The 72,089-nt window shown below is 37.5% G+C and overlaps 2 protein-coding genes and 1 non-coding gene across 4 annotated transcripts; 2 read left to right on the forward strand and 1 right to left on the reverse strand.

The window, feature by feature from the left end:
* Window positions 1-35,843: 35,843 nt before the first annotated feature.
* LOC144999827 (putative glycosyltransferase At5g03795) lies at window positions 35,844-37,785 on the reverse strand. The gene is made up of 3 exons (XM_078958990.1): window positions 37,353-37,785; window positions 36,623-37,193; window positions 35,844-36,411 (listed from the first exon to the last, which is right to left on the reverse strand). The coding sequence occupies exons 1-3, from the start codon at window positions 37,675-37,677 to the stop codon at window positions 35,925-35,927; spliced, it is 1,383 nt and encodes a 460-aa protein (XP_078815116.1). The 5' UTR covers window positions 37,678-37,785; the 3' UTR covers window positions 35,844-35,924.
* Window positions 37,786-37,873: 88 nt separating this feature from the next.
* On the forward strand, window positions 37,874-37,945 carry TRNAE-UUC (transfer RNA glutamic acid (anticodon UUC)). Its single transcript has one exon. It is a non-coding gene; the product is annotated as a tRNA-Glu (tRNA).
* Window positions 37,946-49,754: 11,809 nt separating this feature from the next.
* Window positions 49,755-52,661, forward strand: LOC145003377 (putative E3 ubiquitin-protein ligase BAH1-like). 2 transcript variants are annotated; one of them, XM_078962506.1, is made up of 6 exons: window positions 49,756-50,370; window positions 50,448-50,689; window positions 50,776-51,033; window positions 51,111-51,248; window positions 51,390-51,448; window positions 52,403-52,661. In XM_078962506.1, exons 1-6 carry the CDS (start codon window positions 50,163-50,165, stop codon window positions 52,506-52,508), a joined length of 1,011 nt encoding a protein of 336 aa, XP_078818632.1. In that variant the 5' UTR covers window positions 49,756-50,162; the 3' UTR covers window positions 52,509-52,661. The 2 variants fall into 2 exon arrangements, with proteins under 2 accessions (XP_078818633.1, XP_078818632.1); XM_078962507.1 differs by lacking the exon at window positions 51,390-51,448 and having other exon boundaries at window positions 49,755-50,370.
* Window positions 52,662-72,089: the final 19,428 nt, after the last annotated feature.

Raw genomic sequence — 72,089 nt, forward strand, 5'->3', positions numbered from 1 at the left:
AAACTGTTTTACTTCAAAATGTTTCACAAACTCTTTTACTTATCAAATGCTTTTATTTAAACTTTGTTTTACTACTTATAAATTGCATGCCCATATATGTATAGATATATAAGTAATGTCTAAAGGGCTTAGGAAGGCCATCCGCCCTATTTCCTTTTCACGCACTGAGATGTGGTCTAGTGGGATTTTGGGTGACCATCCGAGGGTCATTACAATATTAGTTATATATCATATATACATGTATAGACATAAACGTACTTCCATATTCATACTTATCAGCACATCATTAGTAAGTTACCATCGGGGTAACACAGGATCATACTACTACGATTTCTAGATCAACGAGTCAGTTCATTCAGGAGTCAATACTTATTACTAAGAGAACATATACAACGATACTAGAACAAGTAACATTATATTGCATATACACGAATACGTTAACAGTTGTGATCCACTGTATGGGAGCATGTCTTAATTGTCATGACCCGAGTTGTAGCCAGAGTCTCTTGGAGGGAGAGCGTGAGTTTGTGTATAGATCTATACTGGATTGACTATCCTACACCTCGCTGCTAGCTACAGCGGGACCGACAGGTCTGCGAGTGCCAAACGTCATACCTTATTTTTCGACTATACGTTGTCGTTGTTACCAGTCGATAGTATGGTGCAATTTATCACATGATACCTTAATATAAACCCGGTTTAAGGTAGTTAGTACAGCAGTAGTTCCTATAAAACAAAACTACCATACTACAATAATTTACCCATTACATTTTGGTGTTAACCTCACTTAAACTTTAATGTACAAACTATATTTTGTTAATTGATAGTTACACTTGGGAAATTACACACTTTTACATCAAACGAGCATAGAAAACAGTTAAGCCTTGGTAAAGGGCTACTTTAACAGAAAATATAAGTTTTTCTGAGAGATTCAAACTTTTACAAACACTTACATACATTTACAACTCATACTTGCGACAGGTTCAAACGTTTTGATAATAAACCTCGACACTAAAATACTTATGAATTCACCAGCTTAATGTTGATAAACTCTTTCAAAATAACTTGTATTCTCAGGTCATCAGTAGACAGGTACCGATGCTAGCTTTTGAGAAGATGGAGCGCATTCAAGACTCATCATACTATTTTGATTTACATTATATTTTTGGTGTCTAAAACTGTACGGAACACGCTTGTATTAAAATTTTATATTTAATGCAATGGATGATGTTGTTTGCTTATTTACATTTACTGTGTTGTGATACTTTACATGACGTCCTCCGCCCTAGAACGTTTCCGCCATTCTTGGTTTTGGGGTGTGACAACATCCCCAATTTCACGGCCAAAAAGACCGGTTTTGTTTATACTTTATTCCAAAATCAGAGTAACCTTTTAATAAAAGAATTGCGGAATTTGTCCCAAAACAATAATATGATAAAGATTTATCAAAAGCATTCCCTTAGAAATGTATTTCATTAAAAGACTTGGGATGTCATGTTCGATACAGTACATAAGTATAAACAGTACATTATAAGCCTTACAACAGTTATTTACAACTAATGGCCAATAATCCAAAAGTCCCTCATCATCATCATAATTATGCTCTAAGTCCACTACCTGTAAAACAGAAAGCTGAGTGGGTCAGGCTTGGGAGCCTGGTGAGCATATAGGGTTTTCAACCCACAAATAATAATAAATTTATTAATTTCATCGATCAACAATAAATTTATTAATTTCATCAACCAACAATAACCCTGATTACCCATTCCCGTTATCCTCACTTTACGTCCATGAACACCTATACAAGGGACATAGTCTCAGGATTTTATCATCGGGATGGACATTACTGCTAAGGGGGTTCCTCAACAATAAATGTCCTAAAGGCAACCATGAGGGGGATGGAGTACACCGGTGAACACATCGTTCACAACACCTACAGGTTGCGAGCCTGCTAGCGTTCCACTAGACTGTCTAGAAGAGTCCGTGGTCGTCATCCATACTCTGCTAGATGACTGGAACAACAACAACATCGAGGTCTCTCATCATTTTAACACACATCAACTATTTTGTCTACCCATGTTTTACCCAACATATTTGTAGATAAAATACATATACAGTTTATAACTTGTATAAAACATTGTATTCAACAATCATCTCAAATAAACAATCAATATAATTACACATAACACGTATTTTATAGAAAATACTTCATATCTATGTGTAAGATGAAAGTGATTATACACTCACTTGATTTGATGATAATCGGACAACAATTCGTTCCTTAAAATGATCGTTTCTGATAAAACCGGGAGTTTTATTGAGAAACCAGGCTCTGCGAGAGTTGGAGCTTCAAAACTGAAAAGATAAAATTTTCCGTGTTTTCGGGCACTTCGGGACGTATTCCGGGCTTTAAAAATGATACCGGGGCTTCGGGGGAAGTCAAAATAGTCAAAATATAAGTTTAGAGGTGTGAAATGACAACCTTTCAAAAGTAGTCGGGAGATCTCGCAGCCCCCCTATTTATAGGGTGCGAGGCTGAGGTATCCGTGGCTGAGAGGCTTCCACACAGCTGCTTGCAAAGTTCGGTGATGAAGGGAGGAGGTGGCTGCGAGGGGAGGAAGCGCGTGGCATCAGCGAGGCGAGACACGGAGGCGGCTACGAGGGTCGGACGTGTCTCTGTGAGGTTCGGACACGGGGCGGCCACGAGGCGGCTTCTGATTGGCCGAGGCTTCGGTCCGAGGGATTTGTGACACGCGTCTGGTCCGGATTCGGCCACGTCCTCGATGACGCAGTAGCTTCGTGCGAGCTGACGTGTCCGGTTACTGTTCAAGCGAAAATTTCTGAATTTTGAGCCCCGAACTTCTAAAATCCATAACTTTGGCATACGAGCTCCGTTTTTGACATTCTTTATATGCACGCATAGCTATAATCATGGTCTACAACTTTCGTTTAGACTTCATCGGCTAATTTTGAGTTTAATTTTAATATTATTATTTTTAATAGACCGGGACAGGAAAGTCCGTTAAAAATTCATAACTTCTTCATCCGATGTCCATTTTCGTCAGTCTTTTTACCGTTGTACTACTATTGACGAGACCTTCGATTCTCGTTTAGGTTGTGTCGGCTAAATTTCGCTCGATCTTAAATTCGAGTATTTAGCTATCTGCTGCTAAGCTGAAACTTAGAAAAATCATAACTTCCTCATACGAAGTCAGATTTGGGCGTTCTTTTTATCGTACTTCTCAGTTTAACGAATACTACAACTTCAGTTTAGATTGTTAAGGCTAAAAATCAATTTATTGTAATATTCACTTTTTACGCTTCCCGGTGCCGTGCCGGTTTTGTCGCGAAACTTCGACAGGTCATAACTTCTTCATTATAACTCGGATTTCGACGTTCTTTATATCTCCGGAATCCTTGTTTCGGCCATTACAACTTTCTTAAAAGATATAGGCTTTTTATAATATTTATTTTAAATGCCTATTTTTATTATTAATTAATTAAATCATAATAATTAAGCAAATAAGAATATAATTCACATAATATTCACATAATTCCTCTTTACTACTTCAAAATGAGTTACAAAGGTTGACCTAGACTATTACAACTTTATTAATGCTTTTAGCCCAGAAACATGGGCGGTACACAATCCTTAGTTCTTTTCAGATACTTAAGAATATTATTGACCTCTATCCAATGAGCTCTACCCAGATTCCCTTGATAATGACTAACCATACTCAACGCGAAAGTGCACGTAATAGCATACATGATAGATCCAACAACGGAAGCGTATGAAACTCTACTAATTTTTGCTATCTCTGTATCGGTACTTGGACTCTGAGACTTACTCAGTTTGGTATTACTCTGTATTGGCAATTCACCCTTCTTAGAAATCTCCATACTAAAATTTTTTAGTACCTTATCCTAGTATGTACTTTGGATAAGTCCAATTAGTCGTTTACTCTTGTCTCTCAAAAACCTTATCCCTATAATATAAGTAGCTTATCCCAGATCCTTCATAGCGAAACACTTTCCAAGCCAAGGCTTATCTTCTTATAAAATTGGAATGTCGTTTCCTATAAGAAGTATGTCATCAACATACAATACCAGGAAGGTCACCATACTCCCACTAGCTTTGACATTTACACAAGATTTATCTTCACTTCTATAGAAGCCAAACTCTTTAACTTTCTCATCAAAGCAAAGATTCCATCTGCGAGAAGCTTGTTTCAATCTATATATTGATTTCTCAAGCTTACACACTCTACTGGGTTACTTTGTATCCACAAAACTCTCTATCTGAATCATGTAAACATCTTCAACCAACTTCCATTAAGGAAAACAGTTTTGACATTCATTTGCCATATTTCAAAATCATCAAACACAGCTATGGCTAGCATCACCCTAATAGATTTAATCTAGATACTGGTGAGAAGGTCTCATCATAGTCAACCCCTAGGGTTTGAGTAAAGCCTTTCACTACCAGTTGAGCTTTGAAAGTTTCTACCTTTCCATCCATGTCGATATTCTTGTTGAAGATCCATTTGCACCCAACTGTCTTACAACCTGGTACATTGTCAACCAAATTCCAAACTTGGTTGTCATACATGGACTTGATCTCACTATCCATTGCCTCTTTCCACTTTGTAGCCGCAGGATCATCCATTTCTTCCTTATAGTTAGTGGGTTCATCCAAATCTATCAGTGTACTATCATTAATAAATGTATCGCCTTCTGTCGTTATATGGAAACCATAGAATACATGCAGAATGCTAACTCTACCAGAACGCCTAAGAGGTAATGACACGTCAATTGGTTCAACTGGAATTTATTTCTCAGGTTGAGCGCTAGTATTTTCAGAAGTTCCTTCATCATTTGACTCTTGAATTTATTCAAGATCAATGATACTCCCACTATCCTCTTTAGATATGATCTCTCTCTTGTGAAAGACTCTCCTTCATGCTACGAGGACCACGTTCTCAATAGGTCTATAGAACAAATATCCAAAGGACTTCTGTGTGTAGCTAATGAAAATACATCTCTCACTTCGAGGCTCAAGATTGTATTGAGTCTCTCGTCTAAAGAAAGCATCATAACCCCATACCTTGATATGTTCTAACAAGAGAACTTTCCCTGTCCACATCTCGTGAGGTGTTTTGGCAACCATCTTTTTTAGGACAAGATTAAGAATATGGGCAACAATATCTAAAGCATACCCCCAGAAAGAGATTGGAAGTGAAGCTCGACTCATCATGGAATGAGCCATGTATAACAAGGTCCGATTACACCTCTCAGCCACACCATTAAGATGTGGTGTTCCAGGAGGAGTCAATTGTGAAACTATTCCACATTCCTTGAGGTAGTCACGAAACTCGATACTAAGATACTCACCACCTCTATCTGATCTAAGCATCTTTATCTTCTTTCCCAATTGATTGTCGACTTCTTGTTTAAACTCTTCGAAGTTTTCAAAGGTTTCTGACTTATGATTTATTAAGTAGACATAGCCAATCAGCTATAATCATTAGAAAAAGTCACATAGAATAGATTTGAATCCCTTGTGGTGGATCTGAAGGGCCTATACACATCTGTGTGTATAAGATCCAATAGTCCTTCACCTCTTTCACAAGATCCAATGAAAGGTGATTTTGTCATCTTTACTAGTAAACAAGACTCGCACGTATCATCTGACCTTAAGTCAAATGTTTCCAATACTCCATCCTTTTGGAGTTGGGTAATGCATTTCTTGTTAACATGTCCAAGACGAAAATTCCACAAGCATGATATGTTTATACAATTAGACGAATAAATTTAAATACACTATTACCTAAGTTGTCTACACACACCACAGTTTCATACACACCATCACAAGGTAAAGCTTCAAAATAAAACACACCATATTATAAGCAGAAATAAAGCCATTGTTGTAATCAAAAGAATATCTAAAACCTTGTCTAAACAATGCATGAGAAGAAATAATGTTTCTTGTTATTTCTGACGAGTAGCAACAATTCATCAAATCTAAACTAACACCATTACTAAGCACTAAGTTATAAATCCAATCTTGGTAACAGATGAAGATCTCCCATTGTCCATGATAAAGTTCATCCTTCCATGCTCCACATCCTCACTTTTTCTTAGACCCTTCAAATTAGAACAAATGTGAAAACCACATCATGTATCAAGGACCCAAGAATGAGAATATGATGACTTCTCACCTTTTCCTCCTTGATACCCTACAATTATTTCGGGCGACTTCGTTTCGAATGCCCATTGTCATTGTAGTAAAAGCAAGTGGCCTCCTTTGGGTCAGAAATAGGGGGAGCATCGAAACTGGGCTTTCCTTTAGATCCACTACTAGCATGGGACTTTCCCTTCCATTTAAGCTTGGGAGGACCTTTTCTCTTTTTCCCTTGACCAATGGCTAGAACAGGGGCAACAACAGGAATGGAGGCAACACCTTTTCCCTTCATTCCCACTTCAGCTATCCGTTGGAGATTGTGCATTTGTGATAAAATAGTTTCGTTGTTGTTCAAATGATAAGTCAATATGAACTAATCATAACAGCTTGGCAGAGATTTCAACACTATGTCGATTGCCAACTCTTCATCAAAATTCACATTCAGCTTAATGATCCTATCCACGTATCAGTGCATTCATAAAATGTGGTTGGTTATAGACTCACTATCCTTCATCTTGCATGCCATAGGGGACTTTACCACCTCGTACTTTTCTTGACAAGCTTGCTTATGGTAGTTTTCCATAAGGTCCTTGTTCATCTTGTACAACCAGTAATCCTCATAGTGTCTCTACAATTCTGGAGTCAATATAGCCACCATGATGCAAGCAACTTTTGTTGTATCCTAGTAGTGTTTCTCTTAGGCAGCTACTTCTTCGAGAGTGGCCTTTGTTTCATTGATCTCATCGAGTGGTTTGTCGAGGGCATATTCTTTGTCCTCAAAACGAAGTGCCATTTTGATGTTGCACATCCAGTCATTGTAGTTGGTCTCATCCAAATGCACCTTTACACTGATGTTCAATATATAGAAGTTGTTGTTGTTATTGAAGGAGGAACCAGAAGCATCAGAATGAGCAGACATCTAAAAGAGTAGAAAGGAAAATTTTAATTATATAAGAACAATCCTTAATATAACACCCAAATGAAATATCAAGGCTATGATCCAACTAAAGAATTTACAACTTAGAAAAAGGATGGCATAATCTAATAGAAATTTACAAAAAGGTAGGTAAATGACTATTTACCAATTTCACAATCAACAATGAAATTTGAACGAATTAGGCTTTGAATAAATTCCTAGAACTTTTGAGAATCATTGAACTTTTCAATGACATGTTTAATGTCGATTATGCTCTTCCGTTTGTGATTGGGATACCAAGGATCAAAAACAAGATGTAAATAACCATGCAAAATAGCTTGGTACTCTCAATGTCATTTATCTTTTCATTTTAATATGCCGGTTAGCCACACACGCTCCATTAGTCATTGATAATTTACGAGACACCCACTTCCACTCTTTATTAGTCCCTTTTAGTGTGCCGGTTAATCACACACGCTCCACTAACCACCAAAAAAGTGAAATGTATAATTTCATGGATTAGCATACAATTTCACATTTTTATTAAAGTAACTAAGATTGGGAATTTTATAAAATTGTATTTAGTTACTTTATAGATCATTATACTTATTAATGAGGATTAAGTGTCCTATCAAACTTGTTCAGCTAAGGACCCTCTACCAATCAAGGAAGCGGCGGGTGAGAGTAGACAGCCATTCAATGGCCATTTTATAGGCAATTTCCTTATACACCCCCTTATAGATTGGCTTCGTGAATGACGCGTATTAGCGGTTCGGCTTACTTGTTATATATATATTAGACCTTTAATGTTACATATAATATAATGGTGTATTTTTATAACTTTTTCAAAAATACTAGGTTTTATTTTAAAATTTTCAAAATTAATATTCAATTAATTAAATTAAATTAAAATCAATCATGAATTCAAGATAAGGATATCAATATTTAGTTTTATCCAATTAAAACGATATTAAGATATTTATCATAATTAATCCATGAGATAATTAATAAAACCAATGTTTTTAGGATCTGACAGCTCAACACGCTGTGGTGAGCAGTCACCACATAGTGTTGGCTCGATTTCGCAGGTCAACACATCGTGTTCGAAGAGCACGATGACGTGTTTGATGAACAGAATGACGATTTTGTTTTCTCCTCCTTGTTGAAGCTCACATTAATATCAATTTAATAGAAAACTAAACTTACGCTTTGATACCACTAATGCGTTTTGAACATAACAAACAATCCTATGTGTGCTTGCAACCCTAAATTTGTTCTACGTTTTCTCTAATTGAACATACATCGTGAACAACAATGTAGAAACCCTTGAACACTAGTATATAATCAAAAATACATAATTAGGGTTACAAAACATACCTTTGAATGCTATATAGCAATACAATCCAAATCCTTAGTGTTATTGAGACTTTAAGATCAAGCGTCACAATTGTCACGACTCTAATGGCTCACACCCAACACTAGAAATTGAAGAATGATTGAGAAGGAGGAGGGAGGTTGCAAATTTCGGCTGGTACTCTTCAAGAACAAGTGGCCAAAAATCATAGGGTATCGGTCCTATTTATAGTCTAGTCAGCAAACCCTAGATAAACCCAATCCAAGATTATCTTAAACTGGGTAATTATCCATTTTCTTGATTATCCATTAAAGACTCTTCGAGAAAACCTAAGGTACTAGAAAAAACCGTCCATAGCCTATGGAGGGTTCTAGATTGCCTCTTGCTCAACTATTGAACAATTACAATTCAGTCCCTACACTTTGAATTAATTTTTTTAATCCCAAAATTAATTCTACTTAATTTCTAATTATATATTAATTAAATAATACTATTTATAATTAATATATTATTTCATAATATATTAATAAATTGTTTATTTCAATTTATTAATCAAATAATAAATCAACCTCTTACTCCAAAATCATCCTGTCTAGTTGCTAGTCTTGAGGGCAACCCAAAAGAACTATGCTGCTATCAATTCAAGTATATACCAAATATAGTTATGGGCTTAGACACCTAATCCAATATTCTCCCACTTGGATAAGTCTAATAACTATAGTTGTCGGTATATCCTTCTAAATCGATCAACAAATTGTAGCTCTCAAAGCCACTGCAGAACTCTAACCTAGTCAGTTACGTGTCCTAAGATAGGAGATCATATAATCCTCCATTTTGCAAGATATCACATAGACAAATGAGACGGCATGATCAACGTAGTACCATGAGCTATCATTTTAATGGTTAGAAAGTGTCACGATGTATCGTGAACTAGTGGTATGATTCATGCGGGCGATACTTGGTAGTCATTTGATCGACAGTCTTATTGTAAATTATGGACCCCGTTTTTTATACGGTGTTTTATTAGGTTTTTGGTTACCAATGTTGGGTATTAAATCTGAATTTTCGAGTCATGAAGCTCTTTGTAGATGTCTCGAGTGATTTTTAATGTGAAGGCACACTCGAGCTAATAAAGAATTTTGATGCAACGTGAAATTGTAGCTCTCAAAGCCACTACAGAACTCTAACCTAGTCAATTACGTGTCCTAAGATAGGAGATCATATAATCCTCCATTTTGCAAGATATCACATAGACAAATGAGACGGCATGATCAACGTAGTACCATGAGCTATCATTTTAATGGTTAAAAAGTGTCACGATGTATCGTGAACTAGTGGTATGATTCATGCGGGCGATACTTGGTAGTCATTTGATCGACAGTCTTATTGTAAATTATGGACCCCGTTTTCTATACGGTGTTCTATTAGGTTTTTGGTTACCAGTGTTGGGTATTGATTCTGAATTCTCGAGTCATGAAGTTCTTTGTAGATGTCTCGAGTGATTTTTAAAGTGAAGGCACACTCGAGCTAATATAGAATTTTGATGCAACGTGAAATTCTCGGATTGACCATCATTTTACTTGTGGGAGCAGCGGATGGTAAAGACTTGTCGTAAGTCAAGTGTGGGTTGAAGAATTTTGGGCACGGTTACCAAGATGTCAAGTGTGTGTCTAATATGATATTGGTTTAAATTTGAGATTGGTATGTTTTAAGTTTTCATTCTACATGGTTTACTATTGTTCCTAGTCAGGGACTAGAGATAGGTATCACAAATGGAAGATCATTAGTCTTAGAGTATAGTTTCTGGAGTTTAGACTGATGGGTTCCTATTTTTGGGGGTTTATTGATGAAGTTAGTTGTAGTTCCATTTTTTTAGAAGCTTCACGGTTTGAGTGGTCTTCACTGGGAGTCACACTTTTTTCATACGAAAGGTCCTTTCGGTAGCGATGAATGGTCTGGGATTCTATTTTCAAGTAGTATCAACAAGATAATTTAGGGTTGGAAGCGTTTCATTTAGTTCGGGTTGCAAAGTGGAGTCTTATGGTATTGTATGTATTGGATTTCTTGATTTTGAGTAGATTAGTGATGGTTATTATTCATTGGTTAAAGTTAGCGGGGCAAGGATTCGTTCGTCATCAGTGTGTGTGAGACCTGATAAGGTTGATTTCAATTGTAATATTGGAAGGTCATCGTACGTAAGATTCGACTTTTTATCAGGGTTCTAGAAGATTTGACTTAATCATTTCGGGTACCTGGATTGTAGTAAGAAGTGATTTTGAGGATCAAATCTAATATTAGTGGGGGAGAGTTGTAACAGACGTGTTCCAGATTGGTTAAACTTACTTTTATCAAGGACTGAAAATGGATTTTGGAGGAAACTCTGTGGCACGACATGGCACAAGGATGCCCATGATGTGGCAATTGTTGGGATTTGAGCACTATAACACTTCCTAAGTGCACATGCAACCCTAAATGTTTTGGATCTATGTTTTCTCTAATTATACATACAATTTGATTTTCCAAAGCATACATCCTAACTAGCATACAAATTGTCAAATGAAGAATACAACTAGTTAGATAACTTACCTCTTAGAAGGACTTGTAGTTCTTGACCTTTGAAAGCTTGATCACCCCAAGTGTGATGCCTCTAATGGTTCACAAAAACCATATGCAAGAGGAGACTTGAGAGAATAGGTTAGCAAGCTCAAAATCGTGTATCACTCTCTTGGAATGATGAGGCAACCGATTTTAGCTCTAGGGGGATCTATTTATAGTGTGGCAAATGCTAGGGTTACACTTTGCAAACCCTAATGACCTTTTATATTCTTATTCTCCATGGGTTTAACCTCTATGGACTATCCATGGATTATCTCAATGGTTTAGCCCATCCTAAATAACCATAGATCATGAGCCCACACTATAAGTGTTGGATAAGGTGTCTAAGTCCATAACTAATTTGGTATATACTTGACCCGACCGACATGGTCCATTTGGGTTGCATCTCATCCAAACTATTATGGATAATTTTATGAGAGTTATACACATATGTTTATTAATATATTATGAGTTATAATATATTAATATGAAGTTATGTTATTTAATTAGTTTTAGTCTTAAATTAATTATGAATTAATTTAGAGATTAAAAGGAAGACTAATTAAATTATGGGCTATTTGTTTTATATAATGTGGGCTAATACTCATTTGTTAATGGGCTAGGCTTATGTGGAATTCCATGGATGATCCATGGAGCTTTTAACCCATGGATCCTTGGAAAAGGAAAAGACATGGGTTATTAGGGTTTCACCCTAACCATGCACACTATATAAGCATGCTTATGGAGCATGAAATGGAGCCTAAGAGAAAACTAGTGAACTAGTGTGTGTGTGCATGTGTGTGGCCGATTTTATACAAGGTGTATACTCTCTCAAAGTTTTCCAAGAGTTTGTGGTGTTTGTGATTCCATTTGAGGCATTCACACTATTGGTGCTTGGCCCTCAAACTCCCAAGAACCAAACTCACCAAAAGGTATGTAATCTCTTCTAACTCTTTTATGTTGAAATGTTCCCCATGCCATGTTAGATAGGTTATAAACCTTGGAAAATTATTATTTTGCATGTATTTAGACAAACATAGATCCAAGGTTTATTAGGGTTGCATGCACACTTAGGAAGTGTTAGATTGCTCAAAACCCAACAGTGGTATCAGAGCCTAGGCTTGCTTGTTTGATACTTGATGCAAAATAGTGAAAAAGGTCGAAATCGTTGCTGTCTGCATGGTGGACTCGCCGAGTCCATTGGGGGGACTCGACGAGTCCACGGCAAACTTCAACCTACTCGACGAGTCAATTCATGCACTCGACGAGTAGGATCGAAAGAGTGCAGATTCTCGACTTTTGCTGCTGGAAATGGACTAGAAACATTACCCTAAATTGTTTTGGTGTTATAAAACTTATTTTAGTTGGTATAATGGTTGTTCTAATCCATTTACAATAGCATATATCAAAATTCCATGATTTTATGTGTTCATATAATTCTTGAATTTTTGATGATCATGTTCATGTTCTTATGAATTTAGAAAATGATAGGAATTATTTGCTGAATTGTTTAGGATTAATTCTTTATCATTTATGTGTTTTAATGGAGTCCATAATTTATCCTCAAGTTATGGATTACCAAAGGTCACTTTCATTTAACACACACTTAAAACACATAAGTTACATGAAAATGAAGAGTCTTCATTTTTATGAACCTTTAATTCATAAGTTATGAAATGAAGAGTTTTGCAAAGTTACAAAACTTGCCCTCAAGTTTTGGAATTTGTAAAGTTTCACGCACTTTAATAAACTTTAATTCCAAACCTTAGAGTTTTAATAGTTAAAATTCAACCCTTATACTATTTATAACATTAATGGTTAATTATTATATATATATATATATGTATAAGAATAAGTCGTTTTACCGTTAGTAGGCCTCATTCACGAAGCTGGTCTATAAGGTGGGTATAAGGTTGTTGCCTATAAAATGGCGACTTAATGGGTGTATACTCTCACCCACCGCTTGCTTGATCGGTGGAGGGTCGTTAGCCGAACGGGTAGAACAATGACTTTAAATCCTCATTAAAAGTATAATGAATATTATAAAATAACTAAACTTTTTTAATTCCCAATCTTAGTTATTTTAGGAAAACGTGAACATGGTGCTAGTCCATGGAATTCACACTTTGTACCTTACCAAGTCGTTGGTGGAGCGTGTGTGGTTAACCGGCACACTAACTAGGACTAGTAAGGATCACGAAGGGTGACTTAATGTTTGTCATAGATCAATGGAGCGTGTGTGGTTAACCGGCACATTGATTAGGTGATAATATTAAGAGTACCAAGTGAATTAGCATGGTTATTCACACCTTGTTTTGTGATCCTCGGCATCCCAGTCACAAAACTTGAAGGGCACAATCGAGATTGAAACATGCCATTGAAAAGTTCAATGAATCTCAAAAGAATCTAGGAATTTCAAATCCAATTAAACCTAATAAATCATTTCGTTTTCATGGTGGAAATTGGTGAATTGTCATTCACCTACCTTTCAAATATATTATTACTTAGATTACGGCATCCCTCTTCTAAGTGTAATATATTGTGATTGGATCCTAGCCTTAATATTACATTTGGGTGTCTTATTAAGGATCCTAAATATCTAATCTAAACTTACTTTCTTCTTTCAGATGTCTTCCAACACTAATGCTTCAGGCTCTAACCCAACTGGTTCTTTCTCTCTCATGAATCTTTGTGGGAGGGTCATCTTTGATGGTTCCAACTTCATGGATTGGATTAGGAACATCAGGATGGTTACTCGTTACGAGGACAAGGAATATGTCCTCGATAAGGAGTTAAAAGAACTTGATGAGTCTACTGCTACTCCTGAGGAGATCGCTGAATTCAGGACTCATGAGAGAGATGCTACTAAGGTGGCATGTATCATGATGGCCACGATGACAGCCGAGCTCCAAAAGTTGTATGAAGATTTCTACCCTTTTGAGATGCACCAAGACCTGATGGAAAGGTACCATCAGAGTGCTCATCAGGAGCGGTATGAAATAATCTCCTCCATAATAACTACCCGCATGAAGGACGGTGAATCCGTCACGGGCCACATGCAAAAGATGCAAAGGTATGTGGACCGTTTGCTGAAGCTGAATGTTAACATCCCCGAGGAGTTGGCAATTGACATCATTTTGCACTCCTTGCCTTCTTGTTATGATCATTTTCGAATGACATATCATATGAACAAGGAGGAAGTTACCCTCAGCAAGCTTCAAGGACTCTTCAAGACCGCTGAAACCGGTCTTAAGGGTAAAGCGGTTGTTACCTCTACTTCTCCTACTCCAACTTCTACCCCTGTTTTAACTATTGGGCAAGGCAAAGGGAAAAAGAGGAAGAACCCTTCGAAGGGTACCAAGGGAAAGTCTTTTGAAGGCTCCTCATCAAAGACCAAGAATGGTTCTGCCACTCCTTCTGCCATTCCCAAGGATGCTGAATGCTTTTATTGCCATGAAAAGGCACACTGGAAGCGAAACTGCCCTAAGTACTTGCAGGATCTAAAGGATGGGAAAGTGAAACCCACCTATGCAAGTATTTACACTATATTGTCTAATTACTCAACATACTCTAACTCTTGGGTGCTTGATACAGGATGTGGTATTCACATATGTTCTGATTTGCAGGGCCTAAGAAGAAGTGAGGATGTGGAGCATGGGAAGATAAACTTAATCACGGGGAATAGGAAGGCTTCACCTGTTTCCAAGATTGGAGTTTATAATTTGTTGCTTAATAATGGGTTAAAATTAGATTTGAATAAATGTGTGTACTCGTCTGAAATGGCGAGGTATATTATTTCTTTTCATGCTTTGTACAAACAAGGTTTTACCTTTTCGTTTGATAATGAATGTGGTAGTATTAATGCTTTCTTTAATAATGTGTTTTATTTTAAAGCATTACCTTGTGATGGTGTGTATGAAACTGTGTCGATTGTAGACAACTTTGGAAATAATGTGTTGTATATTGATTCTTCTACTAGCCTAGATAAAGCATCATTGTGGCATTGTCGTCTTGGACATGTAAACAAGAAACGCATAGGCCAACTCCAAAAGAGTGGAGTCTTGGAATCATTTGACCTTAAATCAGATGATAGTTGTGAATCTTGTCTACTTGGAAAAATGACAAAATCACCCTTCACTGGAACTTGTGAGAGGGGTGAAGGTTTGTTGGACCTAATACATACTGATGTATGTGGGCCATTCAAAACCGCCACAAGGGATGCTAATCAGTATTATGTGACTTTTACTGATGATTTTAGTAGATATGGGTATGTCTACTTAATCAAATATAAGTCAGAAACCTTTGAAAGGTTTAAGGAATTCAAACAGGAAGTAGAAAATCAATTGGGCAGGAACATTAAGATGCTTCGATCCGATCGAGGTGGTGAGTATCTTAGTACCGAGTTCCTTGACTATCTTAAGGAGTGTGGGATTGTCTCACAATTGACTCCTCCCAGGACATCAGAGCTGAATGGTGTAGCTGAGAGGCGTAATCAAACCTTGTTGGACATGGTTCGCTCTATGATGAGTCGAGTTTCGTTACCAATCTCTTTTTCGGGGTATGCCTTAGAGACTGCCGCCCATATCCTTAATCTAGTCCCTACAAAGAAGGTTACCAAAACACCTCATGAGATGTGGACTGGGAAGGTTCCCATTTTGGACCACATCAAAATTTGGGGTTGCGAAGCCTTCGTGAGGCGTGAAACTCATGATAAGCTTGAACCCCGAAGTGAAAGGTGTATTTTCATCGGCTACCCACAGAAATCCTTCGGTTACCTCTTCTACAGACCCAGTGAGAATGTGGTCTTTGTAGCACGAAGAGGGATCTTTCGCGAGAAAGAATTTATAAGCCAAGGAGACAGTGGGAGGCAGATTGATCTTGAAGAAATTCAAGAATCAATTGGTGAAGGAACCTCAGACACTAGCAATCAACCTGAGGAGGAAACTCCTGTTGATCCAGCTGACGAGTCTGTACCTCCGAGGCGTTCCACACGGGTTAGGAACACACCTTCGTTTTATTATGTTTTTCATATTACTACGGAAGGTGATACGTTTATTAGTGATAGTACACTAGTAAATTTGGATGAACCTAGCAGTGTTAAGGAAGCCATGGCAGGCCCGGAGTCTGCTAAATGGAAGGAGGCTATGGACAGCGAGATATAGTCCATGTATGACAATCAAGTTTGGAACTTGGTTGACAATGTACCAGGCCGTAAAACAGTCGGGTGCAAATGGATCTTCAAGAAGAAGACAGACATGGAAGGAAAAGTGCATACTTATAAGGCTCGACTGGTTGCAAAGGGTTTTACTCAAACTCAAGGTGTTGATTATGATGAAACCTTTTCGCCGGTAGCAAAGATTAAGTCTATTAGGGTTATGTTAGCCATTGCAGCATTTCATGATTATGAAATATGGCAAATGGATGTCAAAACCGCTTTCCTTAGTGGAAAGTTGGCTGAGGATGTGTACATGAATCAGCCAGAGGGTTTTGTCAATGCAGAGTACCCTAATAGAGTATGCAAGCTTGAGAAATCCATTTATGGATTAAAACAAGCATCTTGTAGCTGGAATCTTTGTTTTGATGAGAAGGTAAAAGAGTATGGGTTCTTAAGAAGCGAAGATGAGTCTTGCGTGTATGTCAGAGCTAGTGGGAGTATAGTTAGCTTCTTGGTACTGTATGTGGATGACATACTACTCATAGGAAATGACATCCCAACCTTGTAGGAGGTTAAGTCCTGGCTTGGGAAGTGCTTTGCTATGAAGGACCTAGGGGAGGCTACCTATATCCTAGGGATAAGGATATTAAGAGAAAGGAGTAGAAGACTAATTGGACTTAGTCAGAGTATCTACTTGGATAAGGTGTTGAAAAGGTTCAACATGGAGAATTCCAAGAAAGGAGATTTACCGATCCAAAGCAATACCAAACTGAGTAAGACTCAAAGTCCGAGTACAGAGGCAGAGATAGCTGAGATGAGCCAATTACCATATGCTTCCGCAGTTGGCTCGATCATGTATGCTATGACTTGTACCCGTCCTGATGTGGCATTTGCTTTGAGCATGGTCAGCAGGTATTAGGGGAACCCTGGCAAGGCTCATTGGACCGCGGTAAAGAACATTCTCAAGTACCTACGGAGGACTAAGGATTGGATCCTTACCCTTGCTGGCTGTGATGACTTGAAAGTATTAGGGTATAGTGATGCTGGTTTTCAGACTGATAGGGATAATTTCCGCTCTCAGTCGGGCTGGATCTTTACCTTAAATGGAGGGGAAATTTCTTGGAAGAGTTCCAAGCAGGAGACGGTAGCTGATTCGACTTGTGAATCAGAGTATATAGCAGCGAGTGAAGCAGCGAAGGAGGCGATATGGCTAAAGAACTTCATCGGAGACCTTGGAGTTGTACCAGCTATTAAGGAACCTATAGAGATTTTCTGTGACAACAATAGTGTGGTTACCTTAGCCAAGGAACCAAGAGATCATGGCAGATCCCGACACATTGACAGAAAATATCACTTCATAAGACACAAGATTGAAGAAGGACTCCTTGTGACAAGGAGGATATCGTCGGATGAGAATCCTGCAAATCCCCTTACGAAGGGACTGACGAGGGTTAAGCATTTTCAGCATGCGAGACGCATCGGGCTGAGGGACGATATTAGTTTTACAGATTAGATAGTTTTCCTGAAACTTGTAAAATGTAATCGACGTTTGATGATGAATAAAATTTGTGATTTATTTATGAGTAAAGTGTTACTATCATTGTCAATTATTTACTATTGTTTCAGTTTTGCATGTTTTGACTTCCAGAATAATTAATTTATTCAAACCTCCACAATCGATCATACGTCGGAAGTAGATATGAATCAAGATTGTCATGAATTGGGTTTGTAGATGCCTTAAAGGTGTTTAGACATGGCAATGGTTGCTGCAACATTCATGAGTACTCATAAGTTATGAGTATTGGTATAAACCCACGCTCACTTGTATCACTTCATGGAATTTATCTCGAGTGATCGTGAGACGATAACATCATATAAATCTTTAAACCTAGAGATATGAGTTGTTACCTATGAGTTGGTTGTGCATTGATTGCACGTAAACGCATCAGTAACTTGATGTTATAAAACGTGCCTTTGTGTACAATTCAATAAGTAGTAGAACAAGCATATCAGTCGAAGTTTATCTGTTCCTTCTAGAAATAGAAGCGATATCTGGGCCCCTCGATGATTTTGTGTTAACCCATGAACCAGGCCTGGTCAGAACTAAACCGATGTGTTCAGTGAAGTTCTTCGTCAAACAAATCGGAAAATTGAGAAACAACTGCTAGACAATAAGCAAGACATAGTTCCATGTGTTTGTCCGGCTGATATCATGAGAACAGGGGATTATGTGATCACTTATCTAAAATGGCGCTTCATAGTTCGACAGAGTCTTCATTGTTTGAGGGAGTTTTCGAGAGCTACGATTGTTGGTTGTTTCCTGAAGTTATAGGCAAATATAGTTATTAGACTTATCCAAGTGGGAGTCTGTTGGATAAGGTGTCTAAGTCCATAACTTATTTGGTATATACTTGACCCGACCGGTATGGTCCATTTGGGTTGCATCTAATCCAAACTATTATGGATAATTTTATGAGAGTTATACACATATGTTTATTAATATATTATGAGTTATAATATATTAATATGAAGTTATGTTATTTAATTAGTTTTTCTTAAATTAATTATTAATTAATTTAGAGATTAAAAGGAAGACTAATTAAATTATGGGCTATTTGTTTTATATAATGTGGGCTAATACTCATTTGTTAATGAGCTAGGCTTATGTGGAAGTCCATGGATGATCCATGGAGCTTTTAACCCATGGATCCTTGGAAAAGGAAAAGACATGGGTTATTAGGGTTTCACCCTAACCATGCACACTATATAAGCATGCTTATGGAGCATGAAATGGTGCCTAAGAGAAAACTAGTGAACTAGTGTGTGTGTGTGCATGTGTGTGGCCGATTTTATACAAGGTGTATACTCTCTCAAAGTTTTCCAAGAGTTTGTGGTGTTTGTGATTCCATTTGAGGCATTCACACTATTGGTGCTTGGCCCTCAAACTCCTTAGAACCAAACTCACCAAAAGGTATGTAATCTCTTCTAACTCTTTTATGTTGAAATGTTCCCCATGCCATGTTAGATAGGTTATAAACCTTGGAAAATTATTATTTTGCATGTATTTAGACAAACATAGATCCAAGGTTTATTAGGGTTGCATGCACACTTAGGAAGTGTTAGATTGCTCAAAACCCAACAATAAGAATCATTGATTTACACAATACATCTCCATATATTTAATTAGTCTCTTTTGATCACAAAATTAATTCCAAATTAATTCTTGATCAATACTAATTAAATAATATGATTTCATATTAATATATTAGACCTTATAATATATTAATAAATCATAAATAACCTTATTCACAAAAGTCCATCGTATCAAATTTCATTGATGAAGGAAACCCAAAAAGACCATGCTACAATCGGGTCAAGTACATCCCAGTTATAGTTAGGGGCTTAGACACTAAATCCAACAGTCTCCTACTTAGATAAGTCTAATAACCATAACTTCCAATGTAACTCTAGGATTTGACTTAGAAATCGTAAGCTTTCAAAAGCCACCATCGAACTCTAACCTAGTCAGTGACTCTTCCTTTAGACAAGTGATCATACATTCCTCTGTTCTCAAGATATCTATGCGGACAAACACATGGAACATAGTAATACTTATTGTCTTGAAATTTTTTTCCTAATTTCTAATTCGTCTGATATAGAACATAACTGAATATATCAATTTATTTCTGACTGGGCCCGACACATAGTCAAAATAGAATCATGATATCGCTTTTAATCCTCTTAGGATAAAAGGAATAGATAAACTTCAACATTATAACACCAAGTTATTGGTGAGTTTTCGTATCATCAATTCACAACCAACTCGTAGACAACAACTCATATATCTTAGTTTGAAGTCTATATGATATTATCGTCTCAAAATCACTCACGATAAATTCCATGAAGTAATTCAGGTGAGCGCGGGTTGAATCCAATACTCAAATCTTACTTCAGGAGGACTCATGAATGGTGTAGCAAACTTTGCTATGTCTAAATCCTTAGACAATCTACAAGCCAACTCATGAAAGTATTCTTTCATACTTACTTCCAACGTATGATCGACTGTGGAGAGTTTAAATAATCTTATTATTCTAGAAGTCAAAGCATGCAAAGTGAAACACATGAATAATACTAATCCTATATGGCCCCAAAACTTTTTAGTGTAAATAAAACACCTTTTATTTAATCACCATATTGATTACTTATTATTCATTGTATAATGTTTCAAATAACCAACTTAATACTTGAATTATGAACAATAATCATCCCATGCTCCAAGCATGCACACTATGTTTATCTATGGTCCTTACTATGTGAAATAGATCAATTGTAAACATTTCCAATGACACTCATTTCACAATCCCAATGCTTTACTACAAGTGTAAGAATTCTGAATTCTTGTCACTGCTAGAATGTGTTAGATTTAAAACTTATATGCAATGGTCGTCTTGTAATGACTATGCACAAAAGTCACAGAGACTTGGCACCAGACATTACGAAGTATTCCAATGGAGAGAAATTCCATGGAAACGAAGTCTCACATTCAAAGTACATTCCTTTGAACATCCTTCTTGCATTAAGTATTCTAATCATACATAGATTTAAAGAATAACTTCCACTTATAGAAACATTTCCACATTCCCATTTTGATTATCACTTCTGAACAAGAGTTGCCTCTTCTCAGAGTAAGCCAACATGGTCCTTCCAAAATTTACACTATACTTCCAACTGTCCATAAGCAACCAATCTTTGGTAAACCTCAGATTGTCCTCGACAATTGCTTTACCATTTTAGTCATATCAAGTTCTGGTCCATTTTTCCTCTTAATGCCCTAGGCATTTGAAAAAAAGAACACATAAATATTATATAGAATTTCCCATATTGAAGCATTTCAACATGGTATTCATATAAATCCCTGACTAAATTTGATTGAAATCTCAATCTAAACTTTTAGAATTGAAATAAAGTATAAGTTCCTCTCCCTTAATTATAGCAAAACAACTTTTCAACCCTACAACTTTGCGAATTGAAACTTTTGTCTTTCTATAATTAGCATTGCTAACTTGCAACACTTATAATAATAATTATTATGCTCCCACTAGCATAACAATTATTTCTTTAATATCATAATACTTATGCTCCCACTAGCTTTCACATGTACTCAGAAATCAGATGGACTTCTAGAAATCAATATTTATTGACTTTCTTTCAAAAGTTCAGATTTCTGATACGAGATGCTTTGATAGGCCTTTATCTTAGCTCATAAACCTTTTATTAGAAAGCTCATATGTGTGTCTAAACAATTTTATAACTTACAACAATAAGTTTCAAATGTTTAGACCTTCTTCCATTTCTCACAATTCGAACTATGAAGAGGGATGTCATAGTCATAATTGAATTTGAGAATGCAAATATCACAATTGCTAACTCTTTAAAATATACTTAGTGAAAGCGTTTCCTCACAATCATTTTCATGAATTACAGAGAAACCTTATGACACTTAGATTTTTTTATGGTGTATGAGTTTCTATCCATGTGGATTTTTCATAGCCATAATCATAAGACAAGGTTAGTGACAAAATCTACCTCATATAGACTGAACTTACTCAATCTTAATTTCTTGCCACTTGGCAGCACAAGGGCCTACCATGTCTTCCAAGTTGCTCAGCAGATCACTTATTGATCAATGAGCTTGAACTGACCAAGGTGCTTTGCCCTATGCAAACAATTATGACCTTATAGAACTCACATGCATAGTCAACTTCAATTGGAATGGGCATGGAAACTGTAACACCGTAAAATTTAAAACAAACTTTTCACATTTTTAAACACATTTTTCCAAACATATTCATCAATAAAATCTCATCGTATCATAACTTTGTTTCACTAAATATTTCCCAAGATCAAAATACATAAAAACCCACGCGTGTGTACGAATCATGTCGGCACCTTCCCACGATCATCACTTGTACCTGAAACACATAACACTGTAAGCATAAAGCTTAGTGAGTTCCCCAAAATACCATACATAACACATACTAGCCACTTGAGGCTATAACTCTGTGGGCCCGTGGGCCCTAACTCTGTGGACCCTCTGGTCCTAGCTCTATGAACCTTCCGGTTCTAACTTTGATATACTCTGATATACACATGACATAAACCACATAGAAATAATGCAGTGCAACACATCACATAATAGCATAGAATAACTCTGTCACATAACTCTGATTGCCACTCAAGGTAAAGTATAGTGAGAAGACTCACCTCAGATGTCTCGGTAAATCTCTGACTCGGTAGAAATACGATCTAGCCTCTACCTAATCACATAAAGTAATACTCTCATAAATATAACTCTCAGAATTAGAATCAACCCTCTCTAGGCACCCTCAGAAGGGTAAAAGACCATTTTACCCCTCCTTTGGCTCAAAGGCCCTCATTGTTTACCAAACCCTAAAAGTCAACCAAAGTCAATGTTCAAACTTTGACCCGACTCATCGAGTGCACTTGGGTAACTCGGCGATTGCACATGTTTCCACTAAATCCTAGTCTCACTTGGCATGTCGAGTCCCTCACCTTGCTCGATGAGTCACACCTGGCATGAATCATGGGGCTACCCCGACTCAACTCGCCAAGTCTCAAGATCAGATCGGCGAGTTCCATCTTGAACTCCAGTCCTCTAATCCCTCTCCGAATCACTGAGTTATTCCCCCAACTCGGTGAGTCTACTCACTGAGTGATTTACGGGAGACCCTAACCCTACTCGTCGAGTCTGATCTTTGGACTTGGTGAGTTCATGCCATGCAAACACTCTGTTGACCTCCTGAGGTTAGATTTGTTCCTTAAACTCATAGATCTAACCATCCCAAGCATGATAATCACGTAAAGTTCAGAGCTTGACACTCATATAACATCTAGATGATCCTACTTGGTGATTTAGCCCCAAAAATCAACTCCTAAGTTCATGGCTCCCAGAATAACCCATAAAGCTCCAAGGGTTAAGGTCTCTAGACCTCTTTGAGTCCAAATCCAAAGCATAAACTCGAGAAGGGACCAATTGCTCCACATATCCATTCTCTAAAGGGGTTAGAAAACCCTAACTCTAAGAATCAACACCAAAATTGAAGAGGGTCTGAATAAATACCTCAAGATGAAGTCTATGAACTCTGAAACCACCAGATCCACTCCTCCTTCAGCCTCCTCTTGCCTTGGTTATCTCCTCTTTGCAATCACACCAACAAAATGATCAAAAGTGGCCTCTCCTCCCTCACAAACGCTCTAGATCTCTTAGGGTCTCTCTCTGGGGTTTGGTAGCTGCAAATGACGGCCCTAAGGGACTTTAAATAGGTGCCAAACCCAGGAAATTAGGGTTTCATTAAACAGCATGGACTCGCCGTGTCCGGTCATGAACCCAGATGAGAATCCACGACCCTACTCGGCGTGTCTAAGCACCAACTCGCCGAGTCCCTCTACAAGCTCCAAAATAAATGAATAAAATAATATACCTGGGAATCCGGATGTTACAAAAACAAGAATATGTCAACACAATAGTTTACAAACCTCAACTCATGGGTTTACTCTTGATTAGCTCTTAAAACTTGTCAAGATCTTTAAGACTCCCAATGACCTCTTGACATATAAGATTCTCTTGTCAAGAAACCTTACCTGACAAACAAATATTCAAGAGTTAGTGCAGATTCTTATCAAGAATTACATTTCACACAATTGGTCATAGTTAGTATTTGTCCTTACCAAGACATCACAACTTACCAATTTCAAATGTACAAGAGTAAGAAACATTTTACTCTTCATTTCATGATATGTCACTCAATATACAATCTTGGAGTATGACTCTAAGATTTTATTTTGGAACGAAGTATGATTCAAATTTAATTGATTTAACCATTTCAACAATTTTGGATTCCTCTTCTTAGCCAAAAAATGCACTGAGGCGTCCTTAGAGGATCAAATTGTGATATAGTTTTCATAATTATTAAGATGATCATTAAACATGATACTCAAGTAATCTCCCATCTTTTCAGATTGGAGAAACTTTTATCTTTCTGTCGACTTTGATTCTTCTTATTCATTCTGCTATACATTGATACTTTTCAATGACTCAGAATTATACTTAATCTTGTAAGCATAACCATATTTACTAAACTTTAGTAAATCATGACGAATAGTCTTATCGTTCTTTGTGGTGGACCTGAACAATGCACAACCAACTGTACTTGATTCCCTAGTCCTTCACTTGACTCACATATACATCTGAACAAGGAATTCGTCTTAATTTCCCAAAGACGAAAATTCTCATTCATCATATAAAAAAAGTTGCATGATTCCAAATTTCTGTTCAATTGAAACTTGGTGATGAGAATCTTTCCTTATTTGGTAAATTTTGACACTACCACAATCGAAATAATCAAATCCATTTTCAACATTGCTAACAATAGAAACATACAAACATCAATTTCAACAAATGATATTGCAAGGATATATAAAATAAGACTAAAAACAAATTTTTTTTTATTTATACAATGCGGAAAAAATGTTCCTTACAATGCGATTACGAATGAAAAATATGTTATTACAAATTTTTAAGCAATCTATTATAACTCCTAAGCAGAAACTCAAACATCCAATCATCGAACCATGCGATCAAAATCCATCTTTTCGCAATCAAACTCAGTTTGCTCTTCCTTTAAGCTTCCTTTGATCCTACAAAAGCATCAAAATGTAATCTTATCACATCATGTATTAAGAATCTACAAACAGAAACTTAATAGAGTTAGATAGTGAAATTTACCTAAAACGGAGTCAAACTTTTTGACTTTACCATGTCTTAGATCTCTCAAGTAATTAGGGAAGCTTCATTTCCAATGTCCCTTCAAATGGCAGTAGAAGCATGTGGACTCTTTAGCATTTACACATGGAACTATCTCAAAACTATCTTTTCTCTTATGATCAAAACTTTTGACCATGGCCAATTCCTTTCCTTTAGGTGAAGGAATCATTTCTGGGATATCCATGTCATTGCCTATGTCCATGGCAGCTTGAGAAGTAGATCTTCCAAACAGGTTTGCTTTACCAGTGCACCAAATCATTGATGATTCAACTGCAATTAGAAAATAGGTAAGATCAATAAGGGTCATGTCGTGATCTATCATATAGTAATCTTTAACGAACTCACTATATGACTTGGGAAGTGACTGAAGAACCAAGTTAATACCAACTTCCTTGGGAATACGACACCCAACATTCCTAACTTGTGAATATGCAGCTTCATATCCAAATCATGAGCTCATATAGACTTTCCATCTTCATGTTTGCTTGCCAATAGGGCTTTGAGTGACCTTAAACTTTTCAAGTCTTCGAACATGTGGGTCAGGGAGAATTATTGGAGGAGGTGGAGGAAGTGAAGTATGATTTCCATCTCTACAATCCAATCGTGGGACATCATCTTCATGAAGAAAGCTTTTTCCAATAGATTCGAGAAGACCATAGTTGTCTGACCTAGACATCTATAAGGGGAGAAATTCAATTTAGTTTATTTAAGTCTTTAATATAACAAACAAAATGAAATATTAAGGCTAGGACCCAACACAATATTCTACAATTGTGAAGAGGGATGTTGTAATCCAATTGTAAAATATTTGAAGGTAGGTAAATGACGATTTACCAATTTCCACAATGAAAAACAAAATAGATTATTAAGTTTTAATTTGATTTAAAATTCATAGATCCTTTGAGATTCATTGAAGTTTTCAATGGCATGTTTAAATCTTGATTGTGCCCTTCAAGTTTGTGACCGGGATGCCGAGGATCACAAACAAGGTGTGAATAACCATGCAAATTAGTTTGGTACACCCAATGCTACAAATCACCTAATCAATGTGTTGGTTAACCACACATGCTCCATTGATCTATGATTAACATCAATCTATCATTTACCACACATTGTCAGTCCAATATTAGTGCGTTGGTTAACCACACATGCTCCACTAACGGCTTAACAAGGGTGCAAATTGTAATTTCATGGATTAACACCAATTTCACATTTTCCTAAAGTAACTAAGAATGGGAATTTAATAAAAGTTTAGTTACTTTATATTTATCATTATGCTTTTAATGAAAGGAGAATCAATGTCCTATCCTACCCGTTCGGCTAACGACCCTCCACCAGTTAAGGGAGCGGTGGGTGAGAGTCGACACCTCTTAAACCACCATTTTATAGGTAGTAACCTTATCCCCCCCCCCCCCTTATAGACTGACTTTGTGAATGACGCCTACTAACGGTAAGACTGACGTGTCTTATATATATATATATATATATATATATATATATATATATATATATATATATATATATATATTATAAAGTATAAGGGTTGAATTTTAACTTTTAAAACTCTAGGGTTTGGAATTAAAGTTTCATTAATGAGACTTTACAAATTCCAAAACTTGAGGGCAAGTTTTGAAACTTGTGAAAACCTTTCCTATGATAACTTATGAGTTAATGTTGGGATTTATGAAAAGACTCTTGATATTCCATAACTTGAGGACAAGTTATGGAGTTCTTTAAAACATTTATGAAAAGACTTTTCATGTTCCATAACTTAAAGACAGGTTATGGAACTCACTAGGGAACATTTAGATTAATTCTAAAAAGGAAAATTATCATATAATATTATATTGATCTAATCTAACTCATATAGCAAGGAAATTCATGTCAAATAATGCATATAATTAACCTATTATCTTAATATTTGACAATTGTCCTTTCATTTCCATAACTTATGAGTTTAATGCAATTTTATAGAAAAAGACTCTTCATTTTCCATAACTTGAAGACAAGTTATAGAGTCCATTAAAAACATTTAGATCATTATTTTAATTAACTCAATAATCAAATAATCCATCCATAATCTAGTTAAATTCATAAAAACAATATAATTCATATCAACAATTTTCAAGAAATTTGTAACGACATAATTTTTCAAACCAAAATTTTCAATTTTAAAACTCATAAAACATATGTCTCATCATTAATTATCTAAAGCAATCAACAAGTTTTCAAAACAATTATTCAAATCCAGGATTCTCAAACATGTTCCATCTCGACTGTACGTGTGTACAATCATACCAGTGCCTTCCCGTTATCTACCGAGGTACCTGAAACACATAACACATAACACGGTAAGCATGAATACTTAGTGAGTTCCCAAAAATACCCCATACAAGAAATTCGCCACTCGGGGCTATACTCTGTAAGACCCTCCAGTCCATGTGTCTCAGCGGGACCCTCCAGTCCCATAGCCGTTGGACCCTCTGGTCCGGTCTAGCTCGTTGGACCCTCTGGTCCGGTCTGATTGAGAACCCTCTGGCCTCATAGTTCGTTGGACCCTCCGATCCGGTGTAAGCAACAAATAATATAGCATACAATACGTATCACACAATCATGCATAACTCAAGCAAGCACATAAGACCCTCTGGTCACACATAGTTACCACTCTAGGTAAAGTATAATAAGAAGACTCACCTCGTAAGATAGCTAGTAAAAATCTCGTACCCGAAATCCTCAACCTAACCTCCGCCTATCACAAGTTAATATTTCTAATTAATATTCTACTCTTATCTCTCAAAAGTGGGTAAAAGACCATTCTACCCATCCCTGGCCCCTTTCACTCATTTTGACCAAACCCTAAAGTCAACTCCAGTCAATAGTCCAACTTTGACCAGACTCGCCGAGTGCACTCGGGAAACTCGTTGAGTCCAATTGATTCATGGCAACCCCTGTAAGCTCCAACTCGATGATCTAACCCCTAACTTGTCGGGTCATAATCTAACTCAGTTCATCAGGTCAAAACTCTAGGCTACTCGTCGAGTCAGCGGCTCGACTCGGCGAGTCTATTCAGACTCATTTGTCTTCAAACAATTTAGTGCAAGGTACTTTCCCAAACTTTAGATCTATGCACTCAAGGCTCATTAATCACGTAAAGGTTTGACCTTTATGTCCATGCATCACCCATCTAGCTCTCTTTGATAAAATAGCCCGCATAATGGTGTTTTAGGCTCAATATTCTTATGTGACTGCATAAAGTTGGGTTCTTGGGGCTCTCTGGACCTCTCAAGGTCTAGATCTGATGTCTAATCCTCAAAGGGACTTCACATATTTCATAACTCTACTTAAAAGAGGTAAAGAAACCCTAAATTCATGAGATCTACTAATCATACAAAAACAGGTATGGATTCATACCTTCAAGAGTAGCCTTGAATGAAACAGTGAAAGATATGTGCCCCTCTAGATAGTTAAGCTTGAATCCCCTCCTTCCTCCTTTCCAAAATGCACCAAAATGAAGAAATTGGCTCCCTCTTTCTCTCTAAGCTCATGGGATCGATTAGGGTCTCTCAAGGGAAAGTGTGGCCGCAAATGAAGGCGATAAGAGCCTTTAAATAGGTTACAAACCCGAGCAATTAGGGTTTTCCTTGGCAGTGCTGACTTGGCGAGTCAGATACTCGATTCGTCGAGTCCATTCATTAAACACGTCACCAAGTCGTGATTCCACTCGACGAATTGAGGCACCAACTCGTCGAGTCCCCCTAAGATCCTTAAAATAAATATTTAAAATAATATACCTGGAAAACCAGATGAATCCCTTCCCCAACAGCTCCTGAAGCTGCAAGAATAACTCCTGCATCTCTGGCGGCGCAAGGCGATAGGGTGCCTTGGCGATAGGTGTCGCCCCCGGAAGTTAATAAATATGAAACTCCACCTGACTCTCGGGAGGAACACTTAGTAACTCCTTGGGTAAAACGTCCGGAAACTCACCCACTAACGGAACCTCAACGACAAAACTCGGTCTCTCCGTAACTTCCCATGTATCTGACACATACCCCAGAAACCCATGCAACCCTGCTGCAAGCTCTACATAGCTCGAGCAGCCGAACAAAATGTTGACCCAGATCGGGCACCCTCGTTGAATACTGTAAGTACTCCCCCACTAGCGTTTCTGATGGTCACCAACTGACACTCACAGTCGATCATGGCTCTGAATCGGCTCAACTAGTCCATGCCCACGATGACACATACATCCCTATCGCGATAGGTACCAGATCTATCGAAAACTCGACTCCAAAAATCTCAAGCACACATCCCCGGATCACATCAGTCACAAAAACAGCATGCTTCTCAGCTATGGAGACTCTCAAAGGTCGACTCAACGCCTCACGTCGGATATTGATGTGACAACTAAATGCTAGGGATACAAAAGATCGACTTGCACCCGAGTCAAATAACACCAAAGCAGGCATAGAATTCACAAGAAAAGTACCTACGCATATCACCATATAAGCATAGCATATCTCCATAAAAGTATAAGTAAGAGAATATACTAGCCACAACATTTGGTTTTGTGCGGACCTCCTCCGATGTCAACTGGAAGGCTCTACCGTGAGCCTTCGGTGCCTCAGCCTTCACTGGCCGACCCTCTGAAGCTCGAGTAGCAGAAGGAGCAGATCGCTGAAGCAACTGCGGGCACTCGGCCTTCCTATGGCCAGTTTGGTTGCAATGGAAGCAAACCGAAAATCCCTTGGGTAAATCCCTCGTGATATGCCCCTCCTTCCCACACTTGTAACACACACCTGCTCTATACACCCCATCATGGCTCTTGCTGCACTTCCCACAAGTGCGGCCCTTCTGACCTCCCGATCTCAAATCAGTGGGCTTTGTCTACTTGGCCGCCGGTTGAGACTGTGTCAGCCGCCTATCCCTCCTCTGAGACTCCGACTCCTCCCTGGCTTGAGTCTCTAGCTCAACCTCACTCTTCCGAGCATTTTCCTGGAGCTCGACAAATGTTTGGTATGTCGAGTTCGCCACGAACTCACGAATGTATCTCCTCAAAATGCTGATCAGATATCGACTCATACGTGCCTACTTAGAAGACACGTTCTCAGGTCAAAACAACACCCTCTCATGAAACATCCGTGTGATCACAGTCACAGACTCAGTCCCCTGCTTGAGAGACAAGAACTCTTGGGGCAACCGTTCCTTCTCTGCTGGGGGAACATACTCGTCTCTAAACATAGCAGTGAACCTCTCCCAAGTGACCTTCATAAGCTCTGCAGTAGTAAAGTCAGTTGTCACAAACTTCCACCAGTCCTTTGCTCCCAAGTGAAGCTGGTTCAACGCGAACCGTACCCTCAGATGCTCCCAACAAGAACATGTGTAGAAGTATCCTTCAATGTAAGAGATCCATCTCATCACGGCTATCAAATCCTGAGTCCCATTAAACTCTAGTGGCTTCGTGTTGTTGAACTCCCGGTACAGCAACGAGTCACCCCTGTGGCCTAGCAACGGCAACGACTGTGGTGGCTGCAACAACAGTAACATCGGTAAAAGCAGCGTATCGCTCGTCAAATGTCTCAATCAATGTGGTCTTGATAGACCCAAACATCTTTGGTATCTCAACTCGAATGGTTACAGCCACCTCATCATTAATCATCTTGCAAATCTCATCATCGCTAACATTGCTGCTCTATGGGTTGTGGCGTGTACCCACCATGATGTCTCTAAATACAACACAAAAGAAATCAGAGATGTGCTCGAGTATTCTCGCACTCAATCTCTCAACCCTACTTGTTCCTTAGTACCCTAAGGATTCTTACTTGGGCTGCTCACTAATCCAGTGTTTCCAGTAGTATGGGCCCTATACTACCTTCCACACCACATCAATATTCACCCCAAGTCCTCCTCCTAGGATTCTAGATCGCAAGCACTCTATATCTTGCTGAGTGCAGGCTACCACCCAATAGGCCTCTTATAAGCTCCTCTTTGCTACCTACTCACACTCAAAGTAATTCACAGTAGTATTAACTCCTAGGCTAAGGCATCACAAATCAAGCCACTCTTGCCGTAAATATGAATACCTAGCCTACTCTAGCATGCATAACACATAATGTAAGGGTATTGTGGGAAATCACCATTTGTGCGCTGGCTGATTGTACACACTGCTCTTTTCCGCTTTTTGTGGAATCTTTTACTCTTTTTAGAAAAATATTTTATTTTTGAAAACTTTTCTCAATTCCTTAGTTTGAGTCCAGATATGCCCGTGGGTGTATCTGAATCCCTCAAACCAAGGTTCTGATACCAACTTGTAACGACATAATTTTTCAAACCAAAATTTTCAATTTTAAAACTCATAAAACATATGTCTCATCATTAATTATCTAAAGCAATCAACAATTTTTCAAAACAATTATTAAAATCCAGGATCCTCAAACATATTACATCTCGACTGTATGTGTGTACAATCATATTCCCGCTATCTCCTGAGGTACCTAAAACACATAACACATAACACGGTAAGCACGAATGCTTAGTGAGTTCCCCAAAATACCCCATACAACAAACTCGCCACTCGAGGCTCAACTCTGTAAGACCCTCCGGTCCATGTGTCTCAGCAGGAGACTCCAGTCTCATAGCTCGTTGGACCCTCTGGTCTGGTCTAGCTCGTCGGACCCTCCGGTACGGTCTGATTAAGAACCCTATGGCCTCATAGTTCATTGGACCCTCCGATCCGGTCTAAGCAACAAATAATATAGCATACAATACGTATCACACAATCATGCATAACTCAAGTAAGCACATAAGACCCTCTGGTCACACATAGTTACCACTCTAGGTAAAGTATAATAAGAAGACTCACCTCGTAAGATAGCTAGTAAAAATCTCTTGCTCGAAATCCTCGACCTAGCCTCCGCCTATCACAAGTTAATTTTTATAGTTAATATTCTACTCTTATCTCTGAAAAGTGGGTAAAAGACCATTCTACCCATCCCTGACCCCTTTCACTCATTTTGACCAAACCCTAAAGTCAACTCCAGTCAACAGTCCAACTTTGACCAGACTCATCGAGTGCACTCGGGAGACTCGTTGAGTCCAGTCGATTCATGTCAACCCCAGCAAGATCCAACTCAAAGAGCTAACCACTAACTCGTCGGGTCACCATCTGACTCAGTTCATCGGTACAAAACCCTAGGCTACTCGCCGAGTCAGCGGCTCGACTTGGCGAGTCTATTCAGACTCTTTTGTATTCAGACAATTTAGTGCAAGATACTTTCCCAAACTTCGGATCTATGCACTCAATGCTCATTAACTACGTAAAGGTTTGACCTTTATGTCCATGCATCACCCATCTAGCTCTATTTGAAAAAATAGCCCTCATAATGGTGTCTTGGGCTCAATATTCTTATGTGACTGCATAAAGTTGGGTTCTTGGGGCTCTCTGGACCTCTCAAGGTCTAGATCTGATGTCTAATCCTCAAAGGGACTTCACATATTTCATAACTCTACTTAAAAGAGGTAAAGAAACCCTAAATTCATGAGATCTACTAATCATACGAAAACAGGTATGGATTCATACCTTCAACAGTAGCCTTGAATGAAATAGTGAAAGATCGGAGCCCCTCTAGATAGTTAAGCTTGAATCCTCTCCTTCCTCCTTGCAAGAATGCACCAAAATGAAGAAATTGGCTCCTTCTTTCTCTCTAAGCTCTCTAGATCGATTAGGGTCTCTCAAGGGAAAGTGTGGCCGCAAATGAAGGCCATAAGAGCCTTTAAATAGGTTACAAACCCGAGCAATTAGGGTTTTACTCGGCAGCGCTAACTCGACGAGTCAGATAGCCGACTCGTCGAGTCCATTCATTAAACACGTCACCAAGTCGCGATTCCACTCGACGAGTTAAGGCACCAATTCATTGAGTCCCCTAAAATCCTTAAAATAAAAAATTTAAAATAATATACCTGGAAAACCGAAATGTTGCAAAATTAGTCTAATCATATAAACTAATAGAAATCTTGAAATTATGACAGTTATCTTTAAATTGGATAGGAATTATCATTACCATATCAAAAACAGATTTCATGGTTCAAAAAATAGTTTTTGAGTAATGATCCTAATCCAATTCTGGCCAAAAACTCGAAATTCTACACACATGAGCACCAACTCGGCGAGTACATGAACTGGACTCATCGAGTTGGTCTATTACTAGGTGGAGTCGTCGACTCAGCCAGTGGACTCGGCGAGTTCACTAGTCAGAAGGTAAAAATCGATTTTTTTCAACTTTGAAAACCAATAAGCATCAAGTATAATAGAAAACAATCCTAGTCTATGATACCACTGTTGGGTTTTGAGCATTATAACACTTCGTAAGTGCACATGCAACCTTAGATGCTTTGGATCTATGTTTTCTCTAATTATACACGCAATTTGATCTTCCAAAGCATACATCCTAACAAGCATACAAATTGTCAAATGAACAATACAATTAGTTAGATAACTTACCTCTTACAAGGACTTGTAGTTCTTGACCTTTAAAAGCTTGAGCACCCCAAGTGTGATGCCTCTAATGGTTCACAAACACCATATGCAAGAGGAGGCTTGAGAGAATAGGTTACCAAGCTCAAAATCGTGTATCACTCTCTTGGAATGATGGTGCAACTGATTTTGGCTCTAGGGGGCTCTATTTATAGTGTGGCAAATGCTAGGGTTACACTTTACAAACCCTAATGACCTTTCATATTCTTATGCTCCATGGTTTTAGCCTCCATGGATTATCGATGGATTATCTCATTGGTTTATCCCATCCCTAATAACCATGGATCATTAGCCCACACTATAAGAATCATTTATTTACACAATCAATCTTCATATATTTAATTAGTCTCTTTTGATCATAAAATTAATTCCAAATTAATTCTTGATCAATACTAATTAAATAATATAATTTCATATTAATATATTAGAACTTATAATATATTAATAAATCATAAATAACATTATTCTCAAAAGTCCATCCTATCAAATTGTACTGATGAAGGCAACCCAAAAGGACCATGCTACAATCGGGCCAAGTACATCCCAGTTGTAGTTATGGGCTTAGCCACTAAATCCAACAACGATAATTAAATGAACCGCGTGTTTCATTTGGACCACCACGGCGTGGCCAAGAAGACCACGATGTGGCATTTGTTCTGGCCCAAACCGATGATTCTTTTAGAGTTTGCTTTGTATTTAAACCAATCTAGTTCATTTCTAGGGTTCATTTCTAGCCTCTAACACCCTTTCACCTTAAAAAAAACCTCACATTCCTTCCTTGCTTGATTCTTGACCTTTTAGGAGGATTTCTTGGCTTGAAGAAGAAGGAAATAAGTGTCATAGCTTCCATCTTTATTATTGTGTAAGGCTAGGTCTATGTTTTGTCCCATTTTCTTCATGATTGAGAAAGTTTGGAGGGATGGGATCCATAAAGTTGGAAACTTTATGTATCTTCTATGTCCACAGAGCATCATATGTTGTAGATCTAGACTTTTGTTGGAGTTCCTACATTTGCACGAGCTTTTGGGCATTTTTAGCTTATTATGATGTAAAATGGATTCTAGACATGTTTTGGGTATACATGTCTATAAAGCTTTCAAATTTATGATGGATCTGGCATTATAAACCCTTCGGGAGTGGTTGGGTTAAGGACTTTTTCAGATTACGGGATTAATGGTTAAGACATTGTGGTATTTGGCTTTATTTTGGACCTAGGGTTGGAGATCTTGATCTCTTTGGGTGTCTTAATGGATATCTATTTAGGCCATAGAATGAATCATATCTAACCTTTGGAGCTCTTGGAATCAAAGAAAGCAACTTAATCCATTAAGTTATTGGAAACCCAACGCCGAAGGCGTGGCCATAGGTCATGGCGACTGAGATTTTTCCCGCCTGTTCGATCGAAGGAGGGTTATGACGTAGCTAAGGAGGTCCACAACATGGTTGGTTTTAGTGTATAGACTAGGGTTGGATCTTGTATGATGTGATAGGAGTGTTGTAGCAGCGGTTGCGGGTATTTGAGTTGTGGTTTAACTGATTCGTAAGTCAGGTGAGTCTCCTCACTGTACTTGTGGGTTGAAGGCACCAATACCGGCCTACTGGATTATGTTGCAGGATAGTAGTGGTCTTCGTGGCACATACCGATGTGCGTGTATGGGCTTCTTGTCTTTGTGAATCTTGCTAGTATGACTATATGCTTAGTTGTAAGGGGTAAAATAGACATGTACTGGCTGAAAGATATCGAAGAAGTCGGAAGGGACTTAAAGAGTCGGAAGGGAATAAGGGATTTGGAAGGGACTCAGGAGTGAAATAGACTCGTTGCATGCTTTATGTATGATATGAGCGTATAATATGATATACATGTATGGTATGTAATATTTTGGGGTACTCATTAAACTTTTGCTTACGGTTTATGTTTAAAATGTTTTCATGTACTACTGGTTTCAAAAGGAAAGGCCAGATTTGATCGTATCGCATCCCCTAAAGATTTATTTTGCATTGATTATTTATGATTTTAATATGATGTTTTGAAAATATTTTTATTATGATCGTTTTTTGGGATAATGAATAAATAGTGCTGACTTATTTAAAATGAAATTTTTACAAGGTATTATTTGAGACGTTAAAGTAAACATGTATACACATATTAAATTAACATAGTCTTGTAGTCAAAAGTCAACATAGTCGTTGCTTAGAATTAGAAGTATTTATCTCAATTTTCAGTTCTTTTTCTTTGTATAAATAAGTGTATTTACTTGAGATCAATATACAATACAATTCACACTTCATTATAACAATGAATCAAGAAATACAATAATCATACCAAATGATTGATTACATATGAACCTTTAACTCAACGGAACCCTAATAGAGCTTCTTCGAAGCCACAATTCATACATAACCATGTAAAAAGCATCATAATCAACAGGAACACCATGCCATCTAAAATGTTTTCTAACATCAAGAACATTACTTTGCAACCTTGCATACTCATCATTACTTATACCATTAAGAATCCTCTGTAAAGATGGTATATCTAATGTTGCGATGATTATCGAGAAGCTTTTCCAATTTAAAATGTCAGCAAATGGGAGATCATAATGGTTTGCAATAATCACAGGGACACAACCATGATACAATGCATCACCTATGCGAGCTGTGTTAACTGCATACCCCTTCACATGAAAACAAAACTTGCTATCCAAAAGTGAGGCTTCATAAGATGTGTTTAGGCGTCCCGAATGCACATATATTTCTGTATTGTTTTGCCATTCTTTCACGAGTTTTTCACGAACAGGGGAGTTGATAGATCCTGCAAAAAAAGCTAGTTTCTTCCTGCAAATTTGTTTCATATCTCAAGATTCTATTAAGAAATAAGTTTAATCGCGGAAATTAGCAAAAAAAGGAAGCTTTATCACAAAGTAACTAGCGAAATGAGATAAATTTTCACGAAAATGAGGTCCTTTCATGAATTGACATAAATTTTCAAGGAATAATAAAAAATGATATTTCGAAAAAATAATGTTATTTTTAAGTATGATGTTACCTTTTGGATGATCTAATATTAGGGGGGTCATCTTCTATGCGAGGCCAAATTTGTGGCAAAGATGCGTCTTTATGAGGGACATAAGCAGACTGGAAGTAGCTCGAAGAACACACGACTTGAATCGCGTTTCGTTTAACTTCATCTGCTTTGTTAATGGCGACACGTCCGATTGAATGGCAAGAAACATAGAAATGGTCAGCACCACCGGTTCGATTCCAGTAAGGGTATTTATGGCTGATGTTAAAAACGTATTCTTTGATGAAATCCTGGATACCATCGATTCCGACCCTTGGATCATGTCGTAATCTTGCAATTGAAAAGGGTAGAAAGAATAGATCTGCTATTGAGGGATCTTTGGTTATGAAATGACTGTTGTTGAGTGATTTCTTGAAGAAACTTTCGCTTGCGTAGTTGCCTTCGGGTTCGAAATCGACTGGTAATAGAACATTAGCGAACGGGTCGGATCTTTGATGTGGGTAAACGAAAATTTTGAAAGTCGTGTTCATTTTGATGTAGTCTTCTTTGAAGATGTCTCGATCATGGAAGACATTTTCATCTTCAACACCTCTTCCTGGATTTTTTGATCACATGTTATCATACTCTAAATCAAAATTGAAGCGAAAAACTATACTACATTCAAAGTGTTAATGGTATGGATAGATAATTAATTATTAGCGTCGAATTGAAACAGAAAACAATAAGAAACATAAAACGTGAAGCAGGTTCGTACCATTGGACTTGGGTGAAGGTTTCGCAGCTCCGCCGTGATCCGCCGGAGGCCCCAAATTGGGAACCGGGGAGTCAAAATCGAGACTAGATTGGGGTTGATTTGCGTGAGTTTTGAGAGAAACTCCATTAAGGTTTTGAAGGAAATGAAGACGAGAATTGCGATGGTGAAGATGAGAGGTGAAGAGATTAGAGGTTGATGAAATGTAGAAGAGAATGAAGAGAGATGTAGTGAGAGCTAAAGCGGTGGGAATGAAGAACAAGCTTCTGAGTGAATCGGAGACTCGCCGGCGGGAGAGTGAGTATAGTAAGAAAAAGGAACGTGCCATTACCGGAGAACTGAATTTCCGGTGGGTTGATTAACGGCCACCGTAGATATTAATGCAAAAATGGGTCACATTGACTGTATGCAACAGTGTGTTGGGTGCATCACACCTTTCAACTTCACTACTATTCATATTCGTTCTCACAATCTTCTTAACCTTTATACAATAAGTATGTACAATATGAGAAATAATCAAAACTTCCATTGTCGTCCAGCGGTTAGGATATCTGGCTTTCACCCAGGAGACCCGGGTTCGATTCCCGGCAATGGAATTTTTTATAGAGGACTTTCTTCTGGTGGGCCTATTTATTTTTGGTTAATCCAAATGAATCATCAAATTTATTTTATTATTTCGTCATACCAGGTACACTATTGTTTATTTCCATTTTCATAGTTTTCTTTTTCATCTGTTTGATTAGTTAGTCATTTTTTTCAGGTGTGATTTATTCTTTCTTCAATTTTGTGTTTTTTTAATTTTCAATAGACAAAAATGTAAAGTTGGTCTTGTGATTTTAATTTTTTCTAGAAAGTGTCCAAACCTTGAAAAAATTGGCTACATAGTCCATCCGTTGTATATTTGGTCCCTCCAAAAACTGAAAAAACTATTATACCATTGTAATCTATTTTCTATTTTTTTTATATTTTTTAAAATGATTGTCATTATTATTATCATTAAATATAGAAATGAGTCCAGATCTCTCTCTCTCTCTCTCTCTCTCTCTCTCTCTCTCTCTCCCCCTAAAAGGAAGATTAAGACCCAAATTATTATTTCTAACCAATAATCTCCTTAACTTGCTTAAATGACCTAGTTCATTTGAAAAGAGAATGAATTGAATCAACCATCAAGTTGTACATGAAGAGAAGAAGCATGACAATTGTTGGAAAGATTTAAGGATTGAAAACGAGATAATGAACCAAAATGCATACAGATCGGTCCAAATAAGAAATTTGAAGATAAATCAAGAGTTGTGAGATTGGTAAGAGTTGAAAATGAAGAGGGTATGGATCTTGTCAAAGTATTGAGTGGAAAATTTAGAACCGATAACAAAGAAAGCTATGTTCAAGAATCTAGGATAATCCCAATAAGAAATTATCGACAAGAAGTAGAAGATTGAGTTGATTTAGAGAAATAATCGATGGAGGAATTGGACCGAAGACTAAGCTAAACGTAAGGTCGAGCACCTAGAGTGCACGAAGATGTTGTCCTAACCAATCAGGTATTCGCCATGTAAGAGAAAATCCTAAAGATTTAAAGGTAGCCAATTGAGTACATATGATTTTTAGATGTGGGTATTGATAAAAATGAATGCTATTTGATGTGGGTGTTTTTGATTGTTGAGTTCACGAGGTACATCAGCTAAGGAGGCTAATAAGTCTAATGGAGAAACAAAATTGTAACTGACCCCTCCATTGTTGATCGTAGGTGACTAAGCTTTTATCGGCAACGAGAGATTAAAGGCGTGGACATAGAAATGAGATGTAACAATTTAAAATTTAAGACTATGTTCTTAAATTTATAAAGTAAATAAATGAAAGATGGTTTATATAGTTAAATTATCAAGAAATAATCATATCATTAGTTGATATGAAGTTTAGAAAGTTAGAAGTAAAAATAATAACATTTTAAAAGCTAAAGGGCCAAAAGTATCTAATTGGCAACATGAATTGACCAAAGGGTTGACTCATTAACGGAAACGACTACAAAAGTTATATAATGGATGATGAAGGACTTATTAAGGTAAAAACCTAAGTTAAAATCACAAATATTGAGGTTTGGTGAGTTTTGGCCAAAATGGGCAAACTAGAGGGACCAAATGTGAAAAGTAAGAAGTAGGATGTATATCCTCTCCTTTCATTTCCTAGATTCGTGTTCTTGCATCCTAGAGACCCTCTAATGGTGATTTTCATCTTCTCTCCATCTAAGGGTTGACTCAAGTGAGGAATAGAACATCTAAGCAAAGAAAGGAAGGAACAAAGGCTTACAAGGTATAATTTCTTCCCCTCTTGGCCTAGAGATTGATTTTGTGAAGTGGGTAAAACCGCAATGTCAAATTTGATGAGAAAAAATGATTAGGGTTTGGTTTTCTAACCTCCCTTGAATGGTTTCCATGGTTCTAATCTCAATATAATTATCCTAGTGATGGATTTGATGATTTAGTGAAAACCCTCATGAACCCTAGAAGACCTAAATTAGGGGTATTGCAATTGATGATGAAATAGGATTTTATTCTATAACCTAGATGATATTTGATATCATCCAATTAGAATGCTCAAATTCATCCATGACGGTGTAATTATATATATGCTAGAATTGTATGGAATTGAGTGAAATAGGATAAAAACAATGGAATCTTTTGTTTATGAGCGTTTGATGAGTATATGATACTCATAAAAATGATTTGATACTAATAACATGATTTGAATGCAAAAACATGAAGATTTTTGAATGGTATTTAGTTAAATTTATGGAATATTTGGCCACAAGGGCATTTTGGGAAATCTATGGATAACTAAATGATGATTGCCATATTAGAAGTAAATGACATTCATGAACATGAATTGAGACTCTATAGATGATATTAGAACATTAATATGAAGGGATGCTAGTATCGTTCTATGTCTAGTAATTGTTTTGGCTCAAAGAGCAATTTAGGAAACATGAAATGGAATTGAGGATTCAATAGTTGGATTAAGTACTTATAATGGGATTAATGGTGATTTTATGTACTTGACAACACCTAATGATGTATTAAATGATTTGAGAATAAGTCATATTAGTTAAGGAGTATTATTGAGAAACTTGAACTCTTATACCTTTCATTGATTATTTGTAAGCATTATGAACTTAACATTTTTATTGAGGACTTAATGAATTAAGTTAAATGTTTTCACATTATAAAATGTTCTCTAGTAGTGATTGGAAACCTTTACAGGTGTTACAAATGGTTACCTAGAAAACCAAAACCAAAACCATTACATGTTTTACAAATGTTTGTAAGCATTATGAACTTAACACTTTGATCCGGGTGCCTCTGGACACAACCCTCATGGCCAGGCATGCGACCCGTGTGCAGGGTCAGAACCCTCCGCTCGACCAAAATCTAAACTTTAGTATTTTATTCATTACTTTTGCATACAGACTCGGATTTATGCGCGGTTTTTGCCTACATTCATATTTTTCCATGAGGATTTATTTGAAACAATAAAACTTAGTAATGAAACATATGAGTGGTAGTTTGATCATTTTAGTGATAAATAAGGAAAGGAATTAGAATAGGACTAGCTAACCTTCATGTGCATTTTCCTACTTTCGGGTACATGGAAAAATGATTTTATGATAATGAAATACCAATGCTTTGATATATGAAATGATTTGAAATGAAAGTGTTAAATTCTTTTGAAAAGAATGTTTTGAAAGAATGCCTAAAAAGTAAGAATTTTGTGAAAGCAAAGAGTGCTTTGGAAGAACAAATGTCATGATATGTGAAATGTGTCTTTTCAAACTGTATCTTTCTAGTAATTATACTAATATAAATGATGACATGAGTATTGATAATGGGGAATGTGAAAGATAAAAAGAAGGTAAAAAAGGCACAATAAGAAATCTAAAAAGAAAGTAAAAAGGCACAATGAAAACTATCTGGACCATGATGCCTCATAAGAGGTCTAGAGGAATCTATGGTGGTACCTCCCCTTTGATGTCCTGATTAGCATGATGCCTGGGTGGATTGAATTGTTCTTTCCACCTTGGTCTAGACTTAAGGGTACCTTAAGTATAAAAAATGGCAACGATTAAATACCGGAATTAGCCTTTAATGATAAAAGATAATGGAATGTGGAAATATGCATTTTAAAATGAAATGAAAAGATATGAAATGATATTTATGATGTGTATGAAAAGAGTTTTCGTTGAAAATGCTTGAAAATGTTTTATGCTCTAAAACTATGTTATGTTATGTATGAAAAGATTTTTAATGTAAATGCTTTGAAATGTTTTGGGTCACAAACCCATGTAACTCACGAGACATTATTGTCTTACATATCTATTTTTAGTGCCATGTATCCTAGGTTATATCAAAGGAGAAAGATGATAATTGGAAGTAGAAGTTAAGAGATAATGAATGGAGTAGAGTTTGTTAAGTTTTGTATTAATTATATTGATGTAATTCTTATTTGCTTGATACGGTTGTATGGATGCTTAATGGTAACACCCAATGTTTTAATTGTAAATATTTTATGGGATCGGGTTTTTATTAAATGTGGGTTGATTCTCAAAAGATATTATATCCATAGCTTTGAAAAATTTAGGGTGTTACATGAGATGGGATGGTGTTTGAGAGAAAATGAGGGAAAACATATGTGGGGTTTTCTTTATTTTTGAGTTGAAATAGTGATGAAGAAGATGATGTTGGTGGTTGTTGGGTTCAAATCTTATAAATCATATTTCATTTGATTTAATGTTGTCGTTATTTTAATGGTTTTCGTACTCGATCTTGATCGTGATCTTAATCTCATATCACTTTCTTGTTGTATCGACCTAAAACTTGGATGGTTATTGGGATACTTGAGGAAGACAATGTAGGGGGAATGGTGGAATGAGAGAGGGGCATGAGTTAGGTATGTGCCCTATATTTATGTTTAATAAAATTTTAATTTAAATAGAAGAAAACATAAAAAAAAATATTAGGAGGACAATTTAGTCTTTTTAATTTTCTGAGCAGCCAAATATACAAGGGAAGCAAAAGGACCATCTATCCAATTCTTTAATGGTTTGGATGCATTTGCTGAAAAACACAAACCATATGGACCATTTTTGCATTTTTGTCTTTCCAGTATTTGTAGTCATTTACGAATTTGACTATTTAACTTTCAACCAACACCCTCACCCTCAAGACATAGGCCACTAAGGTTGAGCGGTGTGGATGCTTTTATTATCATCAACATCCGATGTGGGCCACATGCTGACATCAAACACCACAAACTTTGTAGGCTTTGTTGACTGGAAAATATGTATAACTGAAAATGTGGCTAGCATTTACATCTCAACTAGTTGATATATATATATATATATATATATATATATATATATATATATATATATATATATATATTGTAATGACTCACAATTTAAGACTAAAAATTTTCGGTTTTAAATTAATAAAACTATTATCCAGAACATCATCATAAAAATCATGGTGAAAGAAGTGTATCAAAAACATCACAAAACATCAGAGTAACATAAAATGCGGAATGAGATGATGTGTACACTTCAATCATCCCGGGCTCTTTCCATTCAAACCAGATGTACCTAAAAACATAAACTAAAAACCGTAAGCACATGAGTTCCCCATAATACCACATTCCATATATAGTAAACATATAATGGGCCCCGCAGGACATAAAACCCCGTTCAGTATACAGATCTATCAGTTATCGGGCCCCAACTGGTATACATTTAAACACACAACACATGTAATAATAACAAAGATAAATAGCATATAGAATGGGCATCAGGTCCCGTTTGGCAAACATATAAACACATAACATATGCAAGGATCACACATACATCTAGCATCCTAAACATAATAAACCATGGGTCGGCATTGGTGACTTTGACCCGCTAAACACAGTGAGGAAGCTCACATCTAGCTACTGAAAGACTCAAATGAATCTTGTTTTGCTGGTCTAGAAAAATCCCTACGCTATCATCGTCAAAATAATATCCGATTAATAATTGGATCTCAACCCATAACCAATAATCTAAGCTACTTAGCCCATAATTGGGGTAAACGACCATTTTACCCTTTTTGTTACTTGGACCAAAACCAAGGCCCAACCCAATTACTCAAAAGAACTAAATCCTAAATGGCAACCTAAAGCTCAATATGGCCCAATCTCCCAGATTGGGCCCAAAACCTATCATGAGTTTAAATGCAAGGAAGCCCAATATACTAGTAAAAAGCCTAAATCAAAAGTCAAATGGCCCATCAAGGCCCAATCTTCTAAGTCCAAATCATGGCCCAAATTGAAAGTCCACCTATTGAGTATACGGGGCGTACTCAGCTCGTACGCTTAGCGTACTCCTTCCGGGGCCAATACGCGCATCGTACCAGCTGGGTATGCTCAGCGTACTCCCCAGATCACCAAGCCCTTCATTAAGCACTTAAACAGTTAAGATATTTTGTCAAACTCTCAGATCTGGTCCCTAAGGATGACTTAATACATAAAGTTGGCAACTTTACACCCTTGCATGGCTTAATGGGACTCAACACTAAAAAAGAAACTTAATAAAGCTCTAAACACTTGCATGAAGCACAATCTATCACACAGTTTGCGTTTTTATGAATGAGGAACCTCCATGGAGCTACAATCTAACATCCATTGCTTCTGGAGTAGAACAAAAGCTCAACTTTAACTTAAAATACTCAAAAAAAAATGCATAAATAACTCCATAAAATAGATGTAGCATAAATGACCATCAAGATGAGAGCTTTTTACCTCCAAAGTCTTGCAAAAGTGAAGGTAACTCTGGATCTACAAGCTCAATCTATTCCTCCAAGTGTTCCTCTTCTTCTTCGCCACAAAACACCAGCAAACTCACTTTTAAGCTTAAATCTCACCAAATGCAATTAGCATTTCGCTTTCAGGCTATAAGGAGTTGGAGGTTGGTTAATAAATGTCTAAGAGGTGGTTTAAGTCATTTAAATAGGGTGAAAACCCTAAAAATTAGGGTTTCCCCAAGCTATGCGTACGCCGAACATACGTGGGTGAAGTCGGCGATCAACACAAAGCTAGGTGATACGTGTGGAATACACTAGTTTTAATCCTACTAACTTAAACACAAAGACAAACACACAAAAGGCAGTGTATCTATCGATTAGCACTTTAGCTCAGGTAAGTAGGGTATCGAACACAAGGAACAATATACAATTAAAATAAATGATAATATTATCTAAATAAAAACAAGTAATAAAAGGGGGTTTCTCTAGTTTTGCAAGACTAGAAACTTAAGTAAACAAATAACACTCAAACAAAGACAATTAATAAGTAAAGAGAATAGAAGGTAACTAAATTCAATGATAAAAGAGACTTATGTTCAGATTCGGTTCACTCATTCTTATGGTTGATTTCATGGCAAGTGCAATGGATTAATATATCAATGGTTACTGATTTCTAATGTGATTAGGTTCATGTTCACTATTACTAATCCTTTAGCAAACAATTTAATTCAAACAATGGTCAAGTGATTAAACTAACAAGTTCCCTAATGTTTAGTTCGAATCAAGTAAGACTTGTAATATTAGTTAACTAAATTTGTCAACTCCATTAACTCATATGTGGTTGTTCATCGCACATGCTCACACATCAACTTACTTATTTCCTAGTTAACCCTAGGTTCATGTTCACTAATACTAGGCATACAATCTTGTTTCCACAAAACTATATGATTCAAGAAATTAAGAAGATGCTCATACAATTCAATAGACTTGATTATTCATAGAAAATAATTATCATTACCATGCAAGGATCTTTTAACAAGCTTAACAAGATAAATAACCAAATCAAATTAATCTAAACCACTCAATCAAACCATATTCATAAGATCATCTAGTCAAAAAAGAAGTATGAAGCTTTTAGCTCATAACTATTGCAAATAGCATCCTAAAATCAAAATCTAATGATTCAAACATGGTTCACACAAAATATTAAGATAAAAGTAATGTTTGTTTTCCTTTGATCTCTTCAAAATTGACTTCTAGGTTGAATTCTCGAAAACCACAACTTTAAAAAGACTTCTGGCCTCTAAAAATCATCCAAAGCTTCCAAAATTAGTTGGGTTTCAAATGAAAGTGATCCTATATATAAATTCTGAAAACAGAGCCAACTCGATGAGTTTTTGGGAAAAACTCGTCGAGTTTTTCTTTTAAATTGCGTGTAAGGCAAGTTAGCATCAAGAATCGTGAAACTTCTATTCAACTTGTCGAGTTTGAGGCAACTCATCGAGATTGATTGGAATCAACATTTTCTCAAAACATGAAAGTCATCCAAAATTGTATCTGGTTTTCAGAACATTTTGAATCTCGTCAATCGGAGTTATGATTCATGAGATATGGCCAAAACACTGACGATGGATCAACCTGTCCAACATCATCCTTCTTTCTTCAAAATCCAAGATCCAAGCTTCCAATCGCCAATTCTGCTTCCTTTTCCTGCCGAACAGGTATTTATTGCTTAAATGAAAATTTAAAACTAATTAAGCATCTTTTGTTCATTAAATGAGATAAAATCAACATAAAGAATTAAGATAATGCATAAATTTAATAAATAAATATGTCCATATCAAAATACCCCACACTTGACTTTTTCTTGCCCCCAAGCAAAACTGAGTTTTATCCCACTAGTATCATATAAGACAATTCCAATCAAACCCAACCATCATGACAAGACCGCAGCGCATGCAATTGTGTCTAAAAATTTTCCTAAGGACCCCCCTAATCCTAAATACTTACAATCCTCATAAACACTCGTCCACTTATTTTGAACAACTTTCATTTTATGCATCCCTCCGAATCCATCCCCAGAAAACTTTCTTAACCTCAAGTCATTTTTTGTTAAATTCCCAATCATACATATGGTAAAATGTGACATCCCCAATTTCACGGACAAAAAAGACCGGTTTAATTTATGCTTTTAAAATAATTTTAGAGTAATCCTTTGATTAAAAGAGTGGTGGAATTTGTTCCCAAAACACAATATGATAAATTAAAGTTTATCAAAAACATTTCTTAAAGAAATATATTTTCATTATATAACAAAACTCGAGGTGTCATGTTCCGATATAGACCAAAAGCATAAACAATACAACATAGACCTTATAACAGTTATTTACAACTACTGGTCTATAAACAAAAATATCTTTACAAGTTGTCCAACGTATTCTCTCTCGCCACTACCTGTAATATAAAGAAACTGAGTGGGTCAGGCTTGGGAGCCTGGTGATCATATACGGTTTTCAACCCACAATAAATAATTATATTTAATTTCACCAACCAACAATAACCCGATTACCCATTCCCGTTATCCTCATTATACGTCCCTAAAACAACCATTACAATGGACCTAATCTAGGATTTTTCATCGGGATGGACACTACTGCAAAAGGGATTCCTCAACAATAAATGTCCTAAAGGCAACCATGAGGGGGATAGAGTACACCGGTGAACACATCGTTCACAACACCTACAGGTTATGAATGTGCCAGCGTTCCACTGGACTGTCTAAAAAGAGTCTGTGGTCGTCATTCATACTCTGCTAGATGACTAGATCAACAACAACATTGAGGCCTATCATCATTTTATTTCATCACACATCCACTATCTACCCATGTTCTACCCAACACCTTAGTGTGTGTGTATATATATATATATACACACACACACACACACATACATACAGCATAAAACATGTATAAAACATTCAATCAATACTTATTTCAAATAACACATAATATATACACACATAGCACATATTATATGGAAAATCTTTTCTTCTCGGGATCTTCGGGGCTTCAGGACTTGCTTCGGGTGTCGGGATGATATCGGGACTTCAGGGGTATTTCTTGCAAAATAGAAGAAAGAAAAAGGGGTGAAAGAAATGAAAAATAGCAACAAATATGGTTGCCCTCGCATCTTATTTATAGGGTGGGTCTGGCCCCCGAAGGCAGCGCGTTCCTTGAACGAACGCAACGCGTTCTCGAACGCAGTGCGCTCCTTGGACGAACACAGGGTGTTCCGGTGCGTCATTGCTTACCGAGCTTTGGAAGTGATGGGATATGCGACTAGAGGGCGACGTGGCCAATCCGAGGCCGGGTATTGCGAACACGGGGCGTTCCCCTTCTGAACGTGGGGCGTTCCCTCCGGATAAGCTTCAGATTTTATTTATTTATTTATTTTATTTAAAAACTTCAAAAACTAATATCTTTTGTATACGAGCTCTATTTTCGACGTTATTATATTATTTTTAGTAGGCTGGGACAGGAAAACTCTGTTAGAAATTCATAACTTCTTCATATGGTGTCAGTTTTTCTCTGTCTTTTTACCGTTAAACTACTATTAACGAGATCTTTGATTCTCGTTTAGATTGTTCCAACTAGAAATCACTCAATCTCATATTCGAACTTTGGGCTGCATACTGCTAAGTCGAAACTTCAAAAAATCATAACTTCCTCATACGAAGTCAGATTTAGACATTCTTTGTATGCACGTTTCGGTTTAATGTATTATATGACTTTCGTTTAGATCACTAGGGCTAAATATCGTTCCATCGTAAATTCACTATTTATATTTCTCGGTGCCATGCCGGTTCCATCACGAAACTTCGACAGGTCATAACTTATTCGTTATAACTTGGATTTCCGCATTCTTTATATATTCAGAAACCTTGTCACGACCACTACAACTTCCTTCATAGATATTGGTTTTATCTAACATTTTATTTTATCGCTTATTTTCATCCTTAATTCATTTAAGTCACCCAATTAAGCATAAAACACATAATACTCAAATAATATATTTTTATTATTTCAAAACGAGTTACAAAGGTTAACCTAGACTATTACATGAACATTAATGCCTAGCCTAGAAACATGAGCGTTACATAAAATAACCTAGAAAAGAAAAATACAAAAAAATAAAAGACCTTATAACTTTTTGTCTTGAATCTTTGCTGCTTTGTAGCTCTTTCTTCATGTCTTCATACTTGTAGATTCTTTCAATTTTTCAGCACTCTTTTTTTCATTTTTTAATCTTTTTTTTTTTCAAACTCATTTTTTTTTCACTTACAATAAAAACCTAGAAAAACATATGCGTAAGCAAGGGGATTCAACTTTGTACTTTATTGATTAAAGACATTAGTCTCATGTGCAATGACTACTTAAGCTTTCCTAGATATATTTCTGCTACACGATGCTAAACATGTTGCATCCTTCAAACTAAGCGATGTTGTGTTTTTGTTCCATAGTTTCAATAGAATAAAGGGGGCCACAAATACATTATAACGTATATTGACTCAACTAAACATTTAGGTCCTCATAGAATCATCAAAAATAATACTAGCATGTAATCCTAATTGCTTATACCAAAATTTTCTAAATTAACCATAGCAATTTTTATGCAATTTTTTTTTAAAATTAAACCAAGGATTCAAATTTGACTAATGTAACCAACCCCCTACCCCACACTTAATTTACTCAATGTCCCCATTGCATGTTATGCATGATAAAGATCATATAAGTAAAGAGAGAATTGGAACAGACTCCCCTGGGATAGAATTTGCGAGGTTGATCTTCTTCTTTTTAAGCTCCATCTTCAGCTGACTTTGGCATGGGAACAGCTCATCCACGCCTTGGGTGTCATATCTCTCGCATGGTTGACAACTATAAACCACATATACTAAAATATTTATTAGAAACAGTTTTTATATGTAATGTATTCAATATATTAAAGTCTCATTAATTTTAATAATTCAAATTTTTTTTGATTTTTCTTATAAATTCAAAAATTTCAAATTATTAAAATTTCAAATTTATTTATTTTAATTAAACTAATATAATACATGGATCTTATATTCATTAAAAAACTAGTTTATAACCCGTGAGAACCACGGTTATAAAATTAATTAAAATTTTAAAGTAAAACTCAAAATTATTAATTAATTATTTTAAACAAATTAACAATTAAGAGATTTTTTAAGTTATATAAATGTTAATCATTTATTTAAAAAATATATGAAATTATATCATTTTATAAATTGTATTAATTTTATTTTAATTTTTATTCTAATGTTATTCATTTAATGTAATTAAAGAAGAAAATTTAAAATTTAAAGTTTGAAATGGAGTTGACAAATGACATATATTAATTTTGGGTCATAATAGGATAAAACATGACAAAAAAAAAATAAATATACATTAATTAGAAAATGAAATTTGTCAAAAAGAAAATACAATTATCTTTTTAATAGAATAAGGTAAATCTAAAATAAACCATTTATAGATAATCGATATGGTATATCCTGTTTCTATTTCCCGATTGTTTTTGGAGTTGTGCAAGATCCGTTGAAATGTCTTTTTCTGGATAAAATGTCGACACTTATTCATCTTTAATATTACTCTACTCTGCTCCGTCGGAAGTCGTCGACTATTCTCCGGCGACTTTTATTGCTTTGGTTAGTTAAAATTCGTATCAGTTATTGGTTGAAACAAGTCGATTTTGATGTTTTCAGATCAAATTTGCTTTTCAACTCTAAAATTTCTATCAGCTCTAACATATCGTGTAAGATTGGTCAATCGAACCTCATATCAGGCGATATTTGGTATAGAAATTGATTAGATAAGTTATCGGAAAACCCTCGTTCAGCAATGTGTCGATTTCTTCATTTTTGATTTTGATTTTTTGGGTGCTAATTGAATTGAATCGGAGATTCGGAGGTATGGGGTTCGAAGAGACGTTTACGGCTTATTTAGTGGGAGATGAAGGGAAGGATCCAAACAAAAGCTGTCATTTTGAGTACAAGAAGCTCAAGAATGATTTGAACTTTTGCAGGCGTCATAAAGATACTGAAGCTTCAACTGATTCTCATGGCGATGGAAACTCCGAAGATGATCTCAATCAAATTGTTCCTCATCAATCCTGCCATCGTAAGTTTCCTTTTCCTTTTGTTCTTTTTATCATCAATTAAACCCACAATTATATACTGTATGTGTTGTTATTATAGGGTGTGAGGGGATATTCTCTGAATTAACAATGGAAGCTACCATGATATCTGATAATTTCAGTTTCAGAGTCAAGCAGCTTGTTCATCTTCATTTCACTCCAGGCATCCAAAGATTCTTATGTTGGTTATTTCAATGTTTCAAAGATGATCACGAAGCACTTGTACACAAAGGATTGACGCTAATCCAATTTGTTGTCATGAATGCTATCGCACTCAGAAAGATTCTTAAAAAATACGACAAAGTAAAGCCAATATAATCACTTCGTTTCAATTCTTGTTCTTGAATCTTGATTTTATATTATATGTCTCTGTCTATCTATCAAAACAGGTGCATGAATCTGCAAGTGGTATGAACTTTAAGTCCAAATTACAAGCCAAACACTTGGACATTATGCAATCTCCATGGTTGATTGAATTAATAGCTTTCTATATGAATCTCAATGGGTCAAACAGTTTGACTTCTGATGAGCTTTTTGGTCAACTATCTTATGATCTCAACATGCCCAATGAAGAGTCTATGCAACTAACTCTTACACTCGTAGGTTCTGAAAAATTGGAGTATAGTCTCACGTGTCCTATTTGTTTGGTATGTTTGAAAAATAAACATTTAATTTAATTGCGAAATCCATTAATTAATGTCTTTTTATAAAATGGTGAATTCAGGACATTGTTTTTGAACCATATGCGTTGAGTTGTGGACACATTTTTTGCAAGTCATGTGCTTGTTTGGCGGCTGGTGTATTGATCATTCAAGGGTTCAAGTATGCAAGCCCAGGCTCCAAGTGTCCAGTTTGTCGAGAGGTTGGATCATGGATGATGCTATAATGAGCAAAATCTTTTTTTTTTGTGTATATAATTATTTTAATTAAAAAACATGGACTAATATTTTATATTTAATTATTTAATATGGTAATGGTGTGGTTTATTTATTTTTTATTTCAGAGTGGAGTGTATGGTAAATCAGTGTGCATGTCTGAACTAGGTTTGCTCTTAAAAAGAAGGTAATCTTTGAGAATTCCATACCCACTCCATAAAATTACTTTTCATAATATTTATCTATAACACAAACGCTAGTTAAAAACATCGAAGAAGACAAATAATTCCTTTCACCAATGCACTAAAAAGATTGAATCATCCGATTTGATACTTTGAATAAAGTAATTTAGCAGGTTATATGCATTAAAATTACAATCTAGGTATCCAATTCTTTTTAAGCTAAATAATTTAATCTATAGATAATATAACATAAATTAACCCATTAATAAACCTAAAAGTAATATTGTTATCTAAAATGTAATCTTAATTTATTAGTAACCGGATTGATATCATAAACTTATAACGTCTCTCCTATGTTCTTAAAATAGAAATCGATTAAGACTATGTTTAACAGACTAACTGAAAAGTTAGCTGGTAGCGGATAAAAAATGATATTTCATAAAAATTAATTAATAAACTAGTTGGAAGTTTTAAAATGATATATATATATATATATAGAAAAATATGTTTATTATAATTAATTAAGGGTACATACGAGAGAATTTGGAAAAAAAACTCTATAAGTTGGTTGAAAAGCTATTCTGAGTAGTTTCTTTTTTTAAAAGCTAGCTTATCATATATTTTTTAGCTTGTGAAATATGACAATCTAAAAAAGATCGAGAAATAAATTAGTTGCGAGAAACATAACATAAGGTATTTTTTTTACATAAAATTTGCATAATGATAGATCAATGGATGAAACTGTTAGCTTAGGTTTGTTGCATTTAATAGCTCAAGAATAGCAATGGCCAAAGGTTTGAGATACTTGCATAATATATAATCTTATCATGGTTAATGTTTTTGGTTATGTAATATTTATGGTGTTAAATGTTATATACATTTTTTAAAAGTGATTCTTTTATTTTTGATATCTCGTACACTAGAGTATAAAAACAACCTAACATTTGGGGTATCTGTAGGTATAAAGATGGATTTAAGAAGAGACTGATGGAAGAGCGAGAAAGAATATTAACCCAAACTAAAGAATATTGGGAGTTGCAATCAAGTTATTTGATGGGCTTATGACATTTCAGCGTGCTCGATTTTTTGGTGTTTGTTCGCAAGCTTTATTGTGTACAAAAGTTTGTTATGTACATAAAAACTTTGTATGTAGAATAAATAGTGTTGAAGTAACTGATATAGTTTAACAAATGAATTGAGTTATATTTTCATTAATAATGACAATCTTCGAAATAAAAATCTTGTAGATAGGCTAAGGATCCATTCAGGAATTGCATTGATAGAATTGTTTGATTTTTGTGATGCCTTGTAGCCTAGGAGATTGCTTGTTGTGTGCTACCTGTAGTTTATACTGATACTACTAGTTGTTAAGTATATGTTTCATAGTTGTACATAATTAGTATTTTATAGCCTTAGAATGTATGATTTAGCCTTACTTTATGTTCCTTGTTTAGTTGTGATATGTGCTCAGGCTGTCGGGTCTTGATGTCTAAGATTTGGACTAGAGATCTAGAAGTGGTGTCGTTAGCGAGTTCCCAGTGAGGTACCTAGCTGCAATCACAACAACGTTGTTAGAGTTTCCCTAGGTATTGTGCCACGGGAGCAAGCTCCGACGATCAAGTTAGATCAGGTGGTAGATATTTTATGGGTCTTCCTAGCTAGAGAGAACCATCTTGGCATGTTGGGTGTGTGTTTGGCCATAATGGAGGCTGATCTCCCAAGGAGGGAGATGCCTGAAGGTGAAAGGGTCCTGCTCCATGAAGGAGGTCATGTTCTATTTATATGGGACAATTAGGACAAGGGAGAGCTAGGTCAGGCCTTGGGTCAGCCCAACTCAGGCCCAACTAGCAATGAGTTGAGTAAAGCTGCCTAGTGGTGCCAGGTGAGCTCCAGGCGCGACTTGGAGGCCCGCACCAGGCGAGGCCGATGGGCTGGTGCCACACAAGGCTGATAAGCGAGCGTCAGGAGAGGGCTAGGCAAGGCTGGCGCGCCAGAGTTGCCTAGGCCATGTTAATGGACATGCTACCAAAAAGTCTGTAACATTTACATTTCAAGTATTTCCCCTTTTGCCATTAACTTGAAATTCTTCCATTTTGGTCCCCAACCTAGTACGTTGGGCGTACGCTAGGAGTACGATGGGCGTACTGGGTCGATATCTTGATCGCGGAGGCACCCACGTATGCAGGGCGTAACACTATCTCGGACAAACCCTAATTTTTAGGGTTTAAGCCCTATTTAAACACCTTAAGCTGCCCTTGGACCTTCTTGTGACCAACCTCCACCTCTCCAATTTGTAACATCTCGAAAATCTCAGGGTAAAATTTCATTTTTAAAATAATGAAAACACTCATTTATCATTTATTCAAACTCTTAAAGGTATTTTATAATAAAAGTAGTTATCAGAGTACAATCCTAAAATCTCAAGGTTACGGAAAATATAGGTGTATGAGCTGCGATCAAGCCAACCCTTCCCTTTCGAACTAGAAGTACGTGAAACTATAAACAACAATTGTAAGCAAAAGTTTAGTGAGTCCCAAAATAGCACATAACATACAACCACGGAATACCATGCTACATACATAAGGTTGCCATGGGCTACCCCTATGGTCTTTACCTAGAATGCCATGAGCTACACACCTGGTCTGATATCTAAGTGTTATGGGCTACCCTCATGGTCTTTATTTAAAATGTCATGGGCTACCCCCATGGTCTAATATCCAATTGTCATGGGCTACCCCATTGTCTTTACCTGGAATGCCATAGACTACTCCTATGGTTTGATATCCAAGTGTCACGGGCTACCCCCAGGGTCTTTAGACAATTAATTGCATAACAAGTGCTAATCCACATGTCAGATAATGGGTCAGCATTGGTGCCTTCGAACCATTGGTATAGTGAGGAGATTCACCTCAATCCAAGATAACCGAATACTCGAGCCGCTGCTGCCGGAATCCTTGCAATAACATCAACAAATATATTTCATCAATAATCAGATCCCAACCCAATCAAGGATTCTAGACCAATAACCAAAGCTTCATGGTAAAAGTCTACTTTAACCTTTTTCTTTACTTACCAAAATACAAAGACCAACATCATAAGTCTAATCCCTTAAATGACACCACATGGCCCAATAAGGTCTAAATATACAAATTGGGCCCAAACCCATCATGGGCCTAACCAGAAAAGGCCCAATATCCTAAAAGTCCAAAATAACCAAAGGTCAACCCTGGACATATTTCTGGTCAATGATTCTTGGTCAACAAGTCAACATTTCAAGAAAAGTCAACCAGGCCGAGTACGCCCCTGCGTACTCAGCTGATACACCCAATGTACTACCTTTGGGGCTAGTACGTGCAGCGTACAAGATGGGTAAGCCCAATGTACTTCCTTGAACCCCATCCTACTCCATTATACACTTAATAACGTAAGCCAAAACGTCCAATGCTCAGATCTAGTTCCAAAACATGCCTTAATCCATAAAGTTCCTAACTTTGAGCTTTTTCATGGCTTAATGAGTCCCAAATCCATGTTCTTACTTTAAAACTTCATCAAAGAGGCTAAAAAACATGCATTAGTTGATATCAACAATCAAGATCACATTTTTATGCATTTGGGACACCTAACACATCCAGATCTAGTGTCCAAACCCTTAGGATAAGCTCAAACTCATAAATACAAGCCAAATGGACCAAAAGCCACCCCCAAATAAGATCTAACCAAAGAGATGTCAAGATCAAATCTTTTTAACTTCAATAGATTGCAAAACATGAAAAACTTATGGATCTATAAGTGGCCCTCTAAGTGATGATTCTTAAACAAGCTCCAAACTCTTCAAAGTGCACAAAAAATACTCCAATATTCTTCATAATGGCTTAAAAGCTCCAAGATTATGGGTAAGGGTCGACTATTAGATTTTAGGAGACTTAGAGGCTTATAAAAGACAAGGCTCATGACGAAATGAGGTTTAAATAGGGTAAAGAACCAAAAATTAGGGTTTCATGGCTGAAGGGATTATGCCCAGCGCACCCCTTAGTACATTTGGCGTACTTGAGAGACATCTGTAATATGGCCATGCACTACACCCCGCGTAAACGACGAGCACACCATGTGTAGTCGATGAGCCTTCTATAACACTTAACTTCAACTAGACATAACTACTTTGCTCTGAGTCCATTTCCAACGAACTTTATATCCATGGAAAGGTGATGGGAATCCATTTACTTCTAACAACTCACCATCTCCTTAAAACTTCATGAACAAAAACCCAAAATTCATAAATGCCCGAACTGCCGAATTACGATAATACCCTTGGGCTCTAACACACAATCGAACTCTTGGATTATGAAATATATAATATCCACATCTAAAAAGGGCCAAGTCACTTCTTCCCCAAGGCCCTAAGCCGTATGGTAACTGATGATCGGGTCATGGCACCGAATATTAAAACGATTCGAAACCAAGTGATACACAACCCCTGAGAATGAAACCCTAATTACCTTTTGACTGTTTTGAGGTTGGAAGTGATCTTTGAGAATGTTTTTGGTGATTTTGAAGGAAGAAGAGCTCTTGTAAGTTTCATTAGTGTGGTTTGAGCTTATGGATCCAGAATCATTACTAACTTGGAAATATTTTGGAGATATAAAGCTCTTAACTTGATAGTTCATTATGATAGATCCAATTAGGGTTTTTTTGTGCCTTTTATGGTCTTTTAAGTCATTCTTGAGAGTATGAGCTACTCTAGAAGCTAGGGATGGTAGATCTTAGCATTTTTGAGGTCCCTTATGCATAAAAATGCAATCTTGATGTGTTATATTGGACCATGGAAGAGTTAGGGTTCTTATTACGGGTTTTATTGGTTAAAAACAAGTATTGGGTCCCATTAAGTCATGCAAAGGAGTAAAGTTTCCAAATTTACATATTAAGACATCATTTAGCATCAGATCCGAGAAGTGGCCAAAGGCGGTGTACCTAGATCGTATGCAGGGCATAAGTCTAAGTATGTTGGGCGTACTCAGCAGCTGTTGTCACACCCCCAAACCAGAATGGCGGAAACATTCGGGGGTGGATGACTTCACGTAGTATCACAACAATTAAATATTGTAAAGAAAGTAACACAACCATCATATATATAATGAAAACATATATTGTTGCGTTATACATATTATCAAAAGAATATTACAATATGATGATAAATGTTCAATAATAAAAACATCCTTAGTGTTCCTTCTCCAAAAGCTGGTAGTTACCTGTATTACTGATTCCCTGAGAAGTACAAGTGGTTTTGAAAAAGTGTCAACAATTAAGTTGGTGAGTTCATGAATTGTTTTGCATTGAAAAGTGTGTCCTTTTTAGTAGTAAATCAATGAACGAGGTTTTCAGAAAATCCAATATTTTCTATAAATGGTTTGAATAGTTTTCAGAATTAGTATGTTCCATACTAGAATAATAAGGATAACTGTGTGCCAAAATGATGTAGAAAAACTAAATGCATAATGATTCTCGTAAATCAAACTTGTTTTTATACTTTTATGTGAGTTTTATAACCATACTATTGACATTGATGGCCTGTAACAACATTCTTCCGGTGTTGTAGTGTTATGACATTTGTCACCCCAGACCTGCCGGTCTAACTATAGCTAATAGTTTAGGTGCGGGATTGTCAATCCCGTATAGATCTATACACAAGTATCACGCTCTCCCTCCAAGAGATTATGGTATATAATACAGGACTTAAAATGCATACTAGAACGTACGTGAAATTTGAATGTCTCACATTACTTGGTATAAACAGATTTACGGTAATAAAGACTTTACTTCTTTTGAAAGTATTTCGTTTGTCAAGAGGTATATGTATAATGTAAAAATAACTTGATAACTATATCCATTATAGTTTCTCAAAAAGTATGTTTCCATTTTGTAAGAACAACTTAGTGTTATAATAGCCCTTTAAACATAAAGATATTTGTATCAAAGCCCTATAAGAACGGTATTATAACTATGTTTATAAAACGATACTTTGATTTGTAATGTACTTGTATTCCCCCCCTAAAACGTGAAAAGAATTGAAAAGTAGGGGTATGAACTCACTCGTTAAGTTTGAAGAGAGAGGCTAGGGTTGAGTAGAACTTCGACCGCGGATAGTTGCGTCGTCGGGCTCTTCGGGGATCTCTGCAGCGTAAATCTTTCGTTGGGGCTCGAGTGCGGAAACCGAGGTCGTCGGGACAGCTTCTTGTGCTTGGAAGTGTGTGAGAGTAACTGGAGATTTGAGAAAGTGTGCCTAAACTCGCAGCTGATGCCATCTATTTGTAGTGCTGGGAGAGTGAGTACGCGGGGCGTAATTTTGGAATACGCGGGGCGTATTCACGTACGCAGCGCGTACCTCGTTACGCTGGGCGTAAGAATGCGTCATGGCGTACGAATCCTGGCTAGCTAAGCGTAGAGTGGGCGGGCCGATGGGACTCGACTCTGGGTCAAGTACGCGGGGCGTACTCCCAGAGAACGCGGGGCGTAATCCGGCATGTCCTCTTCTAAATTCCGTAACTTTCGCATACAAGCTCCGTTTTTCGTGTTCTTTATATCCACGCGTAGGTGAGATTATGCTCTACAACTTTCCTTTAGACTCCATCGGCTAGTTATGACTTTATTTTTAATGACATAATTTTTAATAGGCCGGGCCTCCTAAAGTCCGTTAAAGATTTATAGGTTCTTTATTCGGCGTAGGTTTTCGTTTGTCTTTTTATCAATTTGCTCCTATTGTGGAGATCTTTAACTCTCATTTAGATTGCGTTAGCTAATTAACACTCGATCTTCAATTCGAGTTTTTAGCCCTCTACTACTGTTACGAAACTTTGAAAATTCGTAAGTTCTTCATACGAGGTCCAATTTGGGCGATCTTTTTATGCACGCTCACCTTTCAACGAGATCTACGATTTTTGTTTAAATACTTAAGGCTAAAATGCATCTTATTGAGATTTTTACTTTTTACGTCAAATAATGTTTTAACGGCGTGTCGTAAATATACGAGTGGTTATAATTTCTTCAATATAACCCAGTTTTGAGCGTTCTTTATGTTTTCGGAAACCTTGACACGTTATCTAATATTTGATGCATCCCAACTTAGATATTTGAACACTTTATTTTCAAGGTTAATTCAGTTGTATTTGACTTTTGAGCGTTACAGTGCTTTTGGAAAATATAGGGTTGTCACATCATCCCCCTGTTAAGGGAATTTCGTCCCGAAATTTAATCTAAGATAGAGTTTACAGTTTAGGAAAAAGATGCGGGTACTTTTGTTTCATCTGATCCTCTCGTTCCCAGGTGTATTCAGGTCCTCGCTTGGCGTTCTAGCGGACCTTTACGATAGGTATGCGGCTTTGTTTAGTTCTTTTGACTTCCCGATCCATGATCTCTACTAGTTCCTCTACAAATTGGAGGTTTTCATTTATTGGAATTTCGTCTAGAGGGACGACAAGGGTCTCATCGGATAAGCACTTCTTTAGGTTTGATACGTGAAAGGTAGGGTGTACGTTGTGGAGTTCCTGAGGTAGTCTAAGTTTGTAAGCCACTGGACCGATCCTGGCAAGGATCTCGAATGGTCCGATGTATCTAGGGTTCAGTTTCCCACGTTTTCCGAAGCGTGTTAATCCTTTCCAAGGTGACACTTTTAGTAGGACACGGTCTCCAACCTGGAATTCCAAGGGTTTTCGTCTCTTATCTGCATAACTCTTTTGTCTATCCCTTGATGCCTTTAGACGTTCTCGGATTTGAAAAATCTTCTCCGTAGTTTCCCTTATGATTTCTGGTCCAGTGAGCGTGTTGTCAGTTGCTTGTCCTCTTGCTAGTTGTGTGTCCCCCACTTCGGCCCAGCATAAAGGTGACCTACACTTGCGGCCATAGAGGGCTTCGAACGGGGCAGCTTTGATACTGGTGTGGTAGCTATTGTTGTACGAGAACTCGACTAAGGGTAGATGTGTGTCCCATGCTTTGCCAAAATCGATTACGCAAGCTCTCAGCATGTCTTCTAGGGTTTGTATGGTTCTCTCGCTCTGGCTGTCAGTTTGTGGGTGATAAGCGGTACTCATGTCTAGTCTTGTCCCCAAAGCTTTTTGTAGCGACTGCCAGAACCTTGAGGTGAATCTACTATCTCGGTCCGAGATAATGGATACGGGCACACCATGCAGTCATACAATTTCTCTGAGGTATGTCCTTGTTAACTTCTCCAATTTATCCGTCTCTTTGATCGGTGGGAAATGCGCTGATTTAGTTAACATGTCGACAATTACCCAAATGGTGTCAAGTCCGCTTGTCGTTTTGGGTAACTTGGTTATGAAATCCATGGTTATCCGCTTCCACTTCCATTCGGTTATTTCTGGTTGTTGTAATAAACCCGAAGGCTTCTGGTATTCCACCTTGACTTTGGCACATGTCAGGCATTTGCTCACGTAGGTAGCAATTTCGGCTTTCATGTTTTGCCACCAGTACAACTTCTTGAGGTCGAGATACATCTTATCGGAGCCGGGATGTATGGAGTATCGTGTTTTATGGGCTTCATCCATAACGATTTATCTGAATCCACCAAACTTCGGTATCCAAATTCGATCCATGAAATAACGAACTCCGTTGCTCTTGGTCTCAAGGTTCTTATCCATTCCTCTTAAGGCTTCTCCTGTCACATTTTCGGATTTCAAGGCTTCTATTTGAGCTTCCTTGATTTGCGTGAACAGGTGTGAATGGATCGTCATAGTTAGGGACTTCCCTCGGCGACCTGAGTACTCCTTCCGACTGAGTGCATCAGCCACTACATTAGCCTTTCCGGGGTGATATCGAATTTTGCATTCATAATCACTTAGTAGTTCTACCCATCGTCTCTGTCTCATGTTGAGTTCCTTCTGGTTGAGGATATGTTGGAGGCTTTTATGATCGGTGAAGATTGTACATTTTTGTGCCGTAGAGGTAGTGCCTCCATATCTTCAGAGCGAAGACGACTGCTCCTAGCTCAAGATCGTGCGTTGTGTAGTTTACTTCGTGCATCTTTAGTTGCCTTGAGGCGTAGGCGATGACCTTTCCTCTTTGCATTAAGACACACCCAAGTCCTTGGTTTGATGCATCACAATAGACCACGAAGTCCTCTGTTCCCTCTGACAGGGTTAGGATGAGCGCACTACATAAGGCTTGCTTTAGTGCCTGAAATGCGCTATCTTGTTTTTCTCCCCAATCAAAGGTCACATTTTTCTGGATTAGGGTGGTAAGTGGCTTGGCAATCTTTGAAAAGTTCGGTATGAATCTTCGGTAATACCCGGCGAGTCCCAAAATTTGTCGGATTTCTGTAGGGGTCCTTGGAGTAGTCCAACTATATATTGCCTTTATTTTGGAAGGGTCCATGTGTATTCCTTCTTTGCTTACAACATGTCCTAGGAAAGCCACTTCCCGAATTCAAAATTCGCACTTGGAAAATTTTGCGTAAAGTTTCTCTGCCCTTAATGTTTCCAGTACTTGGCAGAGATGTTGGTTGTGTTCTTCCTGGCTTCTCGAATAGATGAGTATATCATCTATGAACACGATCATGAATTTATCCAGGAAGGGACGACATACTCGGTTCATCAAGTCCATGAACACTGCTGGAGCATTCGTCAATCCGAAGGGCATTACCACAAATTCGTAGTGACCATAACCTGTTCGGAAAGCCGTTTTGGGGATGTCCCCTTCCAGTAATCGCAGTTGGTGATAACCAGATCTTAGATCGATCTTTGAGAAGTAGCTTGCTCCCTGTAGTCGGTCGAATAGATCATCTACGCGCGGTAAGGGATATCGGTTCTTGATTGTCAGTTTGTTCAGCTCCCGATAATCGATGCACATGCGAAAAGACCCGTCCTTCTTTTTCACGAATAGGACTGGTGCTCCCCATGGTGAGAAGCTTGGTCTGATGAATCCCTTGCTCAACAGCTCGTTCAATTGACTGGACAGTTCCTACATCTCGGCTGGAGCTAAACGGTAAGGTGACTTTGCTACTGGGGTAGCTCCGGGGATTAAGTCGATTCTGAATTCGACTTGACGTTCCGGTGGGATTCCTGGAAGATCTTCTGGGAAGATGTCTGGAAAATTACAGACTTCCGGAAAGTCTTTAATGTTTTTCGATTCCCGTTTCTTGTCTACTACGTGGGCTAGAAAGGCATGATATTCTTTGCGAAGATATTTTTGTGCTTTAATACAGGAAATGATTTGTAAATTTGAACTAGGTTTGTTGCCATAAATGACAAGAGTTTCTCCGTTTGGCAGATTTAGGCGAATGGCCCTTTTGTGACAAAGTATATCGGCATGGTGAAGGCTCAACCAGTCCATACCGATGATTACATCGAAACTTCTTATGGAAATGGGCATAAGATCGACTTGAAACAAGTGTTCGTTTAAGTTTATTGTGCATCCTACGTACAAGTCACTTGTGTTTTCCGTTTTACCGTTTGCCATTTCTATAGTGAATATTTTATTGAGTGGTTGAGGTTTTCGACAAAGTAGGTGTTTAAATTTATGACTCAAAAAACTTCTCTCCGCTCCGCAGTCAAAAAGTATGCATGCATAAGTGTTGTCGAGTAGAAACGTACCCGTAACCACCGTGGGGTCTCCTATTGCTTCATTCTGTCCTATTGCCAGCACTCTCCCCACACTGCCAGCATTCCTTTCCTTGGGACAATTCCTCCTGAAGTGTCCAGTCTCTCCGCACCCATAACATGTCTGGCTTACTCCAGTACCAGAAACTTGAGTGATCGGTCGTGCCGGTGCTTTATAGAAACGGGCTGTGTGCCCTTTCCTGTCACAGTTCTTGCAGTGCATCTTGCGGCAAATACCGTGGTGATGGTAGTTGCACTTGCTGCACTTGGGCAGATTCCCAGCATATTGTTTTGTTGGCGCAGAGGTAGCAGGGTTTGCAGCGGGGGTAGTAGCGGCATGGACCGCCACCATTTGTTTCTTTGAAGGTTCTTGCGAAGTTTGCCCCTTCTTCTTGTTCCAGAATTTCTTCTTCTTGTTGTTGTTGGCATTGATCTCGTTGTTGTTGTTCCCTTTGGTTGGTTCAGCCATGATAGTCGTGACTCCTTGACAGACACCATGATCAACGAGAGATTGCGCCAGTTCTTTGGCGCTGTCGAAGGTCATGGGTTTGGAAGCTAACACACTTCCTCGAAGTTGGGGTGATAGTCCCCAGATGTACCTCTCGACCCTTTGGCTTTCCAGGGCAAAGTGTTATCAAATCACTGAACTTGTTGGTGTAACCTGCTATGTCTGAGCCTACCATCGAAAGGCTCCACAGTTCCTGTTCAAGCTTCTGAATCTCGCCTCTTGGGCAGTATTCCCGAAGGAGCATTCGCTTCAAGTTTTCCCAACCCATGGAGTTCGCCACCACTAGGGTTAGTGTCTTGACGTGGCCGTTCCACCATGTCAGGGCGCGTTCAGAGAATGTACAAGCAGCAAACTTTACTTTGCTCTCTTCAGGGCATCCGCAAATTTCGAATACAACATCTATTTTCTCTATCCATTGAGATAGAGCTAATACTCCCCCAGTTCCGTGAAAGGAAATAGGTTTTCCGTTTGTGAAGTCCTTGTACTGCTGAACGGCCTTGACCTTGGCCATTTGTAAAGCTGTTTGTTCCTCCTCCCGATCCGTTATTGCTCATTTGAGCCATTTCTGCGGTTACAGCAGCGGTTACAACATTATGGAACATAACGGCGTCCATAATTGGAGGAGGTGGTGGAGGTGGTGTTGAAGTTGAGTTTCTGCGTGTTGATCTACGAGGAGGCATGTTCTGGTAGAGAAAAATAAGAATGAATACTATAAGTTTCTAATGTTTGGCCAATAGCGTGTTAGTTGTATTTTGTAACTTATTTTGACTTTAGTTTATGGTTTCAGGGTAGGCATAGAAATTTTTAGTTAAACCCATAAGTTTCCGAGAGGTATAATAAAGAAGTACTTCATATTAATATATATATTGGTCACACCCGTGGTGTGTTACATATCTTGCTTGGGAAAATTTGACCTACCTAGAGGTCTCCGATTACAGTTACAAAAGGAAATAAGCGAAAAGAAAAAAAAAACTTTTATATGAAATCCTATTTTATAACAAAATTGTTGGGGCTTGAACAAGCTCTACTTGCGGCGTTTGGAGCTGGATTCGGCATCCGACCGTTTGACTCCCATCAGTCGCCTCTCGAGATCTGCTTGTTGTTCCTTCATCTCTCTTATTTCAGCTAGAGCTGTTATCATTTGGTTCTGAAGTGTCCCCGTGTAGATTTGGGTATTCTCATGTAGTCCTTCCAAACGGCGGATGTCAGCGGCATTACCTTGGGTAGCAGCATTGATCTCGCGAACTCTGGCTGCTTGTTGGTCTGCCTGGTAGTTCTGGTTAGCTATAGCGTTCACGACGACAGGAAGTGCTCGATCAGCTGAGCCTCCCCCACCGACGTTGTAAAAATCCCGACACATGCCGAATGGAGGGCGTACACCTTGCTGACGGCTCCAGTAGTAGAGGTGGCTTCCCCAGATGGGAATGGGTCCCGGTTGATATGGTCTGATTACGGGAGGATGAGGGATGGGAGGGTCGATTACTTCTGGTTCGGAGTCTGTTCCGCTAGAAACTTCCACGATCTCCTCGTCGACTTCGAATTCTTCTCCGACTTCGATTTCGAATTCTTCTTCGACTCCCTCCTCGAACTCTTCTTCGACCTCTTCTTCGATTTCTTCTGGATCTTCCTCTGGGTCCTCCTCTATCCAACCGCCGTTGCCTTGGTTTGGGTAGTAGGGATCTCCTGGTAAATGGAATCCGGCCATTTGTCTGTACTAGGATAGAGGTATGAGCATTTTATAAGAAAAGAAATTTCTATTTAACGACTTTCTATGCCTATCTATTTTTTTACGGAGCGCAAATATTTGATTGTTCAATTATTTTTAACAATAGACTTATAGTATTTCAATTTAGCGAATTCTAAAATAATTTATATTTGGTAAGTTCTTGGCTTGTTGTCCACTATGATCATTCCTCGACGTACGTTGGTCAAATCTAGGATAAATATAGTTGATCAGGCTATATTTATTCTTGATTTGATTACATACCTCGAGGTCCAATCATAGTGTCGCAACTTGCCTAAATACTTTATTAGAAAGCTTGACATAATACGAGACTGATGCATGCGGGTAAAATGTATGTATATTGTTTATGAAAATATTTTGTCAGAGGGTTTTTGGTCCCCTTTGCATTTATAGTTTGTATATCTTATGTGGTTTGATATACTTAGTTCACTATAAACAATGCTCTGATACCAATCTGTCACACCCCCAAACCAGAATGGCAGAAACATTCGGGGGTGGATGACTTCACGTAGTATCACAACAATTGAATATTGTAAAGAAAGTAACACAACCATCATATATATAATGAAAACGTATATTGTTGCGTTATACATATTATCAAAAGAATATTACAATATGATGATAAATGTTCAATAATAAAAACATCCTTAGTGTTCCTTCTCCAAAAGCTGGTAGTTACCTGTATTACTGATTCCCTGAGAAATACAAGTGGTTTTGAAACAGTGTCAACAATTAAGTTGGTGAGTTCATGAATTGTTTTTCATTGAACATTGTGTCCTTTTTAGTAGTAAATCGATGAACGAGGTTTCCAGAAAATCCAATATTTTCTATAAATGGTTTGAATAGTTTTCAGAATTAGTATGTTCCATACTAGAATAATAATGATAACTGTGTGCCAAAATGATGTAGAAAAACTGAATGCATAATGATTCTCGTAAATCAAACTTGTTTTTATACTTTTATGTGAGTTTTATAACCATACTATTGACATTGATGTCATGTAACAACATTCTTCCGGTGTTGTAGTGTTATGACATTTGTCACCCTAGACCTGCCGGTCTAACTATAGCTAATAGTTTAGGTGCGGGATTATCAATCCCGTATAGATCTATACACAAGTATCACACTCTCCCTCCAAGAGATTATGGTATATAATACAGGACTTAAAATGCATACTCGAACGTACGTGAAATTTGAGTGTCTCACATTACTTGGTATAAACAGATTTACGGTAATAAAGACTTTACTTCTTTTGAAAGTATTTCGTTTGTCAAGAGGTATATGTATAATGTACGAATAACTTGATAACTATATCCATTATAGTTTCTCAAAAAGTATGTTTCCATTTTGTAAGAACAACTTAGTGTTATAATAGCCCTTTAAACATAAAGATATTTGTATCAAAGCCCTATAAGAACGGTATTATAACTATGTTTATAAAACGATACTTTGATTTGTAATGTACTTGTATTCCCCCCCCCCTAAAACGTGAAAAGAATTGAAAAGTAGGGGTATGAACCCACTCGTTAAGTTTGAAGAGAGAGGCTAGGGTTGAGTAGAACTTCGACCGCGGATAGTTGCATCGTCGGGCTCTTCGGAGATCTCTGCAGCGTAAATCTTTCGTCGGGGCTCGAGTGCGGAAACCGAGGTCGTGGGGATAGCTTCTTGTGCTTGGAAGTCTGTGAGAGTAACTGGAGATTTGAGAAAGTTTGCCTTAACTCGCAGGTGATGCCATCTATTTATAGTGCTGGGAGAGTGAGTACGCGGGGCGTAATTTTGGAGTATGCGGGCGTACTCATGTACGCAGCGTGTACCTCATTATGTTGGGCGTAAGAATGCGTCATGGCTTACGACTCCTGGCTAGCTAAGCGTAGAGTGGGCAGGCCGATGGGACTCGACTCTGGGTCTAGTACGCAGGGCGTACTCCCAGAGAACGCGGGGCATAATCCGGCCGGTCCTCTTCTAAATTCCGTAACTTTCACGTACGAGCTTCGTTTTTCGTGTTCTTTATATCCACGCGTAGGTGAGATTATGCTCTACAACTTTCCTTTAGACTCCGTCGGCTAGTTTTGACTTTATTTTTAATGACATAATTTTAAATAGGACGGGCCTCCTAAAGTCCGTTAAAGATTTATAGGTTCTTTATTCGGTGTCGGTTTTCGTTTGTCTTTTTATCAATTTGCTCCTATTGTGGAGATCTTTAACTCTCAATTTGCTCCTATTTTGGAAAATATAGGGTTGTCACAGCTGTTGACTTTCAATGATTTTTGTGATTTGGGCCATATTTAGACTATTAGGGTCTTAGTTCTTATTGGGACATAAGTATTTCTTACTTTTAGCCATTATTAGGCTTTGGGCCTTCTAAGGTTTGGGACCATAATGGACTTTGGGTATCATTTATGGATTTGGGCCATATTGGGCTTTTGGCGCCTTTAGGTTGGGCCTCAGTTATTGGGCGAAGTGAGGAAAGAGTTAAATGCACTTTTACCATAAGTGTTGGAGAAATGAACTAGATTCCCAGTTATGGTTTATGGCTCATTAATTGATTGGGGTTTTATTTAATTGATTAGTGTAGGGATTATCTGGTTCAACATCCCTATCATTTGTTTGATTAACAACAGACTGAGGTGAGTTTGCTCACTATACTATAGAACACAAGGATATGTTATGTGCTTGTAGTTTTGTGACTCCTGGTGTATGTGTTATATGCCTATGTACATGTTTGGTATATGTATGTGGGGTGAAATAGACCCGGTACAACCTTGTGCTGACATATGAGTTAAAATAGACTCGAGGGTGAAATAGACCCAGTACGACCTTAGCTCGATGCATGAGTTAAAATAGACTCGGGGTGAAATAGACTTTGCATAGCCTTGCTTTGGAATGTATGGTATGTTGTATTTTGGGGAACTCACGAAGGTTTGTGCTTACGGTTTTCAGTTTATGTTTCAGGTACTTTCAAATAAAAAGGGAAGAGCTCGAGATGAACGCATTGCATACACACCATGATTTCCACCTTACGTGACTCTGGTGTATTTTGGGATGTTTGGATGACATACTTTGTTTTTCCTCTATGGTTTTATAGACATGTTTGATTGATGATTTTATTAATTTTAAAATGAAAATGTTGGTCTTAAATTTTGGGATGCTACAAGTTAGTATCAGAAACTTGGTTTGACAGATTCAAGCATACTCTCAGGTGTGTCTGAACTCAAACTGAGGATTTGATAGATTTTTCGTAAAAGAAATGTTAAAAAAAAGGTTTTCTAATAAAAGAAAGGGGTGTAGTGCATGCAATCGAATGATCTCAAGTAAGTTTTCCCAAAATACCCATACATTTTTATGGTATGCTTTGAATTGTGAATCTGTGAATCGCATGCTAGATTAGGGATAAGGATATGTGCAAGATTTCATGATAGAATGCTAGGAGAGATGCCTTTGCATGCTTGCTATATGAGCTTGTAGACTTGCATGATAGTATCTATCAGTCAGTGATAGGATGGCCTGTTTAGGTTATGCTTGATTCATATTACTCGATGCTCGAATGTTGCTTGCTTTGTGCTTTTTTGGAGTTCCTATTAACATCAACTAACTAGTAAGTGAATATGTTAAGTTACATATTATTAATACTAGATAGTTTTAGAAGGTTAGGTTTTAACACCATTGCGTAGCTCTTGTTTGAGTCCAACTGTTGTAGCATGAGACATTTCATTCGAAGAATTATTTGGTGTCAATGATATGTAATTGTATCAAAGAGCTAGTTAGAGGGTGTTAGGGGGAGTTCCTTCCATAGCCAATGGAAGAGAGTGTTGTGAGGGTTGCCCTAGGAAAACCTAGGAGGCAACTCGGTGCCAAGAGCCTTGTCTTGTTGAGGGCTGTTTGGATTGATACGAGAGTGACTTAGAGGATTCAGGGCGATCTTTGAGGAAAGTACGAATAGATGTGGAAGGTAGTATGGGCCCCTAGTACTGGAAGTTGAGGATCTGTACTTGAGTTAAGGAAGGTCACAGTGATACCAGAAGGCTTGTAGAATGTGGGATTCTTTTGATTATATTCTAATGGTTTATATGACTTATTTTTTCAGTATGGTGGTCACTCAAGGAGGTTCTGGAAGCGGATCTGGTGTCGGTGATGGTTCGAGTTCGAGATCTACAGTCGTATATATGGATAATCAGATGCGGGAGTTTATTTCTCTAGAGATTACCTGCAGTATTCTTGAGGATACTCCTTTGATATTTGGCACAGTCAAGGAGGCTATTCTGGAGATTCTAGATGAGCGCTTGGGCACTTTTCGTTTTGCGATGGTGGTGATGGTTGGAGCCTACTCTTTGACTTTTCGAGAGTTTCAGGCATGTGGGATCCGAAGTTCTTCAGGAAGAAGGACCCGATTGCGAGTAGATATTGGTTAGTAGACATCGGGAACACCTTCTGATATAGCCTCTGTCCTGAGGAGTCAAAGTTCAAACTTGCATCCCGTATTCTAAAAGACAGAGCTCGAGACTGGTGGGAGGAGGTTGATCACACCTTAGGAGGTGAGGCAGTTGAGTTAATGACTTTGGATGATTTTTGATGAGGTTTCGGGCTGAGTTTGCACCTGTGATTGAGGTCTAGTAGTTAGTGAGGGAATTTCAGGACCTTCGCCAGACTATCGAGACGGTGACAGAGATCACTACTATGTTCCATGATAGGGAGTTATTGGTTCCATAGTATGTGGTGGATGAGGAGATGAAGAAGGCGAGATACCATGAGATGTTGTAGAGCGATATTAGGCAGTTTGTGAGTAGATCTAGTTGCAAGACACTAGATGATATGATAGCACAACCTAGAGAGAGGGATATTGACTTAGAGAGGGACAAGAAGAGGAAATCGGATCAAGTTCAGAGTTCAAAGGGTTTGAGCTAGAGGCCCAAGGTTTTTGATTCGAGATCGAAAAGCTAATAGGGTCAGTGCCACTGTGGCAAGTGTGGAAAAACGCACGATGGAGCTTGCAAGAGTGGTGGTTCAGGCTGCTATAAGTGTGAAAAGACTAGTCACTTTAGTCGGGGATTACATAACCACTATCCAGGGATCGAGTTTGATTACTGTCATAAAAAGGCCAATTTTTTTTTTGAGTCTAGCAGCGACAGGACCAATTGCAGCTCCCGCTCCGATGACTTTGAGGATCATGGATGGCCTCCAGTTCAATGAATCTCATCGAAACCTAGGAATTTGCAATGCGTTTAAAACTTAAAGGTAATGTTTTCATGGTGGAGAATTAGTGAATCGTCATTCACTTACCTTCAAATTGTTTGCATGTTGGATTACGGCATCCCTTTTCTAATATGTAAATAATGTTGTTGGATCCTAGCCCTAATTTTTTCTTATTGGGTGATAATTAGGGATTTAAATTCTAATCAATCTTTGTCCTTTCTATTTATAGATGTCAAACACGAACAACATTGATGAGCCTTTGCCAAAAGGTGACTTTCGATGGAACGAACTTTAGCGAATGGATAAGATACATTCGCATGATTGCTCGCTACGAGGACAAGGAGTATGTCCTCGACGAAAAGCTCGAGAAGATCAATCCAGAAATCGCTACTTCGGCTGAAATCACCGCTTTTGAAACTCATGAGCGTGATGCAACGAAGGTTCATTGCATCATGATAGCCACAATGAACTCCGAATTCCAAAAAGTCCTATGAGGACATGTATCCGTACGAAATGCGTCAAGACTTATTGGAGAGATATCATCAAAACGCAAGGAAGGAGCGTTACGAGATCTCCACTAACATGATCTCTGCTAAAATGGGACATGGGGAATCTCTAACCATACACTTGCAAAAGATGCAAAGGTATGTCGATCGTCTTTTCAAGTTGAATGTCGACTTTGGGGAAGATTTGGCTATCGACATGGTACTTCATTCCTTGCCTCCGTGTTACAACCAATTTGGGATGACCTACCACATGAACAAGGAAGAGGTCACCCTAAGTAAACTCCAAGGTCTCCTAAGGGTTGCTGAGAGCAACCTCAAGGACAAGTCTGTTGCACCAACTCCTAATCCACCCACTGCTCCTATTTTGGCTATTAGGAAAGGAAGGGGAAAGAAGAGGAAGGCTCCGTCTAAGAGCCACTGCCACAAAATAGGGCATTGCAGGGACCAAAGATGATCCCGCTAAGTCCAACTCTAACCCAAAGGAGGCAGAGTGCCACCATTGCCACAAAATAGGGCATTGGAAGAGAAGATGCCCAGAATACCTGCAAGCTATCAAGGAAGGAAACATCAAGCCATCTTTCGCAGGTATTTACACAATTAAATCTAATGATTCATCTCATGCTATTTCTTGGGTCCTCGATACCGGATGTGGTTACCACATTTGTTCTGAATTGCAGGGACTAAGAAGAAATAGGGATGTGGAGCATGGAAGAATAAATCTAATCATGGGGAACAGAAGATCGTCGCCTGTGACCAAGATTGGAGTGTATTCTTTAGTGCTTAGTAATGGATTATGTTTAGATTTGGATAATTGTTGCTACTCTCTAGAAATGGAAAGAAACATCATTTTGTTTCATGGTTTGTTTAGACAAGGATTTAGATTTTCTTTTAATAATGAGAATGGTTCTATTTATGCTTATCTAAATGGTGTCTTATATTTTGAAGCAATGCCATGTAATGGAATTTATGAAATTGTTATGATTGTAGATAACCTAGGAAATGATGTTTTATGCATGGATTCTTCCAACAGTATGGATAGAGAATCCTTGTGGCATTATTGTCTTGGACATGTCAACAAGAAGCGCATAGCCCAACTCCAAAAGGATGGAGTGTTGGAGTCATTCGACCTTAGGGAAGATGACACATGTGAATCTTGTTTACTTGGAAAGATGACCAACTCACCCTTCACTAGCACATGTGAAAGGGGTGAGGGTTTATTGGACCTCATACATACCGATGTGTGTGGAACCTTTAGATCAACCACAAAGGATGGGAACCGCTTCTATGTGACTTATACCGATGACTATAGTAGATATGGGTATATTTACTTAATCAAGAAAAAGTCAGAAACGTTTGAAAAGTTCAAAGAGTTCAAAAATGAAGTACAGAATCAATTGGGCAGGAAAATCAAGATGCTTTGTGTGACATCCCCAAAATCTCGGCCAGAAAAGACCGATTTTCATTTATGCTTTAAAATAAATTCAGAGTAAATCCTTTTGATTTGAAAGAGTTGCGGAATTTGTTCCCAAAAACAAAAAATGATAAAACAATGTTTACCAAAGCATTTCATAAAAGAAATATATTTTCATTATAATCAAAACTCGGGGTGTCATGTTCCGATACAGACCAATAAGCATAAACGAATACATTACAAGTCATATAACAAATATAAACATATGTAGACTTGTAAACAAAACAACTTGATGGTTCATCCATCTTACGCCCTTGCGCCACTTCCTGTAATACAAATAAAACTGAGTGGGTCAGGCTTGGGAGCCTGGTGAGCATATAGGGTTTTCAACCCACAATAAATAATTAAAATTAATTATTATCAACCAACAATAACCCAGTTACCCATTCCCGTTATTCTCACTTTACGTCCCTAAAATAACTAACACAAGGGACCTAATCTAAGAATATTTTCATCGGGGTGACAACACATGCTGCGGGGTTTCCTCAGCAATATAAGTCAAATAAGGCAACCATGAGGGGGATGGAATACAGCGAATGAACACCCAAGTTCATTAACACCTACAGGTTATGAACTTGCTAGCGTTCCACATGACTATCTAGAAAAGTCTGTGGTCGTCATCT

This window comes from Lactuca saligna, chromosome 6 (genome assembly GCF_052625555.1).
Source record: "Lactuca saligna cultivar CGN05327 chromosome 6, ASM5262555v1, whole genome shotgun sequence".
NCBI lineage: Eukaryota > Viridiplantae > Streptophyta > Magnoliopsida > Asterales > Asteraceae > Lactuca > Lactuca saligna.

Coding starts and splice junctions, on each gene's coding strand:
- LOC144999827 (XM_078958990.1), bottom strand. CDS start 37,677: ATGGCACGTTCCTTTTTCTTACTATACTCACTCTCCCGCCGGCGAGTC. Junction 37,194..37,352: donor ACCTTCACCCAAGTCCAATG/GTACGAACCTGC, acceptor CAAAAAATCCAG/GAAGAGGTGTTGAAGATGAA. Junction 36,412..36,622: donor AATATTAGATCATCCAAAAG/GTAACATCATAC, acceptor ACAAATTTGCAG/GAAGAAACTAGCTTTTTTTG.
- LOC145003377 (XM_078962506.1), top strand. CDS start 50,163: ATGGGGTTCGAAGAGACGTTTACGGCTTATTTAGTGGGAGATGAAGGG. Junction 50,371..50,447: donor TCCTCATCAATCCTGCCATC/GTAAGTTTCCTT, acceptor TTGTTATTATAG/GGTGTGAGGGGATATTCTCT. Junction 51,449..52,402: donor GGTTTGCTCTTAAAAAGAAG/GTAATCTTTGAG, acceptor GGGTATCTGTAG/GTATAAAGATGGATTTAAGA.